Raw genomic sequence first — 72089 nt, 5'->3', positions numbered from 1 at the left:
AGCCTACTGATTTCTGATATTCTATTGATATTGATTTCACAGTGTAGAATAGCACTCTGATTTATGCCTGTCCGACTCTGATGGGGTAAAAAAGGTGATGCAGATGTGCACACGGGGAACTCCCGCGGTGCGGCCTCTTTTGCGGTGTAGAAAACTCGTTTATGGATGCGCCACCCGGCTGCCAGGGACGAGGACGATGCTTGCTTTCTCGACAGCTTGGAAGACGAGGATGCCATCCCGTCATCTGTGACACCTCAGACGAACGCTCCCGCTGCTTTGGGCAGTTTTCTCCTGTCATTACGCGTGACTCATATTCTAGGTATTCCGAACAGAGGCGCTTCTATCGAGGGGGAACCCACTCTACGGAGATTGGCTCCTCCCCCCTCAGATAGTGGGCATAATATGGATGAGATTCGGACAGGCAACCGTTGATCTATTCACCTTGAATAGATCAACGGTTGAGAAGACAAACTTAAACATGTTAGGGTGTGTGGTTGCTACTATACAGCATGGCAGTGCCATTTCTACACGGCCTTTATATGGTTGTAGGTGGCAAGTGTTTGAAGGGTGGTGTGATGGGTGTGGTCTCACATCATATCAGTGCTCAGTTCCTGATATTTTGTGTTTCTTACAAGACCTTATGGATAAAGGCAGGTCTTCTTCCACTATTAAAGTCTACCTGGTGGCTATTACTGCCTGTCATGTGGGCTTTGAGAGCTCAACGGTCAGGCAGCATCCTCTAATACGCAGATTTATGAAGACTGTCTGTCGTTCTTTGCCAGTCATCAGAAGAACTGTTCCTGATTGGGACCTCTCCATGGTTCTGGAGGCTCTGTCTCAATACTCTTTTGAGCTCCTGGGAAATATTTCCCTAAAGCTGCTGTCCTTCAAGACAGCTTTGCTCTTGGCCTTGGCTTCAGCTAAATGTGTCAGTGAGCTGCATGCATTCTCAATTCATTCCTCGTGCACTACATTCTCTCTTAGTGGAGATAAGTTTTTTGTTAAGCATAACCTGGCTTTTATGCTTAAGTGCTTCCCTGCGTTCACATTGGAGGTGTTGGAGCTGTTCGCTTTTCACCCTCCTCCTTTTTTCCTCCGTGGAGGATCAGAGGCTGAATGCTCTGTGTCCTTTCCGTGCATTACAGACCAGTGCTTTCCGGACAAGCGACCTGCTCTTTATTTCATGGTTGCCCCCTCACAAGGGGAGTCCCATATCTAAGCAATCTTACATTGGCTTGTGAAAGCTATAGCTTTGGCATATGAATCGGTGGGAGCGTAGCCCCCAGGAAACATCAGAGCTCTTTCCACAAGGGGCTTAGCTGCCTCTTGGGCCTTGTTCAGGGGTGTGTCACTGCAGGACATCTGCTCTGCTGCCAGCTGGGCTTCTCCTTATATGTTTGTGCGTTACTACTTACTGGGTGTCACCAGAACCTCGGTAGCACATTCTGCTTTAGGGGTGGGGTCTTCATAGCCCCGCCTCTTTTTCTTCCTTTCTCCCTTCCTATTTACACATTGTAATAAAGGAACAAGTGGTAAATGGGCCAGCAGGCCACGCACATTCATGTCACCTAGTATGCATTTACAGGGTGTGTATGTATGTGTTGCTGGATTTATTTACATGTGTGCACAGCAGTCATGTGTGTGCATCAGGGTTGCCAGGTGCATGAATATGGGAAGTGTCAGGCACCGCCCCCTTGGGGGGACTGTCCTTCTCTGGCTTACAGAACCTCACTGTGAGTGTATTGGGCAATCGGGGAGCTGTCCATGTCTCTCCCATAGGTGGACCTCGAATACGAGATGATGAAAGAGAACAATAGGTTACTGTCATAACACCAGTTCTCTGAAACATCGAGTGGAGAGATCCACCTGCTTTGCCCCGCTTGCTGCACGAGAAGCGAATATACTTAGTGGAGAACAGAGGTGTGTGCAGCCCATATATGCTTTCAGGTAAGGGGGTGGGGCCTTACCTGGCATTGGCTGTGTGCTTCTGTCTGTCTAGCCAGACTTGGTGCAATTGGATGCTTCTGCAGAGGTCAGGTACGGATGCCCTTCCCATAGGTGGATCTCTCCACTCAATGTTTCAGAGAACCGGGGTTACGACAGTAACCTATTGTTCTGTGCATATGCTTAAGTTTTGTTTGGAATACATCATATGTACATTAACAAATATGTGAATTGAATTGCAAAATTTAGGGTTAATATAAACAGAACATTCAGAATCTGAAATCGAATTGTATTCACATGGATTGACCGATATTGGTGCATGTAAACATACCTACTGTCTCACTCCACTGGCTACCAGACAGTTGCTCCATGCATAAAAGTTCAAGACACTGATGCTTACATACAGAATAGTCAATGGATGTGCACCCAAAGCCAATCTATGTTCCCTTCAGAAATGTGTGATCAGTGAGTCAGTTGTGAGTCATGACACAAACATAAAGAGGCACAAATTCAATGGTGGGCTAATCACAACAGCTGAATTCCTCTTCACCTTTAAAATCTTCAACTTTTTTTGTGGACGCTTTACCGATGTGTTTAGTGAAGTTTCGAAACGTAATTTAGGGAAGAGCGAGCCCATTTAATCTTCCAATCAACAGCTAGAGTATATAAGCAGCTGATATGAATTGTAGAAGAATTTTACTTTTAATGTAAAACATTGAGTGGTGTTTGGCCTTGCAAACATCACTTGCAGTCATTGCCTAAACCACATGAACAACAGAAAACCTGAACGCAAACTATGTGATTTCTGATAAAACAGCATGGGCCATCACATTGTTTCTTTTTTTGCTGATTAATTAGCCTGATTTCTCAGGACAACTATTTTAGTGATATCTGTCTAATAGTTGGGACATTTATGTGAGGTATTTTAAAGAAAAGTTTAAAGAATCACTAAAGGGATAGTTCACCCAAAAATGAAAATTCGGTCATTATTTACTCACTCTCATGCCGTTCCAAACCCCTAAGACTTTGGTATTTTCACAAATGCATTCATCTTATAAAGTGATCATATCTTTTCACAAGACTTGGATTAAATTGTGCAATTCATATGGATTCATTTTATGATGCCTTTATGACATTTTTGATTACCTGGACTTTCAAGGGACAGAAACAGGTTTAATTAAAAATGTCTTAATTTGTGTTGAAAAGACTAAAGTAAATTATGACAGAATTGGGGTGAAATACCCCTTTAAGAGCCAGAGCTATAAAAGACAGAGCTATTAAGTGAAACATCCAAATCAGATAATATTCATCTCACTGATTATTTCTGAGATGACAGTGTGAACAAAAAAAAACAAATGTGATCATTGGTGCTGCTTACCTTTCCAAAGCCTCAATGAGCCAATGAGGTCTTTGTTAGAGAGAGGCTGGTGATAGGCTCAAAAAATAAGAGAGAATAAATCTGGGATTATCAGTGTTTCTCCAATCTATGCTGTTGATGTGTAAAATACTTGGTGAGAAAATATATTTGGTAGTTTGCAGCAGTGGAATATGTCTGAGAAAGGAACTGTTGAGACCAGTGCTGCCCTCCAGTGGTGGTGATTAGCCATAGATGGCACAACAAGTGAAGAATGATCCTGCAACACTGCAGTTTCAGGACTGCAGTTCTAGGATCACATTTCTAGGACCCTTATAATTTACCATTTATTTAAATGAAATTGCTATATTCTACTAACAAACCCATAATTCTAAATATAACAAATGAAAACCCTCTTGAAAATGTACCTTATTTGTTTCAATATATGAGCCCCTTTATTATGTTTTTCATTAAAGGGTTAGTTCACCCAAAAATTAAAAGTGGAATTTGCGTGCCACTCCCCCTGACATATGGGTATAAAAGGAGGTGGCTTGTGGCTACACTCTTTCACCTCTGTCTAGAAGCTTGGTTAGATTCCTGTGAAGCTCATTTCAGCAGTTCTCTCTCCCACATGCTCTGTTAAGTGCAGAGTTCCCCTAGGAGCACAACAACAACTAAAAGAGGGATTTCCATTAGAGAATATTCTCTAAAAAGAGATTTTAACAATAAGAGGGAAATTTCCTCTTAAAGAGCAACACTGATGAAAACATCTTTTTAAAGATGGCATTTCGTCAGTATATTTTTGGATGCAGTCGACACCTCTCTCCCTCAGACGGCCACGATCGCTGTGGGTGAACTTAATTTCTCATGCGGTGCAACTCGGGATGAGGATAAGCTGTTAATCGCAGCATCGGTGGGTGAGCTTTTGCTTTTTGACGCGCAAGACTCAACTGGACCCCCACCATCAGTTATGGTTACAAAGACAGAGTCTGACGCTGAGATGGCTGCTGTGCTTGCCTAGCATTGGGCTCGAGTGGATCCCTCCACCCTACCCCAAGCGTTCAGTTAGATGTTTGGTTTCTGGGCTCGGAACACCACTCACAGCTGCAGTCCGCCCCAGTTCCTTTCTTCCAGGAAGTGCACGAGGAGCTCACGAAGAGACCTTTTATTGCCAGAACACGCTTTGCAAGTTCTTCCACCCTCACTAGCCCTGACATTGGACGGCCAGGGGGTACCCCAATGTTCCACCAGTTGTTCGACCTGGACCCTGTAGCCCTTCAGGCCACAGAGGTCCCGCACTATCTGCCAGCTGCTGAGGTCCTCTCCTCAGGTGGCAGAGCTGGTGCAGCAGCCGCCCCCTGCAGGAAGGTGACACCACCTGCCCACCAGACCAGCACTAAGAACCCCAGTCAGGCTTCAAAGCGTTCCTGAGGTGTGACGCGTATCGAGGACGCACAGCTTGCTCAACCATTGTAAGCGAAGCATCCCGATGTTGCAACCCCTGCTCCACCTCGCTGCAATGCATCCACCACTGGTATGTTGCAAACAAAATCTGTTGTGCCCTTAGTGCCCTTTGTACAGTGTTTGGATGCGTGGATAACACGTCACAACTTGCCCGCCATCTCCTCCTTTGAAGTCAGCAGTGACTGAAGCCACTGCATGCCACTCACATCACGGGTGACCTTAATCAAACAGCGGACTCCCTCATGCAACAGGTGACGCTCCATGTAAAAATTGGGGACTCCATCCCCAGGCATTTCAGCTCATCTGGACTCTGGAGTCAATTCGGTGAAGCACAGATAGATCTGTTTGCTTCCCAGGAATCCTCCCACTGCCCTCTATGGTATTCTCTGACCAAAGCTCCAGCACACTGTCCCCAGGGACAATGCAAATATGTGTTCCTCTTCTCAGTAAGCCAGATTGCACAGACACTGTGTGAGATCAGGGAGGACGAAAAGCAAGTCTTGCTGGTTGCGCCTTACTGGCCCAGACAGACTTAGTTCTCTAAGCTCATGCTCCTCGCGACAGCCCCTCCTTGGCGAATTCACCTGAAGAAAGACCTCCTTTCTCAGTGGCAGGGCACAACCTGGAACCTCAACGTCTGGTCCCTGGATAGTATGTGGAAGACCTGAGTGGGTCAGAGACCCCATTACAACAGGGATGGACAACTCCGGTCCTGGAGGGCCAGTGTCCAGCAGAGTTTAGCTCCAACCCTAATCAAACACACCTGAACCAGCTAATCAAGGTCTTTAGGATTAGTAGAAAGTTATAGGCAAGTGAGTTTTTATTAGGGATGGAGATAAACTCTGCAGGACACTGGCCCTCCAGGACCGGAGTTGTCCATCCCTGCCTTACAAGGCTGCTGTTTGCTTTTGAGTGACATCTTTTCACTAATTGGTGTTCTTCCCAAGGTTAAGGCCCACAGACATGCATTATCAGCTCAGTGCTTTCTTTCCTGAAGGAAAGGCTGGCGAGGCGGTCATCTCCCTCCACCTGGAAGGTGTTTGTGGCCGCTATTGGAGCACATCACTATGCAGGCATACTCTAACGTTGTCCTGAGAGCCCGGCCTGGCTAAGTGCTTAAAGTTCCCACTACCCTTTTTCCCGGCCTGGTTATGTGCTCAAAGTTCCCACTACCCTTTTTAGGGATCAACTCATGTCGAGGCAGATCAAGTCTGATCCTTGTTATGTCGAGTGCATGCTTTGTGCATTTATTTGGACTGGACAGAGCATTTCATACTGTTACGAATGGGAGACTCAGGCAGGGGAATCCAAGTGCAGCGTTTATTTAGAAGTGAGCGTGGTCGTTCAGGCAGGGTCAAACAGGAACAAACAGGAGCAATAAGGAACAGGCAGAGTCGTAGTCAGGGTACAGGCAAGGATCGAGGCAGGCAGCAATGGGTCGTAAAACAGGAATCAGGCAAAATCAATCACAGACAGGCAAACAGGATACAAGGAAACGCTCAGAAATGTGACACAAGTGACAACAAGACTTCGCGATCAGGTGATGAGTGTGTGAGTCTTTTATAGTCCAGGTAATGCATGGCAGCTGGATGTGGTGATTAGTGTAGTGATTGGTGGAGTGAGTGCAGGTGATTGGCAGAGAGAATTGTGGGAAGTGTAGTCCGGGGAGTGACAGGAGCAGACGGTGATCGTTACATAACGCCCCCCTTCCGGAAGGCGCGTCCTCGCGACGTAAAAGGCACGAATAGGGAGGGAGGGTGGGTACCTTGGAGCTATAGCGGGGCCATGGTCTCCAATGCAGGCTCCAGGGTAGCCATGGTGGATCAGGCGCCACGGGTAACCATGGCGGGTCAGGTGCTACGGGCAGCCAGTGCAGGTCAGGAGTGCCATAACTCCACGGCGGGTCAGGTGGCTCGGGCAACCACGGCAGGTCAGGTGGCTCGGGCAACCACGGCAGGTCAGGCGGGTCAGGCAGCCATGGCAGGTTAGATGGTTTGGGTAACCACAGTAGGTCAGGTGGCTTGGGTAACCACGGCAGGTTAGGGTCCATAAACGGCCATAATTGTTCAAAGGCCAATGACGGCAGTGACCGGGCAGGGTCCCCACCCACAAGCTCCCCACCCCTAGGTATACTGCCCCCACCCAAAAAGTTCTTGGGGAAATCAAGGGAGGCATTGGAGGGTTCATGGGCAAGGAGCTCGGGTGGCGCCAGCAGGGCAGATGGCCTGAGTGGCAGCGGTAGAGCAAATGGTCCAGGCGGTGGTGGCAGGGCCGACCAAGGCTGCTCTGTGGCCGTATCAAGGAGAGCGGGCAGTTCGGTGACGGCCTCCATGGCCGTATCAAGGAGAGCGGGCAGTTCGGTGACGGCCTCCATGGCCGTATCAGGGAGAGCAGACAGCTCCGAGACGGCAGCGGGCTCGGGCTGCTCCGGGACGGCAGCGGGCTCGGGCTGCTCCGGGACGGCAGTAGAGCTCGAGTTCCTCAACGCACGTAGGACAGCCAAGACATAAAAAGTGAGCACAGCCCTCTGGGCCAAGACAGGACAGACCAGGAGAGCAGGCTGTGCTGGAGCGGACTCACTGGCTGGAGCGGACTCAATGGCTGGAACAACCCCTGCGTCCTTGAGCACCGCAGGGGCGGCCATCTTGCCCGTGGGCACTGGCAAAGCAGCCATTTCGTCCATCGCGTCCAGGGTGCTTAAGTCCACTGCAATCGGCGAACAAGAGTCCATAGCAACCGGCGAGCTTGAGAGCGTTGAAACCGGCGAGCTTGAGAGCGTTGAAACCGGCGAGCTTGAGAGCGTTGAAACCGGCGAGCTTGAGAGCGTTGAAACCGGCGAGCTTGAGAGCGTTGAAACCGGCGAGCTTGAGAGCGTTGAAACCGGCGAGCTTGAGAGCGTAGCAACCGGCGAGCTTGAGAGCGAAGCGGCCGGCTGGCTTGAGTGCGAAGCGGCCGGCTGGCTTGAGTGCGAAGCGGCCGGCTGGCTTGAGTGCGAAGCGGCCGGCGGGCTTGAGTGCGAAGCGGCCGGCGGGCTTGAGTGCGAAGCGGCCGGCGGGCTTGAGTGCGAAGCGGCCGGCGGGCTTGAGTGCGAAGCGGCCACCGGGTTTGAGAGCGAAGCGGCCACCGGGCTTGAGAGTGAAGTGGCCGGCGGAGACTTGAGTGCGGAGAGCGAAGTGGCCACCAGGCTTGAGAGCGAAGCGGCCGACGGAGACTTGGGGATGCCAGCTGCTCGGACTGAAATCAATGGTGGATCGGTCACACTGGAACGCAACCCTCTCCGCTCCCGGACTGATCTAGAGACCTGACGTGACTCTGGGCGATCAGCGGCGACGTGACTTTGTTCTGGGCGATCAGCGAAGGCGTGACGTTGCTCTGGGCGATCAGCGAAGGCGTGACGTTGCTCTGGGCGATCAGCGAAGGCGTGACGTTGCTCTGGGCGATCAGCGAAGGCGTGACGTTGCTCTGGGCGATCAGCGAAGGCGTGACGTTGCTCTGGGCGATCAGCGAAGGCGTGACGTTGCTCTGGGCGATCAGCGGAGACGTGACGTTGCTCTGGGCGATCAGCGGAGACGTGACTCATTGTTGCGGCCGCCATTTGGTGAGTGTCATCTGCCGCGGCGGCCAGCACACACCCAGACGAGGAATCGCGTTCCTCCGCGACACCCACAGTAAACGGAGATCCACTCAGTAGCAACGCCAGCTCTATATACTGTTCTAAAGTCCCATTTGGCTCATGTATTGGCATAATAGAGCTGAGCGGTTCAGACAGTCCCCCGCGAAAGAATGTCATAAGACATAACTCATCAAAGCATGTTAACGGAGCCAGTTCAATAAAGTCCAAAACATAATCTTCAATGGATTTGTCTCCTTGACGGAGACCGATCAACTGGGCGGATGGATTCATAATTGTTGAGACAGGAACACTCACGGTAGCTGCTGGATCTAAGTCTTCTGTTACGAATGGGAGACTCAGGCAGGGGATCCAAGTGCAGCGTTTATTTAGAAGTGAGCGTGGTCGTTCAGGCAGGGTCAAACAGGAACAAACAGGAGCAATAAGGAACAGGCAGAGTCGTAGTCAGGGTACAGGCAAGGATCGAGGCAGGCAGCAATGGGTCGTAAAACAGGAATCAGGCAAAATCAATCACAGACAGGCAAACAGGATACAAGGAAACGCTCAGAAATGTGACACAAGTGACAACAAGACTTCGCGATCAGGTGATGAGTGTGTGAGTCTTTTATAGTCCAGGTAATGCATGGCAGCTGGATGTGGTGATTAGTGTAGTGATTGGTGGAGTGAGTGCAGGTGATTGGCAGAGAGAATTGTGGGAAGTGTAGTCCGGGGAGTGACAGGAGCAGACGGTGATCGTTACACATACGCTCGGGAGCAGCTCTTTGTCTGTTTTGGGGGACAGTAGAAGGGAAAAGGCTGACTCCAAACAGAGGATTGTGGATGCCATTTTTTTGGCATACCAAGCACACAGTGTGCGTGACCCCTGGGAGTGCAAGCACATTCCACTAGGGGTGTCGCATCCTCCTGTGCACTAGTGAAGTGCCACCTCCCTGACAGACAGCAGTAGAGTGGCGGGTTGGAGTACACCTGATATTTTCTTGAGAATTTTTATTCTTATCTTATATTCTTTATTTAATTTATAGAATTTATCTGGTTTCATCTTGAGTGTTAACGGGTACAGATAGGTAATTTTCGGGCATCCAGTTGGGTGTATTGCTTATGTATTGCTTGTGCTTAATCATGTGCGGCATCTCTCAGCCTATTGTGTAATGGCCTCTGGTCTCCTTCCCTATGTACTGCCACACCTGGAGCATTAGCATTAGCCGTTACGCTTTTTTGGCTAAAAGTTTCAGGCTTGCCTTCCAGTGGCTTTGATCACACGCACTTAGTGCCTTTCCCCTCTCTGAGGTGATAATGTGCACTTTTTTTGTGTGAATTCCCAATGTCTGGCAAACCAGGGACTGGAACAGAATCAGCCAACTTAATATGATAATAACAAACAATGAACTGAAAAGAACACATGGCTTAAATAGACCAAACTAATTCATGAAATTAGCGGCAGGTGTAAGCTAATCAATCCGTAACCAAGGAGACAAACCAAGAGTGGGAGCAAGCAAACAGAAAACAAAGCCAAACCAACTCATAGTAAAACAAACACAGATAAAACATTACAGAACTCTGACAATAATACAATCAGACATAAGAAATTAAACTCAAAAAGAGGACACCTTGAAAAAAAAAATGTTTTTCCTCACCTATGCAACAACATACTAAAACAGCTTTCTGGCAGCTTATCAATCAATCAATCAATCAATCAATCAATCAATCAATCAATCAATCAATCAATCAATCAATCAATCAATCAATCAATCAATCAATCAATCAATCAATCCATCTTTTATTACAGACTCAAGGTCCAAATTTAATAAGGAAAAAGGAAGAGGGGGGGGGAAAGACAATAGGACAACATATACAACCCACAGCATCTACCACACACAAAGAATTACAAAATACAACAATACCAATGTCTCCAAAGATTTGACTGATACAGTGTAGTACTAATCCCTATATTTGATAGACTCACAATAATCTCATTGTGCTTACAACACAGTGTTATAAATTTGAGCTTCTGATGCTGTTTTTTTTTCATGCTGATTGTTTTTGCTTTTAGTTTAATGTTTTATAGTTTTAGTTTTTCTTTACATTTTGTAGTTAAATGCTAATAGAGCATTGTTATATATTCTGTGGTCTTTCATTAAGAATGCATTAAATGCTGACAGGAAAATAGTTAAAGTCAGAATTCAGCACTTACAATATCTGTGATTATTTGTGATTAAATATTTTAATCAACTGACAACTGTCTAGTTTTTTTTTGTTTAACATGCACATTTTGATATTCATGCACAAATAAGTTTGTTACAGAGCGTCTGCTTTATTAATCTTCAGTTTATGACGTTTAGATTACTGTGATATCTGTTATAAATAGGGTAGGTATAAATTTAGGTATTTATTTGTTGTATTTAGATCATTTTCATTGCTCCAATTAACAGTATTAATGCAATAATGTGCCTAAATTTAGAAATAATTTTAGAAGTGATTTATTTCATGTTTACCACAAGCATACAAGTACTTAAGAAACAATAATGAAATACAGTGCTGAAGAAAGAATGCAGCTTACACCTTTACTAATTTTAAACCATATTGTGTTTCCTCATTCTGTTTGAATGGTTGTTTTCGTTGATCCATGACTTCCACTTATATAACCGGTTTTAAGTTTCTCCCATTCAGGTAGCCTAATTCTGGTGTTGTTTCCATTGCTACAAGACTGTGAACTTCTGCCATGCAGTGCCAGGAACATCAGGCCAATCTGCTACTGTCTAGAATCAGGTTTGTTTTAGTCTGGAATCTCAGCTGAGACCTTTCCACTACGGGTGACCCTACCAGTAGATGTGAAGTACCAGTGGTGTAGCTCTGTGCATCACTGATGCACACAAGCCCTCACAGTATGTAAAGATGCAAAACATACTGTAAAGCTGCAACCAAGGTGCTCAATAGACCATCCAGACAACCACATAGCAATGTGCGAAAAAATAATTCCGAAAAGCCCAGCAACACACTAACAACCACACACAGCAAAATCCCCAGAGTTAAATCAACTCTGCTTAGATTACATATGGTCCCTCTCTATATGTTAAAGTAACACTGAAACAGAGTTGAAATTAATGAGATAATTAAGTGATTAATTCAGTTATAATTGAGCATTAGTGATGAACACCTGCTGTTAACAAGCATAATCACTGAAGAGAAACAAAATAACTACAAATGACTTCCAGCCACAGGCTTAGATGAAATTTACTGAAGTTAAAATGCATTAAATCTCTCAATATCTGGAAAAAAAACTCCACAAACAGCATATTATCTCATTCATTTTTACTCTGATTCAGTGTTATTTTAACTCTTTGTAGAGAGGGACCATATGTTCTCTAAGCAGATTTGATTTAACTCTGGGGGTTTTGCTGTGCATTCAGAAAACCTTGACAAATAGTTAACCCCACTGTTAAACTGAAATACAAAGAAGTTATTTTTCACTCCTTTATAAACCACCCCACTGTCAGCAAATAACGCCTCCCCACTAACAGTGAAAATGTCAGTGATAATCATATTCAAGCATGTGGTTCATCCACACGTGCTCAAGATGCGTCCAAAATCATGTGATCATGTGACTGTCAGCTGACACGGAAGTCAGGACATATTCATTGAGCAGCTCTCGTTTGGAATACTTTGTTCCAGCGGTAAAATCCTCCTCATGAAATGAGTTTTTATGAATATCTGTGAATTGTTTGGATGCTGTTGCGTGTGAATCCAACATGGATCGCGTGGCTGTACTTATCATTTCGCTCCTTTGTGTGCTCTGCACCGGCGTCGCGCAACACCTGGACTCACACTCAGGTAGAAAAGTAATTACTGCTTTGAATACTTTGCTGAATTTAATGAGTAAAACACAATGTAATGTAACTGTGATGCAGTAGAGGAGCTGTCAGACGGTCCAAGCGCGTCCATGCAGCTTCAGCAAGAATCCAACAGCACCAACTCGTCTGATCTGACTTATGGATTCGTATCCTGCGCCGTGGCCGTAGTCTTTTTCGGGAGCAACTTCGTACCAGTGAAAAAGATAGACACTGGTGATGGTTAGTCAATCTTTTCTTATTTTTGTCACTTTATTGTGCTTTTTTGCCTTTCTGTTGATGTGTTTGTTCAGTGATTCTCAACTGACTTTTCTTCATGTCTCAGTAAATGTTTATTGTACTAAATGTCAATATAAATGACCCTGAAGTAATGGTTAGACAAAATGTATAAGTATATTTCCATTTATTCAACCTTCAGTATCAATCTATTTTTGTGTTCATTGAAAGTCATAAAGTTTGAAACAACACAAGGGTGAGTAAATGATGACAGAATTGTATCCCGTTTTTCCCATCCAAATGTTGTAATAGCGTTAGCTATATTGCTAAGTAACAGATGGACTTTAGTAGATTTCAGTGTTGATTCTAGTGACTCTGGGAGTCCTAGGCAAAAAAAAAAAAAAAAAAAAAATGTTGTAACAGAGTAATACCTTGGAAATGTTTCATAAGAATATTTTCAACCTGTTTACCTGTAGTGTTCCCCCAAGACCCCAACAGGTGAGAACACATCAAACCCCAACAAACACAGAATGTTACACTAACGTTAATTTTTTGTTTCCCATTGAAAAAAAAGAAGAAAAAAGAAACCAATTATTATCAAAAAATTAAGGGAAGTTTGGCAACTAAAAATTGTTACCTGGGTCTTGATGTCCCTTACAGAGGACATATAATAAATCTTTTTTTTTTTTTTTTGAAATAGTACAGTAGTCAATATTTGTGGATCAAAAAAGTTAATCAAAGTTATCCTAAGAAGGACAGCTTTAATGAAAGGTTTTGATCCACTTCAAATGTTGACTACTGTATATCATACTGCTTTGAAAACACACTGAAGAGAGAAAGTTATCAGTATATTTCAATTATTTTAGTTCACCCTACTGCGTATATGTGCAGGTATGTTTTTCCAGTGGATTCTATGTGCTGCTATATGGACAGTCTCCTTAGTGGTGAACATCATTCTGAACAGTCCAAAATTTTGGCCTTTTGTTATGCTGGGAGGAGCCATCTGGGCTACTGGTAACATCTAATTATTTAATATGCCAGTATAATTTTGCATTTGGTAATTACTGCTTGAGATATAGATTGTGTGAATATGTTTTTCAGTGATGAAATTCTGTCACATGTTTGTGTCAATGTTTCTTATAGGTAATATAACTGTAGTTCCTATCGTAAAGACTATTGGGCTTGGTCTTGGGCTTCTTATATGGGCTTCATTTAATTTGCTCATGGGTTGGGCCAGCTCACGGTAAGCAAAATCTGCTTTCAGAATCCACTTGAGGAACGTTTTATGTTTTATATTGATTGATTTGTTGTAAAATGGCACTGCAACCATTATAAATTTCACATTTGCTAAATTTATTATTAAGATACTCTTCTTACACTGACTGTTGCTGCTTATTTTAGGTTTGGCTGGTTTGGTATTGGTGCTGAGACCGTTTCCAAACCAGTACTGAACTCCTGTGGAGCAGGTCTTTGTTTAGTAAGGTAAATGAGATTCATTCATATTATTTTTTTTTTGTATGCAACTGAATGTGATGTTACTTTTAAGTCTCATTATTTTAAATAATGTCTGTTCTGTTTTTTTCCTCCCCCTTTTTAATTATTTTAATTTTGTACATGTTTACAGTGCCATTGTTTTTTTCTTTGTGAAGACTGATGTTCAAAGTTCATCAACATCTGAAGAAACCCCTTTACTAATAGACCACGTATGTTGACACATTAAAAATTGTGAAATTTTTACATAGGCCCTAAAAGGGAACATAATGGTGGGGGGAAAAATATGGGATTGGAGGAAAAGTTATATTTCAATGCTTCTGTGTTCCCAGAGAAACTCAACACAATGTTTCCCAGGGAAAAAGAACTCCAAAAGCATTTCTCAGAGGAACAGAAAAGTGTCTAAATATATATATTTTTCCCATCACCATGTCCCTTTAGAGGCTCTGTATATTTTTAAATATTGCATGTTAAATTAATTTATCACTTTAATCCGAAGACTGTGAACTCAGAAACTGTGGTGACAACAGATGATTCCTGGGTGGATGCATTAAAACCACGCACCAAACGTCTTGTGTATGTACACACTTCTATCTTGCATATTGAATTAATAATTTCATTTACTTTACATAGCGTCAGCATCTATATTTTACAGATATACCACATTCAAAATCAGCCTTTTTTATACTAATAGAAAAAATGAAAAACTAAAATAAAAATTTTAATTAAATTATTAGAGTATCTGCATGCATATACTGTTTCTAATAAAAATAATGCATTCATTAACTATTTGTATAATAAGAGCTCTGAATGTTATGTCTTGCAGTGGAACGTTTCTTGCTGTCGTCGCTGGAGTGCTGTACGGGACATCGTTTGTTCCAGTTCTATACATTAAAAATCATGCAGATGATCCAAAAAGCCAATACAATGGGGCTAGCCAGTTTGGTAAATCCAGATTACCTCATGAATAAGCATTGCTTGAATTCTTAATTATGAACTATAATGCATTTTGTTTATGTAAACTGTGTATTTAGATCTGGACTACGTCTTTGCACAATATAGTGGGATTTTCCTCACTAGTACAGTGTATTTCCTCCTGTACTGTGCCATCAAAAAAAACAAACCACAAGTTTTTCCAAAAGCAGTGCTGCCAGGTAAACACCATCACCTCAATTTAATTTGCGCTTCCTTTTGAATTATCTTTCTTCTGCACACCTTTAATGTCATTTTGTATAGAATGATGTTTTTTTTTTTTTTTTCCATGTAGGATTCCTTTCTGGCATCATGTGGGGTGTGGCAACATGCTGCTGGTTCCTAGCCAACCACTATCTCAGTGCTGTAGTGAGCTTCCCTATTATCACCACAGTGAGTGACCGATCTCAAAAGAATCTTTTTGTACATTTCACATTTGCATTTTTTTTTTTCTTTTTTCAAATAATGTACATTTGCTCCATTCCAGGTTCCTGGACTGATTGCAGCTCTTTGGGGTGTTGTAGTGTTCAAAGAAGTGAAGGTAATTACTTGTGTGTATGGTGTATGAGTTCTGCTCCCGCTGTCTATTGCTTTTAACTTTTTGTATTGAACTCCCCATTTCTTCCTCTCTCTCCCTCAGGGTTGGCGAAATTACATTGTCCTCATCGTTGCTTTCTGTCTTGTTCTATCTGGGGCATTATTGACTGCGTTTTCAAAGGTTTAAACCTTTTTAAGACAAGAGCAAGGAATGTACAGAGCAAAGACTTCAGTGGAGTGTTTTAACATTTAATTTTTTTTTTTATTTAAAATCACTTCTGTTTTAAATATTTTGAATACTGCAAATGAGAGATCATGCTGTTTATACGGGTTATGCAGCTACAACCTGAACATACTCGAAGAAATATTGTTTTTATTAGGGAGGGATATTGTCCTAATATACTTGAAATGTTGCAGCAATATTAGCACAGATGTTATGTTAATGTTATTGGGAACACGCTCATCTCACTATATTTTACTTCTATTTTAATTAACACACTTTTTTAAAAGTCATGTTTACACTATAATGGACCTCATTTCCCTGCATGTTTGCACATGTAATGGTTTATTTTTTTTATTATATTATTGGATCTATCTGCACATGATGAATAATATATAGCATAAAGACTTTAGAAAATGAAGCCTAATATAAAACAAATTTTAAAAAGTTGGTCACATTTTCCAAATCCTCTAATTTTTTCACATCCTCCAAATTATTATTATTATTTTTTTTTGCCCCCACATTATAGTAATGACATTTTTCTTCAACATTTGCTATAAGATTGCATTATAACATTAGGGTAAAATGTCATGAATCTCACCGTACTAAAATCTTGGTCTAAAAAAAATAGGCTTTGTTTTCTTAAGTATGTTATGGATTTTTTTTCCCCTTTTGATTTTGTAATGAAATAATGTGAAATTTTTGTATATAATGTTATAGGTTTTTACCCATTTAATAATGATCAGTTGATGTGTTGTTTTATTGTTGCCAAAATGTGTCAAAGGCCTTAGCTTTTATTAGTTGATTTTATATATATATATATATATATATATAAATTTTTTTTTTTTTTTTTTACTTTACTAAAAGGGAAATAAATATTCAAATGGAAAGTTAATGGATTTGTGGGTGGCTGTAAAATAATGGAAAATAAATAAATTCTGCTTATATTGATTATAGCATGTTATAAAGGGGGGGGGGATAAAGCACTGAGAAGAAAAAAAAAAAGCAATATTCCAGGGAGCCACAGTGCTGGATTGCCATGCCAGGAAACACAGGAAAACCAAAGAGATCTTAATAAAAGTCAGTGTATTTGCATATTTTTGACTGACAAAACATGTTTGTTTTAACCTGAACAAAAGGTGTTTTAATAAAATAAGAACAATGTGGGGAAAAACACTTTTAGACCACTTAATTCTCTCTAACTAAAGCCCTTTCTAGTCATTGTAGTTCCTCTACACAACACCTGTACTTAATTAATTTGATGTCAAGTTAATTTTAAGTATGCTTACGACTAAATTACTCTTGAGTTTGTCAAAATGACCACCTTCTGGCAAACCTACAAGCCCCTTATGACTAAACATCCTTTAGTAGCTCTTGAAACGTGTTTTCACATCACACATCTCTAACAGAGTCTACAACAAGACTTTATTGTCCAGTTTTCTGGGTGGAGAGAGAAAGTGGCCCCTGGAACACAGTCTGAAAAGGGTTCTGGATCTCTGAACATGCATCAGTTTGGTTTCATGGGAGCGGGGAGGTTTGCTGAGGCCTGCTCCAGGAAGGCCAGTGGACCCTGTGGTAGTTCTGTAGGCTTCTTATGCTGGACGTTGATGTCCTCCAACACCTGCTGCCAATGATGGATCTTAGCAAGGTGTTTCTGAATCAGCATCTCCTTCCTCTGGAGTTCATTCTTCAGTTCTGATGCATCCTGAAACATCGAACAGCATACAGTTTTATAGTATACGGTTACAAAAGTCACAATGGAACTGTAAAAGGTGGCATTTTATGTATGGCTGGATTTTTAACAATGCTTCAGTGAATTCAAAGGCAAAAATACGAGTTTACCTCTTTTTCTACCTGTTCTGGTTTTTGTACAGACAGCTGCAGTCTCTTCTGAAGGAAGAAACATTCAGTCTGTCTAGCCACATCCAGAAACTTCTGTATGCACTGATCAACCCCTGAAATACAGAACACGCATGGTCATTAGGGCAAGACATTACAGGTAAAACCATTGTTTTTTTGGTTTTTTTCTTAGATTTTGGGCCATCTGTTTTCATTACATGCCTTCTTTCAGACAAGGGGAAAGAAAACATCCAAATTACACTTTCTATTACAATTTCTATCTTTAAAGGCCATTTTGAGCCAGAAATCTTCACTTCAGTGTGCACATTCAAAAGAATATTTCAGAAAACTTGCAACGCAAAACAATAGTCTTAACTGTGATTAATCAACTGAGGAAGTATGTGGTTAATAATAATCTGTGGTGGTGTGCCTTAAAAATGAATATGATGAATGCATTTTAAACTAATGTTTAGAATCTGCTAACTTTATTTGTAAATGTGATTTAGTATTACAGACATTTTTATAAAGGAACAGCAGAAGAATAAAAAACATTTTTACCAGTCCGAATTTCTTCCTGGTCGGTCCCATTCACATAGTCTTGACTGACAAGAGATGCAAAACACGCCTGGGAGAACAAAAAATATTAAAGAAATATTAAAAGAAATGTAAAAAAAATAAAAATCTATATTTTTTTCTTTAATATATATATTAATAACAGAAACAGTTATATATTAATAATAACTCCACTGACAATAATGACACCGTTTCCATCTATAACCAAGCAAACAATTACTTTCTACTGAATGCATAAAACGTGTGCTTATATATTACATAGAAAACAAATATAATTATATTAAATATGTAAAAAAGCTTCAAAGAGTCACTCTTGGAATAATTGTACAGAAACTATCACTGGCATCTTAGCAGCAGCAGTTTTCTTGATCTCCTCACCTCGAAAGAAGCTTCCAGTTCATCTACTAAAGTGTTATTTGTCCCTCTGTTACCGGGAGGGCCTGTGAGAAGCCCGGGTTGACCTGGACCGCCAGGACCTGTAGGTGGATGAGATCCAGAAGGCTGCTGACCAGTGAACATTCCGCCCATGGACGACGCCATTTTTTCACTAACAACAACCACAACACTACTCAACTACTCTTCTTCGCGTGCGTCAAAAAGACGTCTAGACTCTTGAAAGTGTAATGTGTCGCCACCTATTGCACAGGGCGTGCAATGCAAGTCATACATACCGTGCTTCATAAGCGTTGCTACACAAACAAATAAATAAATAATGCCACTAGTTTTGATTATATTGTATTTTTTTCTTTCGGTTGTTTATGCAAACATATTAATTTGGAGTTTCTTAAAATTACAACTACAAATAGGCCTACTTCTCAGAACAGTTTTTGTCTTACTGTAAATAGGCTATTTACACTAAAAAAATTCAAGGATTGTTATCTAATATGCAAACTTAAATCTTCCCCTGCAACATTGACAAATTACTGTGATTGGTCTGTCCTGGTCAGCACAGAGAAAGGAACGACGCACGAGACGTGCTGCTGCCTCACCTGGACTGTGAAGTAATTAACACCTAAATAGTCCTATCCTACTGGAAACTTTCAGAGCAATTGAAATAATAATAATAATAAAAACACTTTGACGAGTTTTAAAATAGGGAAATTATTATTTAGACTCGTATCTGACCAAATAGAGACAATTCGGACTGCGAAGCTCAGCCTTTTCAGGTACTGTCTCGTCTTTTTTAATCTGTTATTTACTTTATATATAGTGTATTGTAGACTAGCTAAACTGTAAATAAATTGTGTATACAATGTCAAATTAGCCAAATAGTGTGAAAATATGATATAATTGTGCATATTAGGTACATAAAATACTAGATATAAAGTTCCCTAAACCACGAGTCGACCATTTTATTAGAAGAAGAAAAAAAAAACAAAAACAAAAACGTAACATGTCTCGAGCATAATCACGTGTTCATTGTGGTGGAAATGTTTTGATTTTTTTTTGTTTTCTTTTTTAAAATAATTTTTAGGCAATATTTATTGAAATGAGTGTATGTTTGTTTTACTCTTCGTTTATATCATGTAATGGCACGGTCAAACAAAAGTCTGTATGCAAGAGATGTGAAAAGTCAGATTTAATATTAAAATAATTTTTTGAAAAATCTGTTTTAATAAAATCAACCCCTTGGACATAAAAGAAGGCTACACAAAGATTTATCTGTTTCTATTTCTTATAGTGTATCCAGTGCAATCTAAAAAAACATAGACTTTGTAGATTTAAGCTTCGTGCCATTGCACATTTTTCATTACACACACATGGGTGAATAACAGCACACAGTTCTCCCATTTTGACCTTCCCACTGACTTGGGCCTTTTAAAGAAGTTTGAAAAAAAGAACCACGCAGATAAAAAGTGACAGCTCACACAAACAGGTCAGAGAAAAAGTTCACTGACATTTAAAAGAGCTTGAGCTGCAGAGCTACTGCTAATGTAATTGGCAGACAAATCTATAAAGCATCTTTCTAGCTGTCAATAAGAGTGTTTCAAACCCTCTTCAGTGACCTGTGCACTTCCATTTATTGGACGACATAGTTTTACCAACTTTTTATGTATATTTCATATTTCATGTCCAAATGAAATACATAAATTAATAAATACATTGACAGTAAAATTATTTTTGAAGATGACCCTGTAATAGTTAGTATAGTAGTTGGTCTAATGTGCTTGAAGAAATTAAACCCTTGAAATGACTAAATCTATTCAGTTATTTTGCTTACATCTGCTTATACGGGGTTGAGTAGACAGTGTGAGATATATATATATATATATATATATATATATATATATATATATATATATATATATATATATATATATATATATATATATATAACAGTTAAATTACTTGTATAAAAGGGAATGCTTCAAAACTCAGTTGTATCCATTGACACGCACTCACTGTCACGCTAATTTATTCCACCAGGTGGCGCTGCTCAAGAGAGTACGACACATTGCACATCACGCCTACAGTGGAACATTGGAACGTTTTACAGGGTTTCAGCTGATTCCACAGCATTTGTCAGGGTAGGTCTATTTTTAAACGCCAATTTCTGAGAAATTAAAGTCTTTGCTACCAAAAGATATTGAACATTTCCACTGTTATCACCCAGGAAAAAAAAGATACAAGTCATTAAACACAGTTGACATTGTGAAAAAATTCCTCAGTAGCCTGGCATGCTGTCACTGTGAATAATATAGACTTTTAAGCAAAATGTTAAAGGTGATAGAGAGGATTTTTTCGTCGACTGAGAATCCAAAGACTGTTAAGACTGAGTTTTTGAAATGAGCGCATGCGTAAGAACAGCCCCCCTCCTTCACAGCTTCAACATTTCAAAAGAACGCCTCCCAAAACTCGTGCACGAGTATTGGAACACGAGTGTTTGTTTACCAGTCATTCGCTGTGTCGTGTTAGTGGATTCATTATGTCGGACTCACCGCAGGCAACTCATAATCTGCAGTTGTTACTCCTGTCTCTGGACAAAAACATTGCATGCGGCACCTGTGGAGTGTGGAAAGTTACTGGAGGGTGCAGCTGCGCACGTCTCTCACAAGGAACGTCACGGCAGTGATTGACAAGCCAGAGGGCCAATCGTTTGGCTGATGTTTTTAAGGCCCTACCTCGTGCACAGATGATGTATATTAATATTATACCTTTCAGTGCACCTAATAAATAGTCTTTTATCAGTTAGTAAAGTTTCAAGTAATATTGCAAAAATGTATAAAACAAAACATCCTATTTAGCACCTTTAAAGGTACAATATGTAATATTTTCTGTCCGCTAGAGGTCGCTAGAGGCCTATTCAAAACAAAGGCGTAGCTTGATGACGGCAAGTTTGAGTGCGGAATCTTGGGACATGTGGTCTCCACCTTAACAGACAGTGCAAAAGAATAGGTATTGGAATCAGGAAGAAATCATGTTCATGGATGAGATTATTAACGTTACTGTAGTATGAAGCAGAGCAGGTTGAGTGTTGTGGGAGTTGAACGAGGCCGCTGGAGCGATTGCGCAACACACGCCTCACGAGCAGCTGAACTTTTATTATGACACAGCGCCGCTTCTGCTTCTCCGGTCATGAGTATGAGGTATAGCAGCTCTATTTATCATATTAGATACATTTAAGAGTGTTGAAAATGATGTTATAACGTTACTCTGTGTGTTCACTCTGTGGCTGCTGTGAGACACTTGTTTGAGACACACTGCTGTAAGATAGATCGATTTTAGAATATCATATTAAATACTGGATGGTTTGTGTTAATAATTGGCATGAAATTAATTTTTAAAACGTATTGTATGATGGAGAACATTCTGTATTATTGTTCCTAAAAATAAAGCTGCATCTGATTATGCTATGTTAGCTACTTGACAAAATAGTGTTTTTCTCTGAGGAATGGTGAAGCATGGTACTCGCAAAAAATCAAGAAAATTCGATTTAAACAATGCGTGTTGACGTGTTGAGCTATATAAGAATAATTCGTTTTATGTCTATAAATGTATCAAAACAGTTTTTCCTTTGTCTAAACATGTAATATATTAAAGCGTCTTTGGTGTTTCCATGGTTTCTACAAAATAAAACCGGAAACCGAGGGTTAACGCGGGTATGACGCAGTTGACAGGCGACTCCTCACACGTCCCGGAGCCTTGGTTAAAATTGCAATTTTTTCACGATTTACAAATAGTTGGAAACATGTGGGATATTATAAGTACTCAAGTGAACAAAATATATAACACTGGCCTAGTGGTTTTTGGATATTTTACTGCAAAATTCTCTCATATTGCACCTTTAACTGCAAAGCAATTAAGAACACAAAACAATTTATGAAGCAGCAAAAATGTAACATGTATACAAAGGTATATAAATTTACTATTAAAATGCATGTGACAACTTGCCCTGACCTGACATTTATGAAAAATGTTGAACACGATTCAACCTTTCGGCTAAAATCTATCATCATTATATAGTTGACTCTTGCCTGAGTATATGCCGGTGTGATTTATTGTTTGCTTGTTTACCTAGCAGCTATCACAAAAGTATGAAATGTTAGTGTGGAAGACAGAATTCAAAACAGCAACAATAATAAATATAGCTGCAAGCAGCAATTACGGGGCCAAGCACAAAAACGGCACAAGAAGCCAGCCAACATGGCCGTGAGCATCAGACCAACAGCAGCAGTGAGCAATTAGAAAAAAAAGTTATTAGCATTTTTGTCAAGTTTGTTATAACTTTTGAGCACGAGGTGGCGCTGGTCCGAAACTTCTCAGGCTGCTTCAGGGCATTGTCCTGATGACCCATACCAAATTAATGAATTTTGGTCAAACCCATCAGAAGTTATAAGCAAAAATAGCCATTTTTCATATCTCCACTCCAGTAGGTGGCGCTGCGCCGAAACACTGTATGATGCCTCAGGTCATGCTTGTGATGACACGTACCAAGTTTGGTCTGAATATGTCAAAGCATTGTAGAGATACAGCTTCAAGAGTAATTTTTGCATCATCTCTCAAATTCTTTGCTCCGGTATACGAAAACGGTTTGACTTATCAACTTGAAATCCATAACTTTTTGTCGGCATGGTCTGAAGATGATACGGTTCAATTTTGGTGAAAATCGGAGCAAAGGTCTAGGAGGAGTTTGAAAAAGTAGGTTTTTAAAGAAAAACAATATGGCGGACAGGAAGTTCAGCTGAATATGGCAAATTTGATATCTATGTTCTCAGCATGACCCAAGGAATCTATTGAGACCAGTTTCATTACAATCGGTAGATATTATCAAAAGTTATTAGCATTTTTGTCAATTTTGTTATAACTTTTGACCACAAGGTGGTGCTGGTCCGAAACTTCTCAGGCTCCTTCAGGGCATTGTCCTGATGAACCATACCAAATTTATGAATTTTGGTCAAACCCATCAGAAGTTATAAGCAAAAACAGCCATTTTTCATATCTCCACTCCAGTAGGTGGCGCTGCGCCGAAACACTGTATGATGCCTCAGGTCATGCTTGTGATGACACGTACCAAGTTTGGTCTGAATATGTCGAAGCATTGTAGAGATACAGCTTCAAGAGTCATTTTTGCATCATGCCTCAAATTCGTTGCTCTGGTATACGAAAACGGTTTGACTTATCGACTTGAAATCCATAACTTTTTGTCAGCATGGTCTGAAGATGATACGGTTCGATTTTGGTGAAAATCGGAGCAACGGTCTAGGAGGAGTTCGAAAAAGTAGGTTTTTAAAGAAAAACAATATGGCGGACAGGAAGTTCAGCTGACTATGGAAAGTTTGATATCTATGTTCTCAGCATGACCCAAGGAATCTACTGAAAACAGTTTCATTACAATCGGTTAATATAGTCAAAAGTTATTAGCATTTTTGTAAATTTTGTTATAACTTTTGACCACAAGGTGGCGCTGGTCCTAAACTTGGTATGCTCCTTCAGGGCATTGTGCTGATGACCCATACCGAGTTTCATAACGATACGCTAATGCGTTCGTAAAATACAGCATTTTAGCACCAAATTTAAAATGGCCGACGGCCAAAATGTCCAATATGGGAAAATTGGATATCATTCGACTCGGCATGATTCCCCGAATCCAACGAGACCAAATTCATGATTTTTGGCCAAACCCATCAGAAGTTATAAGTAAAAATAGCCATTTTTCATATCTCCGCACCACTAGGTGGCGCTACGCCGAAACGCTGCATGTTGCCTCAGGTCATGCTTGTGATGACAGTTACCAAGTTTGGTCTGAATACGATAAAGCGTTGCGGAGATACAGCCTTATGTCTATTTTCGCAAGCACTACGTACAATTCGTTTGCGTGTTTTTCGAAAACGGTTTGAGAAATCAACTTGAATTCCATAACATTTTGTCGGCATGGTCTGAAGATGATCTGGTTAAATTTTCGTGAAAATTGGAGTAACGGCCTAGGAGGAGTTCGAAAAAGTACGTTTTTCAGAAAATTCAAAATGGCGGAAAAATTTTCATGACGGAAAATGACGTCATATGGTGCAATCGATTCGTCTTGACCCAAGGAATCAGAGGAAAAAAGAATTTTGTTTCTAGCCCTTATGGTTCAAAAGTTATTAACATAAACATAAGTGCAACTTTGGACAGCTGATGGCGCTAGAGGGATTGAGTTAGAGACTCCAAATTTGCTATGGACAAAGGTCAGACTGTCCTCTAACTGTGTGCCAAATTTCACAACTTTCCCGCAAGCGGTTCTATGGGCTGCCATAGACTTCAAGAGCGGAAGAAGAAGCGGAAGAATAATAATAAGCGTACGGAACGCCAACAATAACAATAGGTGCCTAAGCACCTTCGGTGCTTGGCCCCTAATTTACCTGTAATTTAAGACTATTTTTGAAACCAACATACACATATGTGTAACTGAACTTTTCCCTCTGACAGCTCCAGTATAGTTTTCTTATATCTAATTCTTAAAAATAAAGGTTCCAAAAGGTTTTTTTTTTTTCAAGAGATACTAAAACAACCATTTTTGGGATCCCCAAAGAACATATCATTGGACAGTTCTTCATTTATTTACCTTACTTAACTGTCAACTCTGCTTTACCTTGTATTATTGTATTATTTATTCTGTATTTATTTATTCTGCATTTGCGGTTGTCTTTTTAGTCATTGTCACTGTTGTATCTTGAAGGAACTGTTTCGTTTTTATCCATTGCCATGTAACTTGACTTTGACTATTTACATTTTAATAATCTGAAGAACCTTTTTTTCCCACTATAAAGACCCCTATGGTCATACTAGATGTATTTAATGTACTTACATAATAATAATAATAATAATTGCTACAAATTGTGTTAATGCTGTATTGCAGAACACTTTTGCTGCTATGCAAGTATTTTTTAAAATATAAGTACAATGTAAAAACATGTATGTACACAATAAGTGCATTATTAGATAATTAATTTAAATGTTAGTGTGTGGTAATTAAAGACCCTTAATATGAGGGTTGTGGACTCAAGTCGTATGACTTTGATGACTTGCGACTCGACTCGACACAATCAAAGAAAACCTGCGGCTCGATTTAAACTTATCGACTTAGAAGTCACAACAATGTCTCGAGACTTGATTTGGACTTGAACCCTGACTTGGAAAGTCTTTATGGCCTACTACCTTCTTAAAGATCAGAGTTTTGATCACTCTAGGCTGGTCCCTGTCACTCAGGACTTGACTCAAGGCTTTAATGCAAAGACTCCAGACTCCTGACTTACAAAACAATGACTTGGTTCTTCCTCTGCATAAAGTGACAGAACCTTTTTGTGCAATGGAAAGGTTCCATGGATGTTAAATGTTCTTCTTCACCAATAATGCCATAGATAACCTTTATTTTTAAGAGTGCAAAGCTTCAATAAAGTCCTGTGAATAGTTTCTCTGAAAAAACGAACTGGAGACATGTTTTCAACAGCTCTTCAATACGTGTCATGTTATGAATGCATCACGGTGGGATGCTGTGAATCGGTGGCGTTTGGTGCTTTTGGACAGCCATGGACCCCCGCGTGAGTAACGCTTGTGCAGAGGCGCAGTTGAGCCAGCTGTCAGTTCAGTGTGCGCGGAGAAGTGTCAGTGATGCACACACACGTTCACTCATTCAGACTGATGGAGCCGCGCGTGAGCCTTCAAGTCTGACCGCGCGTGAAGCGCTTCAGGTAAGACTCTCGAACGCGCTTAATTGGAGACACGCCGGATCTCTCCACTCGATCGTGACCATTTCTGCTTTTTTCCGTTTACGAAAATATATTATTTAGGAGCAGCCAGCCACGCAATGCGGTTCATTCTTCCTTCATATGTCTGATGTTATTCTGTCTGTTAAGATGCGGTTCACTACAACATCTTTGGCATCTGATGAAAACGCATTGAAATATAGATTTCGCTCATTTCATAATGCGTTATAAAATAAACTTTGAGCGTCCAAAAGCGCAATACCGAGCGCAGCTGGTGGTCAAGAAGAAATGGATCATTAGGCTATATGAGGATTAAAGTACCTGCAGGACTTTGACCTGTTTACGGTACATTCAATGAAAGCACTTAACTCGGGAGTTTGAAGGCTAATAACGCGAAATAATTGATCTTAATGCTCTCGTTGAAACTGTGGGAACGAGAGGACAGTGAGGAGATGCCTCGCACACCTAGCCTAAATGTTTTCCTTGGATAGGCTTATCTTTCTCTTTAGGATTTAATGGCACATTTCAGATTGTTAAGAGGAGACATTAAGGTAATGTGTTGGTGAGCACAAAGCAAATCTCTTTGTCTTGTCAAGATTGTATTTCAACACTAGATATATATTATTGTAATTGCTTTCATACTCTGTGAATTTGTCTTTTATGGTGCTCTATAAATTCCTGGTGCAGACTGAAAATATCAAAGTTCATTTTGTGTCATCATTCAAGCCAAAGGATGTCTGGTGCTTTATGTTATGAAAGACTTTTCATAATCAGATTTTAAAACTGATTTGTACAATTTTAAATCTACTTTGGAGAATTGATTTTTGTACTTCTGAGATTTTTTTGTTTTTCACTCTCCTGCAAAATTTGGATGGTTAGAGGTATATTTAGTTGCAACTGGCTCATATACTTACTGTACATGATGTTGGATCCAGTTTTACTACTAAAAAACTGGCGTCAGATAATATTTATAGCAGTTGTTTTTCCACCCTCTCCTTCCCAGTCTTATTCCTTGCATCTTCTGTCAGTTGATTTGTCACTGTATCCTTCCATCCTTCTCCTTCTTCACCTCAGTGCTTGTCTTTTTGTACCTTTTGTACTTTTCGTCTCTGTGTCTCATTTGGTTCCCATGGTTCCCACTGGCTCTTTTTGTCATAAAGTCATGTATTTTTAAGCTTCAAGTTGTGATGGGAGCAGTGCTGGGTAGTGGCATGTAATCATGTCTGAATTACGTAATCTGATTCCAAAAATTAAGCACTTGTAATTAGATTATACATTTTAAAATACTCATAATCAGACTCGTCATTACTCTTTTTTATTGATTACATTATTACGTTGCTCTCACAATGGCAGTAAATTATTCATAATTCATTGATTCTCCATACTACTTATTGTTTATCTTTTAAATTTTCATTTCTAAAAAAAGCTTACTGCTTATGCATTCAGAAGGTCTTGTGGAATTGCGCACACACAGATCAGCCAGTCATGTGCCGATCACTGAAAACTGAAACCCACACAGCATTTGATCACTGGATTTACAGAAATAATTTCACTTTTAATAAGTGTTTTCTCAACATCGCAACAGTGCATATCTAATCAACTCCTGACGAACACATTAACTGTAATCTGAATTATCACTCAGTGAGTCATTTAACCATGTGTTACTGTCTTTAGAAGGCTTTTGTCTTTCAAACACATTAAAATATACAAATTCACATCATTTCATATTTGCAGGAATTCCCCAACTTTTTGTCAGCTTAACATCTTTGACCTAATATATTCAGTTGAAGTACCCCCTGAGATTTTGAGTTAATAAGGTCAATAATAATAATAAAATGAAGTTCATGGTTCTCTGTTGGTTAAATGTCATATGCAGGTAAACAAATAAAATATTTTAAATAAAATATTTAATCTTTTTTAGTAATTTTTTTTTTATTATTTGGATTTGTTTTTATTTTAAATAATTAATTGTATTTTTAATTATTTAATTACTTAATAGATTTTCAAAATCATGGACCCCTGCAGTTCCTTTACGAACCCATCTGGGAAACCCTGATGTAATGTAATATTTATTGCACTTCATGTTGTGGATAACAAAAAATGGAATATATTTTTGTTCTTTGTATTTTTATATCATTATGGTAAAACATTATTCTATATTTAAATCAAAGTGATTAGATCAAAATTAGATTAGATGAGTTAGATCAAAAGTAATCTAAAATTAATCAAAAAGTAGTCTGATTATATTACCTTAAATGTGTAATAGAATACGTTACCAACTACAATTTTTGTCATGTAATTTGGAATCAGTAACTGACTACAATTTGTAAATAATCTACCCAGCTCTGGATGGGAGCATATCTTGACAGATGTTTGAAACTTGTTTAGGCTCCTCGTATTCTTTATTTGAATGCCGTTCATATCAGCTTCATTATGCGCATATTCTCAGTTTCTTCAGCTTCATTATGCGCACATTCTCAGTTTCTTCAATGAGTTTCTCCACGGGGCTCTAGAAAGACCACAATCGATGACCTAATTTTATTGTCATGGCATTAAATGCCTCTGCTGATTCATTGACAATAAATGAAAAAATTGTATAGTTTAACTCATTAAAAAGTCAGTACTGACCATAATTTGATATTGTATTGTTAATCACAAGTTTCTGAGACACAACAGTGCCATAATTTATCTTAAAGGAATAGTGATGACAGATCTGTCTCACCCTCCTGGTCTTACAAAGCCTGTATGACTTTCTTTTGCCCAAGGAACACAAAAGAAGATATTTTGAAAAATACTCACACAACTTTTTTTTTTTTATATTCAACTGCAGTTCATAGTATCAATGACTGTAACAATTTTATTGTTATGGCCAATGAACATATGGACAATGCAATGGCAAATATTACAATACTGTTTTATTTTCCCGTAAAGTAATAAATCAGTAATAAATAAAATATGTGAATAATAATAGAAGAATAAGAGTTTATTTTATTGTTATGGACAACATAATATGGCAAATGCTGTGACTATTGAATGTTCAGTGGAGAAACCATTAATATGTAAACTGTGAGAGTCTCTCATTAAAATAACTTTAATCATTTAGCAGACTGTTTTATTCAAAGTGAGTTACAAAAGAAAAAAAATGAAATAAATAACAAAAAGCTAAAAAAAAAAACCAACAACATATAAGCTGTTTGAAGCCATATGCTATTTTTACGTGAGGAACAGACAAAAATGAAAGTAATTATTCACTGATTTTTTCTTTCAGTGGTGGGCTTCTTGATAATATGAGCTGCAAGTGGATCATTGAGTGAGTTGAACTTGATCTGGAACCAAATCAGTCTGATTTGTGAACTGATTGTTCAGACTGATTTCTACACCTGATCAACTGATTGAAATGACCCAACTCACAGAATGACTCTGATCTCTTTGAACGGGGAAACATCAAATTCTCCAAAGCTGTTTACCAAGCTTACGATTCAAATTTGAAATAAACTGTGAAATCTGACCACAATTGTCTCATAAATTTTGTTTCTAAATGCTCAAATCATGGCACAAAAAAAAAACAGAATTGTTCAGTATTTCTTTAGCAACCGGAGCTTCTAACGGCAGCTAGCTGCAGTGACACAGTGGCTTTACCAATTGATGACTGGCGCTTATTTAGAAAGCGGACTTATTCCACATATTGTGTGTTGCTCTTTCTCCCATTTGTAGTAATATGAGTGCACCATCTTTGTATATCTAAATTATTTGATATATCATCTTGAAGATACACTGATCAGGCATTAACATTATGAGCACCTTCCTAATATTGTGTTGGTCCCCCCTTTTGCTGCCAAAGCAGCCCTGACCCGTCATGGCATGGACTCCACTAGACCCCTGAAGGTGTGCTGTGGTATCTGACACAAGATGTTAGCAGCAGATCCTTTAAGTCCTGTAAGTTGCGAGGTGGGGACTTCATGGATCTGACTTGTTTGTTCGGTACACCCCACAGAGACTCGATTGGATTGAGATCTGGGGAATTTTGAAGCCAAGTCAACACCTCAAACTCATTGTTGTGCTCCTCAAACCATTCCTGAACCATTTTTGCTTTGTGGCAGGGCGCATTATCCTGCTGAAAGGGCCACAGCCACCAGGGAATACCGTTTCCATGAAAGGGTGTACATGGTCTGCAACAATGCTTAGGTAGGTGGTACGTGTCAAAGTAACATTCACATGGATGGCAGGACCCAAGCTTGCCTTCTTCCCATTGTGCATCCTGGTGCCATGTGTTCCCCATATAAGCAACACATGCACTTGGCCATCCACATGATGTAAAAGAAAACGTGATTCATCAGACCAGGCCGCCTTCCACCATTGCTCCGTGGTCCAGTTGTGATGCTCACGTGTGCCACTGCTGGTGCTTTCGGAGGTGGACAGGGGTCAGCATGGGCACCCTGATTGGTCTGCGACTATGCAGCCCCATACGCAACAAACTGATGCACTGTGTATTCTGACACCTTTTTATCAGAACCAACATTAACTTCTTGAGCAATTTGAGCTACAGTAGCTCGTCTGTTGGATCGGACAAGCCTTCGTTCCCCACATGCATCAGTGAGCCTTGGCCGCCCATGACCCTGTCGCCAGTTCACCACTTCCTTCCTTGAGCCACTTTTAATAGATACTGACCACTGCAGATCGGGAACACCCCACAAGAGCTGCAATTTTGGAGAAGCTCTGACCCAGTCGTCTAGCCGTCACAATTTGGCCCTTGTCAAACTTGCTCAAATCCTTACGCTTGCCCAGTTTTCCTGCTTCTACCATATCAACTTTGAGGACAAAATGTTCACTTGCTGCCTAATATCTATCTCCCACCCACTAACAGGTGCCGTGATGAAGAGATAATCAGTGTTATTCACTTCACCTGTCAGTGGTCATAATATTATGCCTGATCAGTGTATACAGAGATTGTATATTATAGGGAGATAAGAGGGTCTGTGTCTCTTACCATTGGAGAAAGCGTAACGGCTAACTTAATCACGTGTGACACCTCTCAGCCTATTGTGTAATGGCAGTGACATCAGTGCCCGCCATGCAAAACTCCTTCCCTGCGTACCGCCAGAGCTTTAGCATAAGCCGTTACATTTTTTGGGCTAAAGGTTGCAGGCTTGCCTTTCAGTGGCTTTGGTGTATATTTGCATTAAGAATCCTTATCAGTATTATTTTGTCTCACAAAAAAATAATAGCATGAAGTAATTATGGAACAACTTCAGGGTGAGTAAATAGTGACCGCATTATTATTTTTGGGTGACCGCATTATTATTTTTGGGTGAACTATGGACTAATTCCTGGGTAATGTGGACTACTGGCCTACTTAGGTCAGTTGGGAATTAACTTTGTGACCATCAACAATATAAGAAACATAGGACACTAGGACACTACACTTATATATGAGTATATATATACACTCATTAAATATGGACAAACCCAGGGATTGGGTTATTTTCACCCAGCCATTTTTTTTCAACCAATTTTGGATTTATTTTTTTAGCCAGCAATATAGTAATATAGTAAAATGCATGTTTTTGCTCACCCCCAAATAGGGGCAAATTTGTGGGGTATTTTAAGCTGAAACTTCACCAGACCAGAGACTTTTATTACATCTTGTGAAAGAGGGCATAATAGGTGCCCTTTAACCCAACCTGCTGGGTTTGTCCATATTTAACCCAACTTGGGTTGTTTTTACTCAGTACTTTTTAGAGTGTGTATATATACAGGTGCTGGTCATATAATTAGAATATTGTGAAAAAGTTCCTTTTTTTATCATAAATTATTTTAAAAAATGAAACTTTAATTTATACTAGATTCCCTACATGTAAAGTAAAACATTTAAAAAAAAATTTTTTTTTAATTTGCTGATTAGAGCATACAGCTCATGAAAGTACAAAATCCAGTATCTCAAAATATTAGAATATTTACATTTGAGTTTCATTAAATGACCATCCCTACAGTATAAATTCTGTGTATCTCTTGTTCTTTGAAACCCCACTAATGGGGAAGACTGCTGACTTGGCAATGGTCCAGGAGACAATCATTGACAGCCTCCACAAAGAGAGTAAGTCACAGATGGTCATTACTGAATGTGGTGGCTGTTTACAGAGTGATGTATCAAAGCATATTAAATGCAAAGTTGACTAGAAGGAAGAAATTGGGTAGGCAAAGGTGCACAAGCAACAGGGATGACCACAAGCTTGAGAATACTGTCTGAGAACACTTGGGAAAGAGAACACTTGGGAGAGCTTCACAATGAGTAGAATGAAACCGAAGTCAGCGCATCAAGAGTCACCACACTCTGACTTCTTCAGGAAAAGGACTACCAGGCCACTTCTGAAACAGAAACAATGTCAGAAGCATCTTACCTGGGCTAACGAGAAAAAGAACTGGACAGTGAACAGTGGTCGAAAGTCCTCTTTTCAGATAAAAGTAAATTTTGCATTTCATGTTGAAATCATGGTCCCAGAGTCTGAAGGAAGACTGGAGAGGCACAGAATCCAAGCTGCTTGACGTCTAGTGGGAAGTTTCTGAAGTTAGTAATGATTTGGGGGGCCGTGACATCTAATGGTGCTGGTCCATTGTGTTTTATCAAGTGCAAAGTCAATGCAGTTATCTTCCAGGAGATTTCGGGGCACTTTATGCTTCCATCTGCTGACAAGCTTTATGGAGATGCTGATTTCCTTTTCCAGCAGGACTTTAGCACCTGCCCACAGTGCAAAAACCACTTCCAAGTGGTTTGCTGACCATGATATTACTGTGTTTTATTGGCCAGCCAACATGCCTGACCTCTGAATCTATAGGATATTTTCAAGAGAAAGATGAGAAACAGTCGATCCAACAATATACAGATGATCTGAAGGCTCAATAGTGCCTCAGCAGTGCCACAGGCTGATCACTTCCATGCCACACTTCACTGATGCTGTAATTTGTGCTAGAGCAAGTCATTTGCTGTAATATGTGCTGCCAACCAAGTATTGAGTGTACAAATGGACATACTTTAAAGAACTTGAACTTTTCTGTTTTGAAAATCCATTTTTTGATTGATCTTAGGAAATATTCTAATATTTTGAGATACTGGATTTTGGACTTTCATGAGCTGTACGCTCTAATCATCAAAATTAAAAAAAAAAAAAAAAAAAAAAAACTTTTGAAATGTTTTACTTTACATGTAGGGAATCTAGAATATATGAAAGTTTCATTTTTAAAAATAATTTACAATAAAAAAATTAACTTTTTCACGATATTCTAATTATATGACCATATATATATATATATAATATAATATAATATAATATAATATAATATAATATAATATAATATAATATAATATAATATAATATAATATAATATAATATAATATTATAGGCCTAATTTAAGATTTATGTGTGTAACAGTATGGCTGTGTATGACAATGGAGAATCATTGAAGAGACATCTTTATTTTTATTTAAAAAAAAACAAAAACATGTAGGAGTACACAACCACTCTTCCATAAACGATACAGGACAAAGAACTAAGAAAAACACATGGCTTAAATACACATAGGAATTAATTAACTAATTAACGAGGAATGAACGGTGAATGGAATCATTAATAAAGGGAACAAACTAGTGAACTAATGACAGAAACAGAATATACATGTTACATTATTGAATTGCATATTTTCCAGTTTTATATAAACAAACTAATAAACTAAATGTGATGTTTTTGTTGTTGACTCATAGTCACACATAAATGAAACAAGTAAGAATTCTTCACTCATACAAATCATTTTATTTGCATTTATTTGATTTTATTTAAATAATAACATTTCAGAATTAATTCATTCAAATTGCTTAGAATCAGCATAAATCTGTTTATTGTGAAAACAATTAATTTTATTGAGTCAAGAAGTATGAATATGGTTTGTGCATGGCTGGCTGTGGAACAAGCAATACTGAATTAGTTAAAATGGATGGGATTTAAGCAAATCAGATTTATTGATGAGAAATATATAAACCTGGTTATTGTACTTTTTGTATGAATTTTAATTACAATAAATTGTCATTTTAGGCTGAAATATATATATATATATATATATTTTTTTTTTTTTTTTTTTTTTTTTTTTGAGTGTAGAGTGAGTGAAGAAAAGATGGCAAAAGAGAATTGAGACAGATCCTAAAACTAGGCACTGGACCATTTTACATTAAAGTTGCAATGTAGCAACAGATTTTTTCTGGAAAAAAAAAACCCAACAAATGATCCAAAAGATTAAAAAAATGTCAGGACATGGTTCAATCCATCAGTTGTTTATTGGATGGAGGAAGATCTGAATGCAAGCAGTAGGTTGTAAGAAAGGGTGTAGTTTATGAGGATTTGATAATTGGAGATGTCCAGCATATATCATCAGAGAGAAGTTTTTTGTTTTACCGTAATACCGACATTTTGATTCAAATCAGGTCAAATAAGTAAATGAAACGAATGCATGGATGAATCATTCACAAGAAGATTGATAACATGCATTTAGAAATTTAGATGCCGACTTAAACTGTGTAACTTGTCTGGAAGGTTTTATGGCTTTTAACAGATTATTTCAAAAGACAAACAGACCTGTCAGATTGTCATTCAGTGAATGCTCTATTCTTTTGAAGCAAACATAACCCAGATATGTGCATGCATTAAATACCCAAGATACCCGAACAGCCAAGCGTCTTTCAACTTTCACAAAACATCTAAAGACATCTCTTCCACGAGCACTCGACTCAAAACTGCAAATGCAATAACACATTAAAAAACACCTTTCTTTCACTGCTTCTCACTTTTATCTCTGTTCTAGTGTGTAGTTCTCAGAAGAATCTTGGAACGTATTGCAGCACTTTTTATGTTACCACCTCCTTAGGATGAATTGCTCCTCATTTGTAAGTCACTTTAAATAAAAGAGTCTGTTAAATGATTAAAGATAAATGTCAGTGCGATAACAGACTATTATTCACACAGTTTATATATTAATGAGGCTCCGCTGGAACATTAAACAATAGGGTGTAATATTTGTCATAGCATTTGCCATATGTTGTCTGTAACAATAAAATAAACATATTCTTATGATAATTGTTAACTACCTTTATACATTCCTTTGGTCCTTAGTGACATTGTGATTTTGAACAATTTCTCATTAGCTGAAATCTAATTTAATGTCACTGGAATACATTTTTAATTCTCTCCACTCCTAATTAGATTTTCCTTTTACAGACATGCAAAGACAAATGAATGACTCCTACTCCATCTTGACATTTAAGTACCTGCTTCAAATGCTTGCATATTCCCTTTGTAGCCCACTCTACTCTTATAAGGTCACTTTGTAGAACAGTACTGTCAAGGGAATACTCTGACAGAGCATGTGAACGGCCTGCCATTTAGCCTCAGTCTACTGGGATTATCCGTTGTCTACGTATCCCATTGAATTCATGTGCAGGAGACTATTGTACTGTAAGCGAATTGGCCTACTATGAATAAGAAAGGTTAGTCAGAGATTCACGGCTGGGCTTTCTGTAATGTTTCTGTTGTTCGAATACATATTCATTCAATTTATTAACAATAACTGAACATGCTGAATTATAAACCATTGGATTTGAAGCATTGAATTTGGCTGCTGATAGAGACAGAAGAAGTGGGAGCAGGAGATGAAAGAACCAGAGACCTAAAAACAGGAGGCTTTGTCACCTCTGTTACCTTGACAACCTGCTTCGCACTCTTGATATATAGACCAATACGAGTCATTCATAGAGTTTATGTCTGGAATGTGTCTGTGCTTATGTTTGGAAGTAAAATGACATCTTTATGATGTCTATGTGTGATCATATAGTATATTAAAGAAGAAAATAGTTGTGTGGGTCAAATTGCAAATGGCTTAAACAACATATTAAATAATGTCTTAATGAATATGCAGTAAACATGCAGAAAGGGTTTAGGGGATAGAATATATCATTAGCTTACTATGAAAAAATTAGAAGTCATTGGAAAATGCCTAGACGCGTGTGTGTGTGTGTGTGTGTGTGTGTGATATGCACTTGTCTGTAGGCAACGTGCCAAAATCAAATTGCTTTATTCATATTATTACCAGTAGCTCAGCCAGGAGTATTTGATGGCTTAATTTTAAATATACAAATAAAATGAATCACATGCCAAAATCTTAATTAACTTCTCAATTCCATGCACACCAACACAGGCTTAATTATAGCTTTTAGAAATGGGAAACATTATTATTATTATTATTATTATTATTTTATATTTATAAATTGCCTGAGAAATGCTTTTGAATGATTTGTAATTATTGCACAATTAAATGTGTATTAGAGTGACTCACCCTTTAAAAGTGTAATAAAAGGCAAAATAAATGAGTTCAATAACAAAGGTGATAAATAACTCTTTATTAAATAAAACAGAAGGGAACATTTATTGATTTTTATAACTGGATAGATCCATAATCAAACATGATAGTCGAGATGTCTTGTCTTTTGTGAGTATTGATTTAAATGTTTTCTCATGTCCCTACAGTATGTTGTCAGCATTACAACATGGTCCTGGAAAGGTTGTTACCTGGAGGGAAGGAGTCTAAGATAACTTGATTTAAACCAACACCAAATAACCGCAGAGGAGGCGGAACAATGCCAGACTCAGCCCTGTTTCCACCAATTCCACCAGTCGCTGCTCTGAACTGTTCCTTGGAACTATCGAATTGCTCTTTTGCTAACCTCTCCGCAATTGCATATGGTGACGAGTGCTACGGCAGCCACTCTTTGTTTGTTGTAATGGCGATTGCATATAGTGCTGTGGTACTGTTGGGTGTTGTGGGCAACCTAGCTCTCATCCTTGTCATTGCACGGCAAAGGGAACTTCACAACGTCACAAACGTCTTAATCGCAAACCTCTCCGTTTCGGACCTGCTGATGTCCCTAGTGTGTCTGCCGTTTACCTTCATCTACACCTTTATGGACCACTGGGTGTTTGGCGCGGTCATGTGTAAACTCAACAGCCTGGTCCAGTGCTGCTCTGTCTCAGTGTCCATCTTCTCCTTGGTTCTGATTGCCATTGAGAGGCACCAGCTCATCCTGCACCCGCGCGGATGGAGGCCCAGCCTGAACCATGCCTGCCTGGGCATCAGCCTCACCTGGGCCCTGGCTGTCCTCACGGCCACACCCTTTCTGTTGTTTTCCAGGGTTACAGATGCCCCTCTGAAGCAGCTTCCCTCAGTGTTTCAGGAGCAGTACAGGGGAAAGGTGGTGTGTGTGGAAGAGTGGCCCTCCAGAGAAATCAAACTCACCTACACTACTGGCATGCTGGTGCTACAGTATATCACTCCTCTCACCTTCATCTTCATCTGTTACCTGAAGGTAAGAACAGAATGAAGAGTAAGAAGAGGTCATATATTTGATTGTGTGCTTTTTTTTGTTGACATACTGTGAGAGTGTAAATCTTCATGTACAACAAAGCATAGTTTATATCAGTGGTTCTCAACTGGTTTGGCCATGGGACCCACATTTTCTCATGGTCATTAAAGGCCCACTGAAGTACCTTGGAACTCACAGCTTTATTCAATTTGTTGACATAATTTCCAATGAAACAGTAAGACAGAGTGAGATATACCTAGAACCCCCTCCCCTTTTTTCAAAATAGCCAATAGCGTTTCCTCATAATCTCTAACCGTTTCTCCTCCATATTGCTTTAAAATATAGCATCGTTTGTAAAATTCAAATGTGAAAATTTCAAATGTGAACCGCTCTCAGCAGTTCACGTAACACTAACGCGAAAACGGACTACATTCGCGTCAATGGAAAGTATATTTACGCTGTCTGAATCGTTCCCTATCCTCTATATAGTGAACTGTGTGCAAATCACCATATAGAAACTAGTAAATGTGTGAACATATGACCGATTTCAGCTGCAGCTTCAGCGTCTGTTTATAGTGTAGGAGAGAGCGGGACTTCAGATTCTAGAGAGCATTTGATTGGTCAGAAAATTTGATGAGAAGCTGAAGTCTGTAGTGATGTCATGAAAATCCATGATCCATTTTTGCGGAAGTGAGAGACTGTAAGTTTTGAATGCTAATATATCTCCTAAATGTGAATTTTGTCATTGTTTGGAACATTCATAACCTTAAGACTAACATATTCATAGTAAAAGCTAAAAAACTTACATTTTGATTTCATGGCCCAATTTTTTTTCCCTTAAGAATTTGATTTTATTCCTAAAAAATATATATGAAAAGTTTTATGAATACTGCTCCTGATGCATAGCATGATTATGCATAGCATGATTATTTAAAAAGAGACCAACCTTATGTCTGTGTTCCAAAGCACTAATAAATGAATTATATAATGATTTGAACTCTTTTTGTTCACATCTAACAGTTAACATGTTAAAGGGATTTTCCACCCAAAAATGCTAATTATGTCAGCATTTACTCATTTCCTATGAGGAGGCAAGGGAGGCAGTGCCTCCTCAAAAAAAATAGGATGAGAAAATAATCCATATTATGTATAAAACAACACAATTTATGACATTTAAAAGAGAGCAAGTCATTCTAATTTCTTAAAGGGGCTCTAAGTGATCCTGGGTGGAGTAAGTTCCTGTTGTGAAGTGTTGTCAAACAAAACAGAGGCTAGCTAGACCCTCCCTCCCCTCCGTACTTCCTGAAACAGTCATGAACGAGCATTTAAAATCATTCTTGTCGGTTATTGGCTGGAGCATGTTTATTATGTTAAGTGGTCCAGGCTGCGCCAGTTTGTTTTTATTGCCGTTTTCGGAGCTTGTGGCGACTACAGAGACTGCGTTTTTTTATAGTGTGTTCAGGGGACAGGCAGCTAGCGGACAGTGAGGAGATGTTTGCTGTATGTGACAAAAAATGTTTTGGCCTAAAAACATTTGACATCACTTAGAGCATCTTTAAGGAACACTGCCCAACAGCGACACCCGCAGGTAAAGTTACTGCAGCAGTCATGCCTCCCTTTCCACTCATAGAAAACCATTAGACCCCCAGAGTGCGGTGGGTTTTGTGGGGGGTAATTGAGAATGAATGGGGGAAAGTCACGTGAGAGGAGGCAATGTCTCCATCACAGTATGATTGGATGTGTGATAAATCCTGCCTCTTGTTGACGTGCGCGTTCCGCGCGTCAGTTTGAATGAACAAATGATGGCATCAATGGGAAGACTAATTGAAAAGTAAGTACACAAATCACCCAGTTAGATGTCACCGCTTTATGTCACGTCAAAATCAAACTTGAAATGGACTGAAAGCATGGTCCATTTTTTAGTGCAATCAGCTTGGTGAAATTAAAAATACATTGTGTTTACGGAGCATGACTGATGTTGCCTAAGTTGACTATTAAAAAGAAAAACATCAATACACAAATAAAATATATTGTTTAAATTGTTACAGCCTTTAGTTAGGCTATTATTTTGGAATGAATGTAGGAATGCTTAAAACACTAACTTGATGAGATTGACTTGGCTTTTGAACAACATTTATTACAATACATTGTTAATGTAAAATTACAAAATAGAATTGTATTTGGTTTCTTTTTTTCTTTTTTGATGTAATGTAAAGTAATGTTCGTTTAACAAGGAAGATGTGTCAACGTTAAGAGTAATGCGCATGAATTTATATTGATTCATAAATGAATAAAAAATGCCTCCTCATTTCAGAACACCACTGCACGCCACTGTTCTCATGTCATTGCAAACCTGTATGCATTTCTCTATGGAACACAAAAGAAAATATTTTGAAGAATGTTGGTAATCAAATAGTTTTGGTTTCTTTGACTTCAATCATTCTATAAAATTAGAATGAAAAATTTAATGAGAACTATAGAGATATAGAGTTTATAGAGAATATTTCAGATGTAATGAAAAAGAAAAAAAAAAGTCACTATCATGTTGTTACACACTCATTTGCTGTTAATTTATTTTATACAGAACATAATAGTAGATCTTTTCCATACAGTGATTCTAATACAAGTTTATATTGACCTCGTGCTGAACTCATTATTCACTGATCGAATTCACTAATCCGATATGTCACATATGATGCATGTTGGGCGTCAGTAGCATCAGACGTCATTAGACCTTGAGTGTCTCTTAACCAAGTGTCGTGATGTAATACCCTAGACGTCATCATAAGCGAAATATTTGATTTGAGAGCTGCTGCCGAGATCAAGATGATCAGAGTATTAATTACTCAAGCTATCAGTAATATAGTGCATGAATCATATAGACCAATTTAACAGTGCTTTTTTGACTCTTGCAACTTAAAGTCTGTGATCACTATCTAAGTTTGTTTTATGGAAAAAATCAGTGTCACATTTCTTTAAAAGCTCTTATTTTATCTTCTTCTAAAAATAATTATACAGGTTTAGAATATCATGAGAGGGAGTAATGACAGGGGTGAACTATTCCTTTAACTAAGTAAAGTCTCCAATCTCATTGCAGTCTAAGTGAGAACAAATGGAATATTGCAATATTATAGAAGTCTCATACTGTATATTATTTTTCTTTACTATTTACTTTGGAATACTATCTGATGTTGGGAAGTGGATTTTCTATCTGTTTTAACACAGAAATTAATACAATTTCCCATGGTACTGAATAATGTAATATAATCTAACACTAAATAATAATTTTAGGGGTGCTGCAGGAATGCTCAATTCTCTGTCAGGACTGTCTGTGGGCTGTGGAGAGGCCAATTTATTCTATATTCTCGTGTTATCTGAACAGAACAGAATAAATCCCTCCTACAACATCCTGACTGGTGTATCACAGCCTGGTACTCGTCTCTTGTGGAAAAACTAGGACATTTAAGCAGATATACGATTGTTGCTCCTTTCTCGTCACTGGGGAGATCAGCTTATGTCTGACCAGTGAGGTTAGGGATCGGTGAGATGTCACTGAGAGCTTTGTAGAATGACATTTATTCAGGCTTATCTAAGTACTTATTTGTAAATGTTAAGCAGGCATAGATTTCAATTTAATAGTCGTTAGTTATCCATCAGAAACAGCATAAGAGTCAAAAATGAAGTCTAAAGGTTAGGTGATGAACTAAGTAAGGTGAAAAATTTATTGTTTTTATCAATCTTATACTAATGTGCATAATTCAGATGCTTGTAATGTGTAAGATGTATTTTGAATTTTCTTTCATGTGTGGTAGATTAGGCTAGCGGTTTTCAAACCTTTTTGATGCACAGAAACCCCAAATGATGATTCCTTTGTGAGGCACCGCCTTACTCAAATATGTATTATATAGTATTATTAGGCAACATTTTTTGGCAAAATATTAACCATTATTTAAAGGGGTCATGAACTGCGTTGTTTAATTGTTTTATAATGTTTCATGGAGTGCACTTATAATGTTAGTATGCTTTTTACATCAAATATCATCATAATTTAGAAATAAAGGCAGATTTTCTGACCCAGATTTTAGCCCTCTTGTTTGAACGCTCTGTTTTAAGGGGCGTGTCTACTGTGAGACTTCAGTGTAAACGCCCACTGCTGTGATTGGCTGACATCTTTCCATTTTAAATAGTTAAGTATTACTCTCTCGAAAACTTTAAGCACATTTTACTATTACAGCTCTCAAGGTTAACTAACCGTGAAAAGTGTTGCATTACATTTATAGCTATGGCATTAGAACATTGTAGCCAATCAAAGACATGCTGTTGAGCACATGAAAGCAGTGATCTTGTCATTGCAACTCAATTTCTGCACACTAACGAATGCTTTCGTCACAGTACAAACGCATTGTAACTAAGAGATTCATTGAATAAAACGGGAGTTTTAGCGCATGTCCAGAACAGTCACTGATAAGCTCACGCTGTTTGATTGACAGCTCCAGTGATTGTAAAGGGAGCATTCTTTGATTGCTTCTTTATTTAATTGAATCACCGTTTAAATAAAAGATTATTTTCTTCCTACTATCTACTCTGACACATAGACAAAGAACATCTGACTGTATATGAATCATTACATATCAGATCAGGCATTAGAATTAACAGTTACTTACATGTTGTTGCATTACTGTCCATATCGTAAAAGTCTGTTTCAAGCAATCGCACTGAAATGCGATTGATTTACCAAAGAATCCACAGTGAAAGCGCAAATAAATGAAGCTCAACTGAGATATTCACATTGTTGAAAATAAATAACCATATTCCTAGAATAAGGATCCTTTGAAAGGTAATGTTTTTCTTGTCCTGTATCGCTATTCTCTCCTCCTCATTTCACTAACACGCCAGTGGGCGGGGCTAACCTTGAAATGATGAAGTCGCCATTGATTTCTTCTGTGGAGGCCGGGTTTCACCTATCTATGATGGGCACAATCCAGGATCAGTTGTTCGATGGGCCTGGTATCAATAAAAGCTTTTATTGGACTAACTTAGTTCTGAAACGTACAGGATATTCTTATAGCACGATGACCTCTTATATATCAAAAGCTCAAGGAAAAGTTGATTTCTCAATTCATGACCCCTTTAAAGGTGCTAAAGAGGATCTTTTCATCGACTGAGAATCCAAAGACTGTTAGTGAGTTTTTGAAATGAGCGCATGCGTAAGAACAACCCCCCTCCTTCACAGCTCATTTCAAGGGAACGCCTCCCAAAACTCTTGCACGAGTATTGGAACACGAGTGTTTACCACCGGCATTCGCTGTGTCATGTTAGTGGATTCATTATGTCGGACTCACCGCAGGTAACTCATAATCTGCAGTTGTTACTCCTCTCTCCTGACAAAAACATTGCATGCGGCGCCTGTGGAGTGTGGAAAGTTACTGGAGCGCGCACGTCTCGCACGTCTTGCACATCTTGCACAAGGAACGTCATGGCAGTGATTGACAAGCCAGAGGGCCAATCATTTACGCGATGATCGCGTAAATGATTGGCTGATGTTTTTAAGGCCCTATCTCGTGCACAGATGATGTATATTAATATTATTCCTTTCAGTGCATCTAATAAATAGTCTGTATCAGTTAGTAAAGACAAGTTTCAAGTAATATTGCAAAAATTTCTAAAACAAAACATCCTCTTTAGCACCTTTAAGCAAATTCCCATTCAGTCTATTCTATAAACACCCTCTTTTCATCATCCAGTCAAATCCCAAATGGATAAAATCAAAACTTTTTCTTACTTTTTTTTTACTCTGAAAAACTGCTCATTACCAGTTGCAGGAGTAACAGATTACAAGTAACACAAGTTAAGTAATCAGATTCATTTTTTCAAGTAACAAGTAATGCATTACTTTTAAATTTACGGAAAAATATCTGATATACTTTTTCAAATAAGTGATGCAAGTTACTTTGTTTTCACATTTATTGTCTGACAGCTCTCCTGTCCCCATGTTGAAATTGTGAACATGCATTTACTCATCTCACTTGCACAATTACAGATTCAGTATTCCTCAAAATGAATAAAAACTGTGAAATGCTAACTAAAATCTAGAATATTTTGCAAACCTGCAATAATAGCTAAATAATTAAATAATACAAATACTTTATAGTCTCACTTTATTAACCAATGTCTTTGCTGATAAACAAAAATGACTTTAGATAAATATCACCTTTTTTCTTTTTATTGCTGAAGAGCGTTGAAATTTCTTCTCATGTGCCATTCCACTGTTGGTGTGAAATGGGCCTTTACATTTGCCAAAAATATAACTTTTTTTGGTATTAAAAAATGTTCACTCCAGAATTAAAATTTCCTGATAATTTATTCACCCCCCATGTCCTCCAAGATGTTCATGTCTTTCTTTTTTCAGTCAAAAAGAAATTTAAGGTTTTTGAGGAAAACATTCCAGGATTTTTCTCCATATAGTGGGCTTCAACTGGGAGCAATGGGTTGAAGGTCCAAATTGCAGTTTCAGTGCAGCTTCAAAATGGCTCTACACGATCCCAGCCGAGCAATAAGGTCCTTGTCAAGCAAAACAATCGGTCATTTTTTAAAACTCACTTTCCCCAACGCTGCTCATTACAGAACTAAAATGACAATTCATATTGACTTTTTAAGACTAGAGACAAGTGCAGACACAAAACTATTTCAATAGAATAACAGTCTTAGAAATGCAATCAAACAAACACACACAAACAATCAAAAAGGCATGTCTCTTCTGGTCTGCTGTACTGTCGGAAGATTATTGCTGAGGTATTTTTGTCCTAGAATTTAGTTGCTTTGGTCATATAGCTCAGTGAAACAGAGAGTATGTTCTGACTGAACATGACCAGCAGCCAACATGACCTGCCACATCAGCTCATTGCCAACACAAACCCAGTACTGCAGGTTTTGAAAGAGAAGGGAGAGACAGTGGGATTGGTCAGAGAATGGCAGAATAAATGAGAATGAGATATAAGATGAGAAGAAAGGGTCTGTGCAAAAACTGATCATTTGAAAATTCAAAGACCTCAAGAATGAGTCATAATCGCAACCCTGCCAAGGGTACAAAAATAGAAGTAATAATAATAATAAAGAAACAGGGAGAAATTCGACAATACAAAGGATTCAACATTTTACGATATGTTAAAGAATGGCATAAATGAAAAGAAAGATTCATGTGACAAGCTCCAGCTTCCCAGTAATGGGTTTAATATGGAGATTATTATGCTAATAGAGTTGTAAAAATTAAAATGCGTGTGTGGGGTGACAGAATGAGCATTCTGCCGTCACTGTGATGAGTGTTTGCTGTTCAGATTGTCAAGTGCTGTTGAGCGTTTGTTGGTGTTCAAGTGAAATGACCGAATTTTGTCAAGGATGCTTGTCACTTTTACACCCAATTAACCACGGGCGGTTAGTTCAAAAATGGAACAGCACTTACACCCACTTACTCTCTCTCTTTCTCCCTCTTCCTCATCTCTGTCGCCCTCATTTAAAAAAATTGTTTTTTTTTGTGGTTTGGACCAAACTGCGTCACAGAAAAAAGCACTTTTCACACTCTTGCTATTTTATTTCATTTGTCTAGTTACAACTTATGTCCAACAGTGGACATACATGAATTTTTGTCATTTTTAAAAAAAGAAAGCCATGAAAATTCCCACCACATCTCAAATGATGTAGTGTGTTTGATAGCATACTGTGGTGGAAATAATGATGGAAATCTCATTTTAAACATTTTTAGATTTTTTGTTGTTGTTGTTGTCTCATTCAAAGGATTATTTTACATTTAGCTTTATGTATCCTAAGTACACATAATTAAATTAGCATTTTCACACTTTTTGGATAATTTGCTAAAGATTAATTGGAAATGATGCACAAAAACAATATTATGTGTGATATTTACCTTGATTTTTTTTTTATTTTGTGTGTGTGTGTTCTAAACACATTGGGCCCTATAATACACCCAGCGCAATGCGACGCAAAGCGCAAGGCAAGTGTGTTTGCTAGTTTGCGTCCGGCGCCGTTCGCGTTTTCCCGTTCAGCACCACGTCCTTAAATTAGTAAATGCATTTGCGCCAGTTAGTGCGCCCATGGGCGTGCTGGTCTAAAAAAGAGGTGAATTTAAGATTTTAAGGAGCTGAAAATAGACTGCGCCATAGACCAACTCAAACCTGGTCTAAAGTCTAAAATGGCGCAATATTTTTTTGTTAGAGCGCGTTGGTAGAAACTGCGCCTCTGGGTGCGTCCACAGTGCGCATTGACTTTGCTTATTCGCATCACACAAACATGCCAAATATTAAAAACAAAAGGATTACAGTGTAAAAGAATATTATTGTGTAGGCTACATAAATATAAAAATGAAACTTCATTTAACTTCTAACTAAACGTTTAACTTCGCGCAAGAGCAGATCGGTTTCTTTGCTTGAAAAACGTTCAGCTTTTCCGCCAACAAATTACGCCATGTAAATAGCAATCCGCCATCGCGCTAGCGCATCTCGCTCTTAAAGGGAATGGGAGATGACACTCGAGATTGGTTTATTGAACGTTACGCCCATTACTCATTATGAGAATAGGGACAACCCATTTCAAAAATGCACCCTGGCGCATGGACCGTTTTTCCGTCGTTAAAATAGCAAAAGTGGATTTGGACACGCCCTGAGTGCACCTGCGCCGTGCGCTTTACACTTTGGGCCCTATCTTGCACCCAGCGCAATTGACTTTGTACACCGACGCATGTGTCATTCCTATTTTGCACCCGCGCAAAGCGCGCTTTTCCCTCCACAGAAGCACGTCGCTAAACTAGTGAATGAACTTGCGCTCCCTGGGCGGTTCAGCGCAAAAAAGGAGGCGTGTTCAGGCGCAAACAATCCCTGGTGCTATTTTGCTGTTCCATTAAACACTTGCGCCACTGACCAGAAAAAACCTAGTCTAAAGTCAGTGGCGCGTTGCGCGTTGTTCATTATGCTATTTTAAGGGCGCATACTTGACCATAATGTATAGCGTGCACAACGCGCATACACTTTGCTCATGTAATCTACACAGATGCAACAGTTATTTTTGCAAATCATAAATTGTTACACTAAAAAAATATTAACACATGAGATGACGGAAATCATTGTGGTGTGCCACGAAGATGTGAAAAAACCTGTTTAACCGACGCTATTTTGGGTGGGTTTCTCCCATCCCCATACAACACAACTTCTCTGTCTTTCACTGCTCTTACAAGAACATCAGTCTTCTCGGCTGTGAACCGCTCCTGGCGTGCGCCTGGTAAATACGCCATAATAATAGCAATCCATAATGGAACTTGCGCACCTGCTTTTAAAGGGAATGTTGGATGACGCTCTGATTGGTTTATTTCACGTTACGCCCAAACCACACCTATGAATAATGAAGCTACGTCAGACCAACCCATTTTAGATTTGCGCCGGGCGCAAGAGCCATTTATCCCGCCGGGAAAATAGCAACAGCGCCGAGACCCGCCCACAAAGTTACTTGCGCTTCGACACTTAAGTTTCAGATCGTTAAAATAGGGCCCTTTGTGTTTAGATCATTAAAATAGGGCCCATTGTCTCTCTCATATTTAATCTCAATTACTTTCATCTCCTTGGTAAACAATTATACAGATGATGGCACAAACTTTGGACAGATTTTTTTTCTAAAAATTATATAGTTGCAAGAAAAAGTATGTGAACCACTTACAGAATCTTTGAAAATGTGCAAAATTTTAACAAAATAAGAGAGATCATACAAAATGCATGTTGTTTTTTATTTAGTACTGTCCTGAGTAAGATATTTTAAATAAAAGATGTTTATATATAATCCATAAGACAAAAATAGCTGAATTTATTAAAATGACCCAGTTCACAATTTTTCACCTCCCATCTATTAATGCATCGTGTTTCCTTCTGGTGCATTAGTGAATGTTTGAACCTTTTTTAATAGTTGTGTTTGAGTTCCTCAGTTGTCCTCAGTGTGAAAAGACGGCTCTCAAAATCATTCAGTCACTGTTATAAAGGGTTCAAATATGCAAAAAATGCTTAAAAACTGAAGAATCTGCAGGACCTGGAGGATTTTTTTCTGAAGAACAGAGCTCAGTTTAACTGCTCAGAAAAAACAAGAGACTCATGAACAACCATCACAAAACAAACAAACAGTCGTGGATCATCAGGTAAACACACACAGTATTAAGAATCAATGGTTCGCATACTTATGAATGGGGTTTCATGTAAAATATCTTACTCAGGACAGTATAAAAAATAACATGCATTTTATATGATCTCCCTTATTTTGTTAAAATTATTAACATTTTCACAGATTCTGCAAGTGATTCGCATACTTTTTCTTGCAACCATATATATATATGTGTGTGTGTGTGTGTGTGTACTTGTTTTTGTGAAATATCAGGACACAAATGTGTATAATGACATGGGTATGACATAGGTATTACAAAAAGAGGTGAAATATGAGGACATTCAGCATGTCCCCACTTTTCAAAAGGCTTATAAATCATACAGAATGAGTTTTTGTGACAAAGTAAAAGTGTGCACAGTTTGCTGTGAGGGTTAGGTTTAGGGGTAGGGGTAGTGTAGGGGGATAGAAAATACGGTTTGTACAGTATAAAAACCATTACGCCTATGGAATGTCCCCACATTTCACAAAAACAAGTATGTGTGTGTGTGTGTGTGTGTGTGTGTGTGTGTGTGTGTGTGTATTTTAAATTGATAGAAATAATTTCCACACAATAAACACTGAAATGGTTCATAATTATTTAGCAGTAAATCAAATCTTTATAGTGGATTTTCATATTTTAAAATTGCAAACAGGGTAAAATAATAAAACCAAAGTATCAAATATAAATGATGAAGGGTTTGTAAACAATTTTCAAGACCATGCTGCAAGTTGAAGAAACAACTACAAATATTACAGTTTAATGATAAAAATAAGAAGTGCAGTTAACACAATAAGTGTTAAAATAACACTTATTTTACATAATATTTACTTCAAATTCACCACAATAATTAAAAAACAGAAAAAGTGCACTATTCACTGCAGTCTTTTGTAATCTCAAAATGGCCTCATACCAGCCAATTAATCACCCTTGCCAATATTTTGGTCTACCACTACCACAGAGAATGACTAAAGCATTTATATTCATTTTGATCCTTAGGTGCTACTGTCTTCCAACCATCCCACGGTCCAATACTTCAGAATGTGATGCCAACAAAGATTCTGGCTGTCCGGTCAGGGCAGCAACTGTCGAATTGCATCAGATCAGCCTCTCTCTGTATGAGCCAACGACTTCATGAGTCCTAATGACTGAGGGACTTTTTTATGTTCAGCTGTCAGTAAAATTGACCTAGAATCACATTTAATCAGCCCGTTAAACAAAGCCAGTTTTCCATGGAAAATTATTTGGATATGGATACAAACCAACAAATTACAAACCATACTAAACAAATTCACTATTCCAGTCTGGCTAATGCTGGCTTTCAAATGTGAGCTGAAGTAAATAATAAGTTACAGATAAACACTTGCATCTCAGTCTGTGTATTCATCCTCTCTCTCTGCCTCTGGGTTTTGTGTCATGCAGTTATTTCAGGTCACAGGACTCTGTGCCAGTGCTGCCATTCATCAAATAAAGAGAGAGAACGAAAACAGAGGAAAGTAGAGCTAGAAATAAGGAGGGAAAAGTCTGGAGTCAGTTGTGTTTGGAAGACTCTGATCTGTTGGCCTCTAATGAACTAATGATTAATTCATTTATCTTGTCTTGCTAATGCATATGCATGTGCGCACATGGTGGGCGGAGCTTGTACAGATGTTCTGTTCTAAGTGGACAGAATGCTTTTACATCATTAAAGAAAGACAAGGCTTTTGAGAATGGCTCCATCCCATAGCTATAAACAAAATCACACAGCTAAACATTAATGCCACTGCACAAATTATTCAGTAACTTTCAGTAATTGCCTTTTGGAACCAAACATAAAGACTAACATTTTGTGGTATTATTTTATCAGTGTTCTACCTTTGTTTATCTTCAGAACACAAATTAAGATATTTTTCATAAAATATCAGTGTGGCCTGCATTGCCAGCAAGACAATTAACACTTTCAATGCCCAGAAAGCTACTAAAGACATATTTAAAACAGATTTCAAAACACTGCTTCATGAAGCTTTGAAGCTTTACAAATCTTTTGTTTCGAATTCAGAGTTCAGAGCGCGTATCAAACTGCCAAAGTCACGCCCCCCAGTGGTGAACCATTGAAATTTCGAAACACTTACCACGTAACAAAACCTCGTTTACTGAAATCGTGTGACTTTGGCTTTGATACACGCTCCAAACCACTGATTCAGAACAAAAGATTCGTAAAGCTTTGAAGTTTCATGAAGCAGTGTTTTGAAATCGCCCATAACTAGATATTGTTGAATAAAGTCGATAAAGTTGATTTTATTTGGCACACAAAAAGTATTCCCATCACTTTATAACATTAAGGTTGAACCACTGTAGTCACATGAACTGTTGTCTTTAGTAGCTTTCTGGGCATTGAAAGTGTTAATTGTAATGCAGGCCTCACTGAGCCATCAGATTTTCTGAAAAATATCTTAATTTGTGTTCCGAAAATGAACAAACGTCTTACGGGTGTGGAAAGACATGAGGTCAAGTAATTAATGACAGAATTTTCATTTTTGGATGAACTAACCCTTTAAATACAATTTCTGTTTGGAAGTGGCTACTTGTGTGTTTACTGGGACATTTGAAGAACCTGCGACAACATATAACAGTGTTATTTTAGTATTATTTAAATACTATTATTTATTATTTTGAATCAGTTTTTGTTTATATTTTCAGTTCTCATTTTATTTTTAATTTAGGTTTTAGTCAGTTTTCTTTTATAATTCAGTTTTGTTTTAGTTTACTTATTTCAGTTAGTTTCCCAGGGAACATTTTTATTTCTACTTTTTTAGGTTTAAGTTTTGAATCTATTTATGTTCTATTTTATTAGTTCTTTTTCAGTAAACAAAAAGATTTTTAATAGATTTAGATTGAATTATCATGTGGGGGTTTAAGCATTCATTATAGAGGCCAAAAATAATCTACACTAAAATGTTGTAAAGTTGCCCTTTGTCATTACTCTCCTGTCATTCCACACCTGTAAGACTTTGGTTCATCTTTGAAACATAAATAAAGATATTTTAAATGAAATCTGAGAGATTTCTGCCCCTCCCCAGGCAACTACTCAACTACCACTTTGGCCCCTGCAGGCCCCTGGTTAACAGTTTGTAGAAAAGGTTTTAAAACCCATGACAATTATTCCTTTTCATTTTACCTGTCTTTTGTTTGTTGTTGGAGTGCATTAAGAGAAATATCCAAGCATTTGCTTTGATTTGTTTTTGACATGTTCAGTGTGCTTCCTGGGGCACATTAACATTCTGTGACAACACAATGATGTTGTAACACCATTATTTAGCTTGCAACATTGTGTTTGCAGCCCTTAAAGAGGGTCCTGTTTGTATTCTGTCCGTCAGTTTGTGTTGACTCAGTAATATAAAAGACATAGAGCCTAAAAACACACAGATATCATCATCTGAAATGTCAGAGCAGCTTTTTCCCCCACTGTGTTCTTAATGATGGTTTGCCCTCAGGTCAGCTATAGTTTATAAGCTCTGGCATGCATGTCATAGGGTTGTGTACTGTGGTTGTTGGTGGAGGGTGTTGATTTTAGATTGCACATGTAATTAAAATATATACTAAATGTGGATGTGTACAACCTTTCAAGTGAAGATCACATTAAAGTGCCCCTATTATGCTATTTTAAAAGTTCCTAATACAATAGGTTTACATTAGATCAAAAAACACTTTCATTTTCTCATAGTATACATCGCAGCATCACCTCTATTCTCACAGAGTCTGAAGCTGTTCAATAAGGCTATAATAATACTACTAATAATGAAGGAATTAATTAAGGGATTAAAAGGGATTTAAAGGAATAAATAAATAAGAGTGCTAAAAGAAGTTCTAGGTCTATGAAATAATCTATTTAAACTATTTGCGAATAATATTTTATTTTAAAATGCACACACATTCACTCTTATGCCTAATAAGTTAAAAATGCAAATGTTTCTTGTCTCGTCAGATTCATTTATGAATTACATGGATCATGATTGCATATTTTCAATTCGAAATTTCATAAAAAAGTTGAGTAGTTTGCATCACTAGATTCACACTGTCAGTCTAAATCTGATTATTTGTGTATCCGATTGGAATCTGATCTAAATTATTGACTGTCCACACTGTGTATCTGTCACAGTTATGTTCAGTTTGACTTAGTTATCATGGACTTTTAGTTTGTTTTCATTCATTCGCATGTGTTCTGTTTGATTTTCCCGCCACTCCTTTGTTGCCATGATCACCGTCATTATGAGTTTGTTTGGTTCAGCTGTGTTCAATTTATCATCTTGTTTGAGTTCCTATGTAAGTTGGATTATAGTTATTAAAACTTGTATTGGAACCTGATTCTTCATCTTCGTCTGTTTGCCTGCAACCACCCCGTGAAAGTTGACCAGACCAAACATGGATTACACAGCAAAGTTTGCTCCTTTTTTCCTTTTCCTTTTTCCATTTCGCCATCACCTGTCCTTATGACAATGAGACCCTGAAGCCACTGTTCTGGATCAGGGTGAATCACCATCACCCCGTGGAGAGCGCCGCGTCCCGGTCAAGAACACAGCCAGACCCAGAGCCCGAATCACCTCCATCGACCAGGGAGTATTTGTGTGAGCCCCCCACAGATGGAGAGCTACCACCCGCCACGCCACATCGTGTCAGCCAGAGCCCGAGAGAAAGAGGACACAGCCGACCCTCGCCCCGGAAGTGCAGCTCCAACATGAGTCTGACCAGGGGTAAGAGCTCATGACATTAGCTAACGAGGGAGAAGTAAATATGGACAGCGAGGACTGGCTGATAAACCTCAATGAACCCTATCCCACTCAGTACCTTCATCATCGCTGTATTCATACAGTACTTCTGACGTTATGGACCATGATCTCCTCTTCTCGTTAACCTGCATGAACTGTATTCTTACCATTTTTGTCATGATGTGTGGCACCGAGAAGCTCAGCCAGTCCTCCAGCCCTGCCGCTTTCCACTTTCCAAGCTTCCAACCCACCGGAGACCCTCGGACTTGCAGCTCCACCGGGTTCCCTCGTCCTGCCGGCTCCCCCTTTGTCCATCACCACTTCAACCACAGACTTGCGGGCCGTCCGCTGCACACCTTCCCTCCACCCCTATGGCTGCAACGGGTTGCTCCTTCCCCTATGCGTTGCCTCTGTCCTCCATCACACCGGCTTCACCTCAGCCCGGGTACCTCGGGTACTCTGGCTCCACCTTCGACATTCGTCGCCACGGCATCACCTTGATGTCGCTTGATTCCAACGGCTCTCCGTCTGCGCCTGTGGATCCTTCAGCCTCGTCTCTGTCGGTCATCCCCCAGTTGTCGTCAGCATCCATACCATCTTGGCTCCTCCCTCCCTCTACTCCGGCGTGGGCTGTCGGCACTGGCAAGCTTTGGGTCTATGCCAGGAGACATTCTCTACCAGGGGATTGTCGTTGCCACCAGGGGATTGTCATAATCCTCCCATCACCATCCCTTCGCCTCTTCCTGCCATCATCCCCACACTTCTGCCCCTCACCATCCCTTTGCCATCTCCTCGTCCACCTCCAAACCCCCCATGCCTACTTTTATTTCTTCTGTTACGGCACGAGGCGGCGCATTGCCGGGGGGTAATGCCAGTTATGTTCAGTTTGCCTTTGTTATCATGGACTTTTAGTTTGTTTGTTTTCATTCATTCTCATGTGTTCCTTTTTTGTTTTTTTTGTTTTGTTTTTTCCTGCCACTTTGTTACCATAATCACAGCCATTATGAGTTTGTTTAGTTCAGCTGTGTTCAATTTATTATCTAGTTTGAGTTCCTATTTAAGTTGTACCCTCACATTCATTCTCTGTCTGGTCTTGTTTACAATTGTGTGTTGCTACCTTCTGTTTACCTTTTGGATTATTGTTATTAAAACTCCTGTTGGAACCTGATTCTTCATCTTCATCTGTTGCCCTGCAACAACCCTGTGACAGTATCACAACAATCCGATTTGTGTGTCCCGTGGTGCTCTTTAGTTTTCTGGCATATCTGCATTGGTTTCTACGGCAATGACGTTGCGTACACCAAAAACCTAATTTGTATTTACAATACAGATGTTGTCTAATTTACAACATGACACTGAACTACTACGTCAAATGTTGGTGCAGCTTTATTCTGTGCTGTCATCTCTGCTGGTCTCAAAATTCAACATGTCTCCATTTATATTGTAATTTTCTGCTCGACCAGCCCCCTGAAACAACACAATCTTGTTTCTGCAGTGACTTTCGGCATGTTTCCTATAATAACATCAGACATGTTTACGTTTTACATGCCGTGAGGAAGTGACATATACCACACTAAATCCGATTACAGCGCTCGGACCGAAACTGATTTCCAGAAATGCAATTTGAATAGGGTTTCAAACCACATATAAATGTAGCTCAAAACAGATTTGTAAAAATCGCATGTCATGTGAATCGGATATGCACTGTTTTGGAGCCAATAACTCCATTTATTGTGCACTTTTATCCTTGTATTTTTGCAGACCTCTTAAATTCACAAACATGAAATGTAATATCAGAAAGTATAATAGGGGCACTTTAAAACCCCCTTGGAAGCTTTAAACCATTATTTTTGTGACTTGTCAAATGCTTTTTATGTATAAACTAATGTTTTACCCTTTACCAAGATCCAGACATTCAGTCAAAAAGTCAGCCTTGGTATTTAACACAGTACATTGTTTGATTTGTCGTGGAAATGGCACTGGTGGAAATTGTCATAACTTTCAGAAGAAATTCTCCTGTTGGACATTGGATAAATTATGTAAATAATTCACTAACTGTCCAGAGGGCCAAAATTGTTCATAATTGCAGAAGCACCCATATATGAGAAATGAATAAATGATTGTTTGTCCCCCTCTTGTCTTCCACTCAGATCTACACTCGTCTGCAGCGGCGTAATAATATGATGGACAGAATGCGTGAAAACAAATACCGAAGCAGTGAGACTAAACGGATAAACATCATGCTCTTTTCCATTGTGGTGGCATTTGCGGTTTGCTGGCTCCCGCTGAACGTCTTCAATGCCGTCATCGACTGGAACCACGAAGTGGCAATGAACTGTACCCACAATCTCCTGTTCTCGCTGTGTCACTTAACAGCAATGTGCTCAGTCTGCATAAACCCGGTGTTCTACGGGTTCCTGAACCGTAACTTCCAGCGTGACCTCCGGGCTTTCCGACTCTGCAAAATTGTGTCAGCACGAGAGAATGAATATGACATGGTTGCCATGTCGACTGTTCACACGGATGTGTCCAAGATGTCACTGAAAATTAGTAGCCTAGATCTCTAGTACAGTTTTGTAAGTGACACTTGTGTCTGTGTTCTGTAAAATGCACTGGATAAAACGTCTCTTTAGATTTAGTTCAAAAAGAAAAGTGTGCATTTAAAATCAAGAGTGATTGTTAGTAAACATAACGATTGATATCATGACAGCAACTACTTTCCAAGCTTTGTATTACAGTTGTAAAATTGTACATACAAAATTAAGCGAGGATGCTGAATACATTTCTTGAAAACATCCAATGTCCCGCATCAGTGAGGGCTCTTTGGGACCAAGTAAGAGTCTGAAGACATAACAGAAATTGCACAAGGTTCAGACGAGTGAACTGAGCTTTGATCACTCAGATGAAATCTTCCTGCTGTGCGTTTGAATTAGAGTGAAGAAAGAAGAAATGAAAATGAATGCAAAGCCCAAGAGGTCACAAATTCAGAAATGGATTTAAATGTATAATGAATGTCAGATGTTACTTTTAAGAGAGACACTGAACTTCTGCTTCTGAAGTGGATACATTTTTTTTTTTTTTTTTTGAGTTCTGAGTGTTGAATCCAAAATTAAATGTATTTTCTCCTTATTTATGGAAGGTCAACGTCCTCCTCTCCTGAAACTTTCAGGCAGGATTTTGTTTTTTGTTTTGTTTTGATTTTTGTTTTGTTGATTTTTGTTTTGATTTTGATTTTTGTTTTTTGTTTTGTTACTTTCACCTAATCACATTACACGCAAATAAGGAAATGGGAATGTGTCAGTGGTTTAATCAATGTAATTCTACACTGATGCATAATGATTGTAATTGAACATAAAGATGCTTTATTATTTCTAATTTGATAATGATATTAATTACCTCTACTTATATTACAATATTACATTTTTGAGGCACTGTTGCTTACTGACAGATTTCCAATATATTTTTTAGATTTATTCCTTCAGTAGCCTATTAGAAAATAATATTTTGTCAATGTAATGCCTTCACCATTCTGTTTTATGGTCAGTGTGGTCAATGAAGTTGTAGTTTTAGACTTACATTTGAATTTGTGAGAGCAAAAATATTGTATACAGTGAAATATAGGATTTGATAAAAACATTACATATTTCTTACTCTATACAGTCGTGGTCGGAATTGGTTGGTAAATATGAACAAAGAAGCCTGTAAAAATAAATCTGCTTTGTTAATCCTTTTGATCTTTTATTCAATTTTTATTCAAATTCACAAAAATCTAACCTTTCATTGAAATTTAATTGATTGAAATAAACGCTTTTCTCCAAAAACATTGGCCACAATTAATGGCACCCTTTTATTCAATGCTTTTTGAAACCTCCTTTTGCAAAGATAACAACTCTGAGACATCTCCTATAATGCCTGATGAGTTTGGAAAACACATGAAAAGAGATCAAAGACCATTCCTCCAGAATCTCTCTAGATCCTTCAAATTCCCTTCTTCTCCTCCTCACTTCACCCCACTCATTTTTATAGGGTTCAGGTCAGGGAACTGGGATGGTCATGGCAGAACCTTAATTTTGTGCTCAGTGACCCAATTTTATGTTGATTTTAATGTTTGTTTTGGAACATTGTCCTGATGGACTGAAATCCACGGCCCATTATTGGATTTCTAGCAGAGGCAGTCAGGTTTCGATTTTTTTTTATCTGTTGGTATTTGATAGAATACATGATACCGTGTATCTGAACAAAATGTCCAGGACCTCCAGCAAAAATAGGCCCACAACATTAGTGGATATGGGGTACTTTTCATCCCTGTTTGCACCAAACCCATCGGTTTTTCTGACCATAGAAGCCGGTCCCATTTGAAGTTCCAGTCGTGTCTGACAACTGGATATGCTGGAGTTTGTTTTTGGATGAGCAAGGAGGATGTTTCTTGAAACCCTCCCAAACAACATGTGTAGAGACTGTATTTTGTTTTGTTTTGGTTTGTTTTTTTTTGTTTGTTTTTTTAGGCTTTCAAGACTCAACTAATTTCTGTAATTCTCCAGCTCTGATCCTTGGAGAGTCGTTGGTCACTCAAACTTTCCTCCTCGCCGTGCATATAGACAATACAGACACGACCTTTTCCATGCAGATTTGTAACATTTCTTGTTTGATGGAAACTTCTTAATTATTGGCCTGATGGTAAGAAAAAGGAAACTGTCTATGCTTTAGCTATTTTCTCACAGCTATTTTCTATTTTGTGAAGCTCAACAATCTTTTGCTGCACATCAGGACTGTATTCTTGGGTTTTATCACCCTTGTGATGGATGATTAAGGAAATTTGGCCTTTGTGTTTCCTCATTTTTTTACTCCTTTGAAACAAGAAGTCATGGCTGAATAATTTCAGGCTCCTAGTCAATGTAATGTAAATGTGAATGGAAATATACTTCAGAGATATTTTACTCATAAAAAATTCTAGGGGTGCCAATAATTGTTGCCAAAGTGTTTTGATTCCCCCCAATAAATTCTTTTACTTCAATGAAAGGATAGATTTTTGCATTTTTTTTTTATAAATGATCAAATGGATAAACAATACAGATTTATTTTTACAGTCACCTTTGATCATATTTACCAAGGGTGCCAATAATTCTTTAATAATTTATGACTGTATATATATATATATATATATATATATATATTTATATATATATATATATATATATATACACTCTTACCCTTAAAATTTGAATGATAAATAGAGGTTATCAAGCTCCTCTATTGCTGTGCAGACTGTCATGTGCTATTGTTGGGATTTTGCCAACATTGGCGATTGATTCGTTCTAAATTACCACAACAACACAATCACAAAATGATCAACCCAGTACAATGACAGTCCCAGATACAAAGCGAAGCAATTATAGAGCTTTGCTATGGCATGTGTACATGTGTATGAGAGGTAAGCACTGTGCTTTTTGTGTACAGAATGTACCATATGCATATATATATATATATATATATATATATATATATTATATGTGTGTGTGTGTGTGTGTGTGTGTGTGTGTGTGTGTGTGTGTGTGTGTGTGTGTGTGTGTGTGTGTGTGTGTGTGTGTGTGTGAGACACAATTCTTTTTTATTTCTATTGGATTTCAGATGTCTGTTTTTCCATGTTTGTTTATTTCAGACTTTTATTTTCTTTAAAGGCCATTGCAATATTGAAAAGACATTCTAAACAAAACTTATAATCTTAAACTATATAATCTTAATTCTTTAATTCAGTTTTTGTCCACCTTCAAAATGCTAAGACATTTTGATTTTGATCTGTTCGAAAGATGCCATCAAAATGACACAGTTGCTGGTGCAAACAAGTGAGCAAAATTCATTTCTTAAAAAGGAAGAAGCCTTTCATTTGTTTCTTTCAGCGTGAGAGAAAGCTCTTTAACTTCCCACAAGAGCTTAGCGACACAGGGCCAGAAATGGAGCAACAAAAATATCACAACACAAGTAAACACATTTGACAGATTTATTTATTTATTTATTTATTTTGAAGTGTAAGTGAGCGCTGATGCTCTTGCCACCATTATAGGGAATCAAGGGGGAATCGTGTGCTGGGAAAATAACAAGCAAAATAATGAAATATGTATTTCCAGAAACTGCTGTTTTCATTCTGAATATTCTAACTGTCTGTTATCCGTATGCTCGTGATATTCGAAAGGAATACAGTGTTTTTTACTATAATGGAATATTTTACTGCCAGTGTGGATATCCTGTGGATTCTGCAGTGATATTCTAGTTTTTATATTGCTCATATATAGGCTTTCTCTATATGGCATTTTTTTTCCCCCTATGATTTCTGCCATTGTTTGTTATGTTCAGGCACATCATGTTCTGCAGTGCACTATATCAAAATCACTCATATTTGCTTCACTGAGTTCAGTGATCTTTCCTCTCTGATAGGTATTGGAGCACATGACCTCTGACACAACCTTTATTCGTGGTATTGATCTCTGAAATGTAAAAATGCATGTTATGGTACTTGGTCTTGAATGTTTTGCTCTGTATCCTATCTGGATCTCTAAGCTGTTTAATTTGAAAGAACATTATTCATTTAGCAAACTGAAGACCCAATGAAATTGAGTTTGTGGTCCATATCTAATGTGATTAGCTGTGCACACATAACATTTATGTTTTAACCGTAAAGCCTGACATGTGAATCTAATCTAACCGTTTTTTTGAGCCTTCAAATAAAAATAAAAATAAATAAAAGTTTGCATATGTGTTTTTGTTATCATATTTCATACATCAGGCTTTTATGGCTCAATAGGAGAATATCGATCTCACACAATAAAAATCACCTCACTTTTATTCAGATCAATCTGAGCAAAAATGTTGTACACATAAAAATCCCTAAAAAGCCTGATGTGATGCATGATATTTGATATTCAACTTTTAACATCATTTTTCTATAAAAAACAAACAAAAAATGATGTATGCATAATCAAGTTTTTTTCAGTATTCATATTTTAATATTACAAACAATATAAGTTATTTTTACATTTATTTTATAAAAATGATTAAAGATTTCACAGCAAAAAAAAAAAAAAAAAAGTACCACAACCTGAAGCTTGCACATTTTTACAATTCTACTAAAAATGTTCTTCCATTATACTTAATCCATTTGAGTTGAGACAACTTGAGTGACTTTATTTGGGTTAAAGTAGCATTATAGTGATTAAAAAGGATTTCCATCCCATCATGCTTTACACTGGGCAGAATAGGGAGAGTAAAAGTTGAAATAAAGTTTAATTTTATGCAGTTTTTTTTAGCAAGATGAGAAAATGTGGAGAATTGTTTCATGTTTAATATTCTGTTATGTTGATATTTAAAAGAGTTTCTGTTATATTGGTGTTTTGGGGGTTACCCTAAAGTGTTGAGAGCGTGTCCTTGGGTTGAGGACATGCAAGAATTCAAGCTGTAAATATATTTTAAGATCCACATTAGCAATATATGTTTGCTTTTGTCTATTTTGAAATTTACAAATTTATACCTAGAAAATGCTAATGGCCAAATAAATCTTGACAGGAAATCTTGACAGTGACAGGAAAAATGACAGCAACATTTCCTCAACATAAAAGTCGATACATTTTTTAGTCATTCGTCACTAGCTGGCTACTAATCAAACAGAAATGTCAGACAGTTGGACAGAAAGTGTGAAGGGTAATAGAGTGAAGGGGAATAGAAATAGAAGAGGATGTGATGAATGTAAGGATGAGTCTGACCAGAGGGAGGATGGTCACCTCTTCTTCACTTTTGAGCCTCATGCACTTAAACACTCCTGACAGCCGCCATGAGCTACACTAACAAGGAGCAGTGACGACAGTCACTGGAAAAGAACGAACAGATACCATGAAAAAAGTGGCCACACAGCAGGCTTTGTTTTATGATGCAAAACTTGACAAGATACTACAGTTAACAAACTCACATTTCCAATAAGCGGCACTCCGACAAAATCTGTTGCTTAGCAACAAGACGTAGACCTCTCGAAGAGTTTGGTTCTTAGACAACTTTTCCCTCTTCTGTCTGCAATTATGTGAAACAGCTGCCTTTCATCCTAAATAAAAAATCTCTGAGGCATTAAATATTTTGACATTTTGAAATCGGGGTTGTGCGCTCACACATTTTTATGCAAGCAGTGATCATTTTTTCAAAAGCACTATGAATTTCTTTGTGAAATGACTTTTACTTTTGATGAAGATGAAGATTTTGGCTTAACGATTATGTGTGTGTTTATTTGTGTGTGTGGGTACACGTGAGATTGAAAGTATTATATGTCAGCCACATTATATGGTTTCAGGAACCGTTAATATTCTGATGGCAATTTTGTAGTTTGCATTTACGTTGTCAAAACAAAATCATAGTGTCCTCCACAAATATTGGCACCCTTAGTAAATATGAGCAAAGGTGGCTGTGAAAGTAAATCTGCATTGTTTATCTTTTTGATCTTTCATTAAAAAAAATCATAAAATTCTAACCTTTCATTTAAGTAAAACAATTGAAAATGGGTGGAAAAGCTCATTATGAAATACATGTTTTTCTCTAGTTCATGTTGGCCACAATTATTGGCACCCAATTATTGCAATGTCCTTCTCCCAAGATAACAGCTCTGAGTCGTCTTCTATAATGCCTGATGAGTTTGGAGAACACCTGAGGAGAGATCAGAGATCATTCCTTCATACAGAATCTCTCCAGATCCTTCATATTCCCAGCTGTCGGTGCTTCTTCTCTTCAGTTCACTCCACTCATTTTCTTTAGGTTTCAGGTCAGGGAACTGAGATTGCCATGGCAGAAGCTTCATTTTGTGCTCAGTGACACAGTTTTGATGTTTGTTTTGGATCATTGTCCTGATGGAAGATCCAACCACGGCCCATTATTGGATTTCTAGCAGAAGCGGTCAGGTTTTGATTTTTTATCTGTTAGTATTTGATAGAATCCATGATGCCATGAATCTGAGCAAGATGTCCAGGACCTCCAGCATTATAAAATAGGCCCACAGCATTAAAGATCCAACAGCATATTTAACCGTGGGCATGGGGTACTTTTTATATGTGTGCACCAAATCCATCTGGTGGGTTTGCTGCCAAAAAGCTATTTTTTTAGTTTCATCTGACCGTAGAAGCTCATCCCGTTTGAAGTTCCAGTCTTGACAACTGAATATGCTGGAGTTTGTTTTTGGATGTGCAAAGAAGGATTTTTCTTGAAACCCTCCTGAACAACTTGTGGTGATGTAGGTGCTGTTTGGTAATGTTTTTTTGGGCTTTCTGAGACTCAAGACTCACCTAATTTCTGCAATTCTCCAGCTGTGATCCTTGAAGAGTCTTTGGCCACTCAAACTCTCCTCCTCACCGCACATTAGGACGATTTAGACACACTTCCTCTTCCAGGCAGATTTGTAACATCTTTAGTTGATTGAAACTTCTTAATTATTTCCCTAATGGTGGAAATGGGGATTTTCAATGCGTTAGCTTTTTTCTTATACCCATTTTCTATTTTGTGAAGCTCAACAATCTTTTGCTGCACATCAGAGCTATATTCTTTGTTTTTTTTTTTCTCATTGTGATGAATGATTAAGGGAATTTGGCCTTTGTGTTTACATATTTGTACTCCTGTGGAACCTAGTCACCCTGGTGTGCTAAAAAATGTAAATGGGAATGGGAATATTCTTCAGAGATATTTTACTCAGAAGAATTTCTAGGGATGCCAATTATTGTGGCAAACATGTATTGGAGAAAAACATTTATTTCATAATAAGCTTTTCCCCCCATTTTCAATTATTTTTCTTCAATGAAAGGTTAGAATTTTGTGAATTTTTTAATGAAAGATCAAAAAGATAAACAATGCAGATTGTTTTTTGAAGATCAAAAGATAAACAATGCACCTTTGCTTATATTTACTAAGAGTGCCAATATTTGTGGAGGGCACTGTATGACATAAGACACACTCTCACTTCCCTTCTTTCTCTCTCACTCTCTATCTTTTTTCATGACAAATCATGAGTTACTGGCAGATACATACTGTAAATCAAATCAAATAAAGAAACAGATCTGATAAAGATATAACGCTTATTATCTCACAAATAGGCACACATGCAAAACATCCATAATAGTACACCATAAGAAAAATACAGAAAAGGTCATTAGACTTAACCTTATTGTCAGCAAACAGAAGGATCAACACAGGTAAATGTCATAAACTCAAACAGACTTTTATTGGTAGAACCAGAAGACAAGCGGTTAAGCAGGTGAGTGATTGTTCAGAATGCAATAGTCCAACATTACCTTGACAATAACAGTCTTAACTTTCCCTGTATTGTATGTGAGGAATGGATCAGCGCCGGAATACAGGAAATGGAAGCAGATGAACAATAAGAGAGACGTGTAGCAGGTAAGGTAGGTAGCCAGTTAAGTTGATGCATGGTAGTTCTTACTATTTTATTTTTAATTTCATTTCTGCACAAGCATATAGTTTATCAAGCTGCAATGGCTTATTGATAGAGCTATGGGTGTATTCTGCATAGCTATGGTAAGCAATTTTGTTCTTTGCATAATTTTGCCTAGTAGGAGCATACAGATGGAACAGAAAAGGTCCAAGAATTGAGCCCGGGGGGACTGCATGGTTCATAGAGGTCCTCTCAGATTTATAGTTGTTAACATAATAAATCCCTGCTTTCTAAATAGTATCTAAACCAACTGAGGACCATCTCAGAGAGTGCTGTCCAGTTTTCCAGTGTGTCATGGAGTGTGTATTGTGGTTGATATCCAAGGCAGCAATAGGATCTTGTAATATCGGCACTGACATTTGTCTGAATCTGTATTTTTAGGCAAATATCATTAAGCAGATTGTATGGTTTAAGTTTAGGAATTTGTTCTGCTGATTGAATACAATCTTCAAATTGATCTTGCCTATGAAAGGAAGATTTAAGATTGGCCTGTAGTTGTATAGTGCAGTTATCTAAATTGTTTTTTAGAAGGGACTTTGGAAAAATGCCTAAAACGACAGAATCATTTTCTGCATAGGTCTCTTTCTAGACATTTAATCTCATTTTTAAAGAGGATGCTAGCAGTGTGTCAAGAGAGCAGGCGAATGTTTTTAAAATGTCACTCTGTTTCTTCCAGTGTTTTGCAGTCAATTGCCTGGATATCATTCATACTGTCTGATTTATAATTTTGCTGTGTTGGGAGCTTTTTTATCTGATTCTATATACATAAACATTCCTACATAAGAGGTGTGTAAACAAACTATCTGTGATTCTAGTATACAGACATGAGAGATATTTGGTTTTATAGACATGTAATCTACACTGTATTTGATTCATCACAACGATGAGAGAATTGAAACATGTATCTTGAACTGTTTGCTATTGAATTATTTGATTGTTAAAATGTCTCAATTGAAAGAAGATTATTTACAAGCGTTAGGGTTATTTACTTTATAATGGCAATAAAGTGTTCCCATCACACATGGGGACATTGCATAGACGTAATGGTTTTCATACTCTACAAACTGTATATTCTACACTAACCCTACCCCTAAACCTACGTACCCATGACATAAACTTTCTGCTATTTAAAATTTGCAAAAACAGATAATTCTGTATAACTTATAAGCTTTTTTCCTACAGGGAAAAAAAAAAAAAAACGTCCCCACAATGTCAAAATTTAAAGCTATTAATATACTTGTGGGGTACTTTTGGTCCCCATAATGCAGGGAATACCAGGTGCTGGTATTATGAAAGCACTGTCTCTTAGGATACTAAGTAGCCCATTTGAATTTCATTTTCTCAATCTGTCCTCTCCATTATGAGCTCACTTCATTAAGATTGTTTCTAATCTCTTTGGTTAATAATGTTGGACTGAAATGAGCTCTCACAGCAGCATCAGCCTAAGAGGACCTTTATTCATCCACTGCCACACAACATCATTAAAAAAAAATTCCTGGATGTAAGATGTGGTGGATGAGGTAAGAATTCTCTTCAACTGTACAAAAGAAAGAGAGAGAGGAGAACGCGCAGCAATGCAGACATTTTCATTATGTGTGTTACGTCTGTTGTGTTGAAGCACTTGCTCTAATGATGACTCCCAGTGTTTCCGTTTTTTTGTCTGTCAGCAAAGGAGAAAAAAAGGCTGCTTCCTAATGCTCAAAAGTGTGGCTCATTCATATATTTTTCAAAATGGAAAAGAATGGTTTGAATCATTAAAGCTTGCTTTTCTCTCTTTTTTTCAGAAAACATTGTAGAAAAGAACACAATAAAGCTGCATACGCTAGCAATCACTGATAAACATCTTTAGCACTCAGAATAATGATGAGAAGATGGTTGAGATGCATTTCTATTACTGGCCCTCTCCCCCTCATTGTGCGTCAGTCAGAATATAGATTACAGTTGGCTGATGTGGGCATTGGCAGAGAGATCTCTCAAATGTACCCACAGGAAAAACTGCTTAATGTTTTAAAACGTGTGCATGAAAGTAGGCCTATTGGTACACTGTGACATCACAAAATGACTTTCCCAGTAGCATGTTTCTTCAGCTTATGTTGCAAGAGTAGGTTATTTTGATATTTATGGACTTAAATTTAAGTGAGCTTACCAAAAAATCTGAATAAGGCCTCTTATGTTAAAACCATTCTCAGGCTGCTCCAGTCCACCAGATTCAAACCTGAATTTAGTCTGTGTAATCAATATTAATTATTGTGAACATGCATAAGCTGCAGTGACAACAGCTCCTTCCTGTACATTTATATACAGTTGACATGGAAATATACTGATACCAACTGTAATATCTGGCAACTAATGAGAGAGACATTGACTGAAGGAGATATACAGTATAGAGACAGACATTGCAAAATGAAATATGCATTTAATGACTATTTGTAGAGTCTGTAACGTCTGGAAAGAATTACTAAATTGGTAAGCATCTGATTCGTTTTTCTCAGGCTATGAACAGGAAGTGTTTCCCAGATTAATAGCCTAAATTAAAACGTCTCATCTAGATGTATCTAGATGGCGTGTGTGAATGTGGTTATATTTGTTTGTGGAGGGACTGTGCATGTCAGGAGGTATGATAAAGTGTGTTATTCCTGGCACAATCTTAATATTAAGGAAAATTCTTGGATAAAAATATGTTTCATGCTACTGCACAAAGATGGATTTATATGGTTGAAAATGAATCATGTTTAAAAACGAATTACTTTACTGCTGACAACAAAACCAATGTCAGATATATTGTCTCTCGACATAAAAATTGGTGACTTTACACCTTGCAAAGTATGCACTGCTAGTTCTAGTAGTTATTTAAAGTCCCCCTGTAGTCAATACTTTTATCCCTTAAAACTCATCTTCAATCACTAAAATGAAAAAAATTTCTTAATGCCTTAAAATAGCTTGAATGTAACTCTACACCCTTGCCTCATTTAGTTTACGTGAATCAATGAATATGCAAATTAGCCCCGCCTCCACTCGCTCACACCAGCTCAGAGATCCACTCTGTCAACTTACTGAGGTAAACGCTGCACAATGATATCGCTCTTAACAACATCGGACACTTAACGGTGATTAATATGATTAGCGTTTTGCTTATCAAACAGCTAATTAATGTGTTGGTAATGTTACACAAACCATGTTCACATTCACGAGGCAGACAGCTGCCTTCTAACAATCAGTATCCTTAGAAACGCTTTGAACAACTCAGAACATCAGTGAAGATATGCATGTAGTTCATCATAATGTCGTAATATACATCATACACCCACTATATTGCTAAATCTTTCTAAATCTAAATTAGATTTTTCATATCAACAGAAAAATATACTGGGATAACCTGGCTTCTCTTGAGACACCCCTGCTAGTTCACTGTTAATGATATGCTAAAGCTGGCACGTTTACGTGATTGGTTACTAGGTAGTATTTGACGTCAGAAACACCAGAGATTTCAAACCACAGGTTTGATACTGTCTTTTTTCACTTCAGTTTTAAAGAGAAAATACTCAGCAATGGTGTTGTCTTATCTTATGAATTTGCACATGGTTTGTCTTAAAGCATATTAAAAACACCACATAGACAAATAAACAACATTTAAAACTTGATTTTCACTTTACTGTGTCCTATATGTTTTTTTTATTTATTTTTTTTATGTTGTTGTTGTTGTTTTTCTCCATAGAACACCCAAATTTATGTTTGTCTGTCAAAGTCTGGGTCCAATGTAAGTCAAGAACAAAACAAGAACAAGCAAATGATTTACTGCAAGTCGCAATATTTATGGTACCATCCATTGATTTACACCATAAAATTAACTAATAATTTTTTTTCTTACTTTATTTTATGGCTACTTCTTCTCTTGAAATATATGTATTAATACACCTCCTTTGGCCCTGTGTCTGAACATGAGGTTATAAACAGATATTGTTTTCAGAAGATGTTAAAGGTGATTATAATTTACAATGAAATGTCTGGAGGAGCAGCAGAAAGAACTGAGCTTGTTGCATGTTTAATAAGGTTCTCTGAGGAAGACACAAATGAGGAAATGGTTTTTCCACACTTCTTTGAAGTGGTGCCCAAATCACAGACCCGGCTCATTATTTTCATATACAACCAGCTCAGCTGCTCTTGAGGATCAAACACGATATGACTCAAATCCTTCAAAGGGGATGTCAGGTTTGAAAAGATAAAATTAAAAGTCCTTACCAGATTGAACAAATTTCATTTATGTACTAAAATGTGTACATTTATATGCACCACATGACCAAAAGTGTTTTAAATAGACAGTTTTGGCTTTTACAGAAATTCTTCTGCAGACAAATTTTAAAGGATTTAGTACAAACTAAGATATTGTTGATTGCCACAAAACATATCTGTGAGTTGTCCATTGTTGTAACCTTGGGTTACAGTGAGGCACTTACAATGAATGATTTCAAAGCAGAATCTCATAATTTTATAAAAGCACTTATTTAATTCTCTAATTCAATTAAAACCTGTTGATTATTTAGCTGTAAATCTGTTTAAATGTATATAGTCATTTTAAAGTGCTCTTGTAATAACATTTTATTTAACTTTACACAGTCAGTAAGTGATATACAGTTTGAAGAATGTCTCAGTGTTTTTTTTTTTTCCACCATATACAATAAAAAGTCAATGGGGTGCATTGTTGTTTTGGACCCCACTGACTTTCATTGTGTGGCCAAAAACAGTTCTTTTACACAGAAAACAGAAAGTCACACAGGTTTGAAACACACACATATTATGTGCCGTTTAGGTTTACACATACAGGTGCTGGTCATAAAATTAGAATATCATCAAAAAGTTGATTTATTTCACTAATTCCATTCAAAAAGTGAGACTTGTATATTATATTCATTCATTACACACAGACTGATATATTTCAAATGTTTATTTCTTTTAATTTTGATGATAACTGACAGCTAAGGAAAATCCCAAATTCAGTATCTCAGAAAATTTGAATATTACTTAAGACCAATACGAAGAAAGGAATATTAGAAATCTTGGCCAACTGAAAAGTATGAACATGAAAAGTATGAGCATGTACGGCACTCAATACTTAGTTGGGGCTCCTTTTGCCTGAATTACTGCAGCAATGCGGCGTGGCATGGAGTCGATCAGTCTGTGGCACTGCTCAGGTGTTATGAGAGCCCAGGTTGCTCTGATAGTGGCCTTCAGCTCTTCTGCATTGTTGGGTCTGGCATATCGCATCTTCCTCTTCACAATACCCCATAGATTTTCTATGGGGTTAAGGTCAGGCGAGTTTGCTGGCCAATTAAGAACAGGGATACCATGGTCCTGTTGGAAAATTAAATCTGCATCTCCATAAAGTTGGTCAGCAGCAGGAAGCATGAAGTGCTCTAAAACTTCCTGGTATACAGCTGCGTTGACCTTGGACCTCAGAAAACACAGTGGACCAACACCAGCAGATGACATGGCACCCCAAACCATCACTGACTGTGGAAACTTTACACTGGACCTCAAGCAACATGGATTGTGTGCCTCTCCTCTCTTCCTCCAGACTCTGGGACCCTGATTTCCAAAGGAAATGCAAAATTTACTTTCATCAGAGAACATGACTTTGGACCACTCAGCAGCAGTCCAGTCTTTTTTGTCTTTAGCCGCTTCTGACGCTGTCTGTTGTTCAAGAGTGGCTTGACACAAGGAATGCGACAGCTGAAACCCATGTTTTGCATAAACGTCTGTGCGTAGTGGTTCTTGAAGCACTGACTCCAGCTGCAGTCCACTCTTTGTGAATCTCCCCCACATTTTTGAATGGGTTTTTTTTCACAATCCTCTCCAGGGTGCGGCTATCCCTATTGCTTGTACACTTTTTTCTACCACATCTTTTCCTTCCCTTCGCCTCTCTATTAATGTGCTTGGACACAGAGCTCTGTAAACAGCCAGCCTCTTTTGCAATGACCTTTTGTGTCTTGCCCTCCTTGAGCAAGGTGTCACTGGTCGTCTTTTGGACAACTGTCAAGTCAGCAGTCTTCCCCATGATTGTGTAGCCTACAGAACTAGACTGAGAGACCATTTAAAGGCCTTTTTAGGTGTTTTGAGTTAATTAGCTGATTGGAGTGTGGCACCAGGTGTCTTCAATATTGAACCTTTTCACAATATTCTAATTTTCTGAGATACTGAATTTGGGATTTTCCTTAGTTGTCAGTTATAATCATCAAAATTAAAAGAAATAAACATTTGAAATATATCAGTCTGTGTGTAATGAATGAATATAATATACAAGTTTCACTTTTTGAATGGAATTACTAAAATAACTTTTTGATGATATTCTAATTATATGACCAGCACCTGTACTTTTGGTCATGTTGTGTATATGAGTCTCATGACAATATGATTGTTGGCTTTGTGTGATCATGAGCTGTTTGGAGATTTTGCAGGTATTTGTGTCTGTTCATATTACCTCAAGCAGTGCTGCTGTGCTTATCTTAAGAGACCAATACAATTAAACAGAAGAGTGACAACAGATGTTGAACAACAGAATGAGACACACACACACACACCAAACAGTAATTCATGTAAGCACAGATATGTTATAGATGCCTTACTGAAATGAATACTGTGTGTGTGTGTGTGTGTGTGTGTGTGTGTGTGTGTGTGTGTGTGTGTGTGTGTGTGTGTGTGTGTGTGTGTGTGTGTGTGTGTGTGTGTGTGTGTGTGTGTTTCAAACCTTTGTTTTCCCCTATAGCAATCATTCTTCCTGCATTACTGTAATAAAATCAGAACCAATCCAATTTTATACAGTATTCACTGTCAATATTTGCATAATTGTACCAGGATGGAGAGAAGGATAGAGAGAAAGAACACATATAGGTGGGTGTAGTGCTGACATATACAGGATGACCCAAACAGGCTTTGTATGTTAGGTTTGGATTATAAATTACAGAATAAATAAAGGTTTGAAATAACACATGAACATTAAACATAAAATCAGCCATAAATCAAACAAACACCTATATATACTTTCACACCGACACCTTATATACCCACACACACCCATGTTTTCATAGCTTTAACCATCTGGCCATATAGATTATAGAGATAAAACAGCAATATTTTCAGGACTTTCTTTGTTGCTAAGGGAACAGAATACTAGCACACTTGGTGTTAGTCACAGACATCTAACACCCATCCTCATGGTAATTAGTGCCCTATATAGATCTTTGTACACACATGTTGGTGACCCTTGATACTATTATATAGGACTGTTCCACATACTGAAAAATTTCTGTTTCACACCCCCACTCCTTTTATCTTCCCCTGGCTCTTTTCTGTGCATGTGTGTGTGTGTTTCTGATGCTTCCCTATCTTTGTTGTTGCAGATATATTACTCTTCATGACCTCATGTTTTACATGACTCCTCTTTTCCATCTAAGTAGCTGCAGTGTGAGTGCTTTAAAATACCCTGTTTATGAACACTTAAATTGATGCATTGCATCACATCTGTGGAGGCGTGTGTGATGTGTGATTTGTTTTTGTCTGGGCACATAATTGGATCCTGATAAATTCTGTATCACTTTAATAAGACACAGTGGGGAATTGCTGTTTTGTTGAAAATTATCAGGCTATAGGCCTATACATCTTTGCTAATCCTTTGATAACCCCAATTTAATGCTTTAGATTCGCATACACACATTGGTTTTATATGTTATAGAGGATGCAATGATTATTACTGAGGCTTGATAAACCGGAACCACCTTAAACCTGCTGACGTTTTTGAATTTAAAATAAAAGTGATTTTGTTAGTCTTTCAAAAAATTGAGAACCACTTCTAATTTCTTGACAAGTTGGTTTTTGACATATTACACTTTATTTGTGTGGACATTTTTCCAAATTGTGCTCTCATTATGATAGCCAAACCTATAAACACACACATATTTATTTTGCTTATACTTATCTAAGTAGGGATATACCATATATTTTGGTTGTTTTATACTGTAGCTAATTAAAATGGAAATATCTTTATTTATGCATTGTTGTTGTTGATGTTGTTTTCCTAATTGAGAATGTTCATGGATGTCCCAAAGGGAGGTTTTGGATTTAGCTCACTTCTGGGAAGACATTTGTCTTATTGCTATAGTTAAATAAAAACTGTACAAACATATAATTATGATCATGTACATGAGAGATTGTACCTAGGGGTTCCCATCTTTATTGGCTGAGCCCCATTTTAAATTATGTAAATTAAATAAACTGTAAATTATTTAATTTCAGTACCTCCTGAGATTTTCAATTTATAAACTTTATAATAAATAATAATGTTTGGTTCATGTATATTAAATTTGTATTTTTATTTCACACATTTTAGAAATTCTAGAATAATTAAATAATTTATATACATACATACATATATATATATATGTGTGTGTGTGTGTAAATATGTTTTTAATTTATTTGGTACTGCTATTTGTCACGTCTCTCTGTTTTCGCACCATGTTCAGTTTGTCACATGTTCTCCTTTGTTCAGTTTCTCGCCTTTTAGTTTGTATCCTTGGTTACTCATTTGATAAGTGGTGTCTTCAGTTCAAGTGTGTCTTGTTTGTTATCTCATTAGTTCCCTCATTAGTTCTTCCTATAAGTATTGCATCATCTGAGCTCCTGACAGGGGCTGGCTTCATCTCTTCACAGGTGTTGGGGCATCTGAAATCCTCACAAGAGGCTAGATCCAAAGCTGGAGCTGGTGTAGTAGTTACCTCGAGGGCCTAATTATTAATAATTAGCAATTGTTCATTACATTTCAAGCAAAAGATAATCATGTGTATTTGATCTGATATAACTGGAGTATAAAGTTATGAAGTGCATTATGTGTAATCTAGATTTAAACTGGGAGAGTGTGTCTGAACGTTATCAGGATATTCCAGAGTTTAGGATCAAAATGCAAAAACGCTCTGCCTCTTTTAGTAGATTTAGATATAGGTAGGCCAGGATTGTAGGGTGACAGAACC

The 72089-nt window shown here is 38.1% G+C and overlaps 3 protein-coding genes across 5 annotated transcripts; 2 read left to right on the top strand and 1 right to left on the bottom strand.

Annotated features, from left to right (window-relative positions):
• The first annotated feature begins 12008 nt into the window (after positions 1-12008).
• tmem144a (transmembrane protein 144a) lies at positions 12009-16575 on the top strand. Of its 2 annotated transcripts, none has more exons than XM_067403003.1 (12): positions 12009-12221; positions 12302-12460; positions 13346-13468; positions 13598-13697; positions 13856-13936; positions 14079-14157; positions 14445-14521; positions 14772-14890; positions 14980-15099; positions 15213-15310; positions 15405-15458; positions 15558-16575. In XM_067403003.1, the coding sequence occupies exons 1-12, from the start codon at positions 12140-12142 to the stop codon at positions 15639-15641; spliced, it is 1176 nt and encodes a 391-aa protein (XP_067259104.1). In that variant the 5' UTR covers positions 12009-12139; the 3' UTR covers positions 15642-16575. The 2 variants fall into 2 exon arrangements, with proteins under 2 accessions (XP_067259104.1, XP_067259103.1); XM_067403002.1 differs by having other exon boundaries at positions 12299-12460; positions 15558-16568.
• Positions 16576-16694: 119 nt separating this feature from the next.
• med28 (mediator complex subunit 28) lies at positions 16695-18659 on the bottom strand. 2 transcript variants are annotated; one of them, XM_067403006.1, is made up of 4 exons: positions 18465-18659; positions 18072-18138; positions 17529-17629; positions 16695-17379 (listed from the first exon to the last, which is right to left on the bottom strand). In XM_067403006.1, exons 1-4 carry the CDS (start codon positions 18624-18626, stop codon positions 17182-17184), a joined length of 528 nt encoding a protein of 175 aa, XP_067259107.1. In that variant the 5' UTR covers positions 18627-18659; the 3' UTR covers positions 16695-17181. The 2 variants fall into 2 exon arrangements, with proteins under 2 accessions (XP_067259107.1, XP_067259105.1); XM_067403004.1 differs by having other exon boundaries at positions 16769-17379; positions 17517-17629.
• An 18285-nt stretch (positions 18660-36944) lies between these two features.
• On the top strand, positions 36945-55168 carry npy1r (neuropeptide Y receptor Y1). The gene is made up of 2 exons (XM_067404796.1): positions 36945-37670; positions 54752-55168. Exons 1-2 carry the CDS (start codon positions 36945-36947, stop codon positions 55166-55168), a joined length of 1143 nt encoding a protein of 380 aa, XP_067260897.1.
• The last annotated feature ends 16921 nt before the right edge of the window (positions 55169-72089 follow it).

This window comes from Chanodichthys erythropterus, chromosome 12 (assembly GCF_024489055.1).
Source record: "Chanodichthys erythropterus isolate Z2021 chromosome 12, ASM2448905v1, whole genome shotgun sequence".
NCBI lineage: Eukaryota > Metazoa > Chordata > Actinopteri > Cypriniformes > Xenocyprididae > Chanodichthys > Chanodichthys erythropterus.
Note: the sequence above shows the minus strand (reverse complement) of the source record. Positions and strands in the feature narration are given on the sequence as shown.

Excerpts from the sequence above, each read along its gene's own strand:
- tmem144a (XM_067403002.1), top strand. The coding sequence starts at position 12,140 with ATGGATCGCGTGGCTGTACTTATCATTTCGCTCCTTTGTGTGCTCTGC. Across the intron at positions 14,522-14,771 it reads CCACGCACCAAACGTCTTGT|TGGAACGTTTCTTGCTGTCG; the intron begins GTATGTACACAC and ends TATGTCTTGCAG. Across the intron at positions 15,311-15,404 it reads GCTTCCCTATTATCACCACA|GTTCCTGGACTGATTGCAGC; the intron begins GTGAGTGACCGA and ends GCTCCATTCCAG.
- med28 (XM_067403004.1), bottom strand. The coding sequence starts at position 18,626 with ATGGCGTCGTCCATGGGCGGAATGTTCACTGGTCAGCAGCCTTCTGGA. Across the intron at positions 17,630-18,071 it reads CCAGGAAGAAATTCGGACTG|GGGTTGATCAGTGCATACAG; the intron begins GTAAAAATGTTT and ends TCTGTATTTCAG. Across the intron at positions 17,380-17,516 it reads CAGAACAGGTAGAAAAAGAG|GATGCATCAGAACTGAAGAA; the intron begins GTAAACTCGTAT and ends TCGATGTTTCAG.
- npy1r (XM_067404796.1), top strand. The coding sequence starts at position 36,945 with ATGCCAGACTCAGCCCTGTTTCCACCAATTCCACCAGTCGCTGCTCTG. Across the intron at positions 37,671-54,751 it reads TCTTCATCTGTTACCTGAAG|ATCTACACTCGTCTGCAGCG; the intron begins GTAAGAACAGAA and ends TCTTCCACTCAG.